We start from the raw sequence: 56,779 nt of genomic DNA, 5'->3' as shown, positions 1-56,779 counted from the left end.
TAAAAAGTATTACTTATGTAAGAAAAATAAAATTACATGTGCAAAAATAAATAGAAGTTACCTTTTAAATATGTTTTGTACTAGATTTTAGAAAGTATCCCAACTGAGCACTAGAATTATATAGTCAACAAAGACCTATATACATATTTTAGCCAAGAAGATTTGATAATTAAGTACACTTATAGGATCTGTGGGATTTTATGAACTATTAAGTCCATAACCTTGGGGCTGGATTACCTTTCTGGACAGCTGGGCACTTGTCCTAACTTCACTGAATACATTCTCTGGTTTATTGGGAGGGATGGACAGGATGTTGTTATAACATTGAATTCTGCCCAGTGGAGAGCAAGGAAGTGAACACCATCTATCACACTTTGGTACCAGCATGGGCAGTAGCTGCACAAGTGATCTTCTGGCAAAGTACCAATGATCCGTGATGAAAAAGGAATTTCCATGTTACCTCCTAATTAAGACAGGATTATTATTATTTTTTTAATGTTTATTTATTTTTGAGAGAGAGGAGGGAGTGGAGAGGGGCAGTGAGAGAGAGGGACAGAGGATCAGAAGCAGGCTTTGCGCTGACAGCAGAGAACCTGTCGCAGGGCTCAAACTCCCAAACCGCGAGATCATGATCTGCACTGAAGTCAGACGCTTAATGGGCTGAGCGACCCAGGGGCTCCTAGGACAGGATTATTTTTAAAGAACCAAGAAACAAGTTGCTCTGTGCTCCTCTAAGAGGTCATCTTAAGGAGCCAACAAGATCACGTGTCAGAACGCCACCCTCTAGCTGCTCAGGACAGCGTCCTGGCCCGTGGGAAATGGATGTGCGCCAACATTTGAGTTGTTTCCCTGGGTTTGCCTGAACAGAACTCCCTTTTCCCACCAGTGCCAATGCAAAATGGGCTCAGCTTCTAAACTGTTAAGCTCATCAATTTACTCACTCATCACTTACTTGGACAAGTAATTTTTGAGCACCAACTATGAGCTAGACAATGTTCTAGGTGCTGGGGACACTGGAGTGAAACAGAAGTCTAAGATCCTGCTCTCATGAAGCGTACATTTTGGTGGAGAACAGAGAAAATAAAAAAATAGGTACACAACAATGTAAGGCCAGGTATTATTCAAGATCATAAGAAAAAAAAAATTAAGCAGAACAAAGGGATAGAGAATGACAGAGTTTCCTCCATCCTGTAAGGTATCCAGGGACAGTCTGTCTGAGGAGGCGACAGTCGAATGGCCTGAGGGGAAAGCCTTGTGAGTCAAACATTGTAGGCAGTGGGAATAGTAAGTGGGAAGGTCCTGAAATAGAAACGTGTCAGAGGTACTTCAAGGTTGTAGTGTGGGCGACGTGTGGTGAACAAGGGTGAAAAAGGTGCCCAGGGGACAGATCAGGGAGGGTCTTGCACATCAGGGTAAGGATTTGGGGTTTTACAATGTGATTAAAAGTTGCTGGAGAGTTAAAACACTAAATACTGACCTAACCATAAAAATTGCTTGACTCCATTGAGAGTTAGGGGCAGGAAGTGTTCACGCGTACGTGAGCAGTGACATGGGGAGAGGTGTAAGCAGGCTAGATCCATACGTTTCATAAAGAAATCACAGCAATGCCCAGACCTTGGAAAACAATTGAGAAGCAGTACAAGAAAATTATTTAGAATCAGAGACACAAACATTCTTTAAAAAGCTGAACGAGTTGAATGTAGTTACTTGGAGAGTAGAAAATGGGGAAAGGAATGAAAAAACAAATTGTAAGGCTTTCTGGCTCTCAAAACTATGAACATGGATAAAGCTGACCTTAAAAACTTTTTTTAAAAATGCAAGAAAGAGAAATGTAATATGAAATGAAGACAGAAAGTGTAGAGCTGCAGTCTCTAACAGCACTTTCTTCGATGATGGAAATTATATCCAATATGGAAGTTACTTGAAATGTGACTAGTGTGACTGAGAAATAAATTTAACATGTCATTGTGTCCTTTTTAAAAAATTTTTGAAAGTCTATCTATTTTTGAGAGAGAGAGCGAGAGGGAGCGTGAGTGGGAGAGGGGCAGAGAGAGAGGGAGACACAGAATCTGAAACAGACTCCAGGCTCTGAGCTGTCAGCACAGAGCCTGATGCAGGGCTCGAACTCATGGACTGCGAGATCATGACCTGAGCCGAAGTCGGATGCTTAACCAACTGAGCCACCCAGTGCCCCTCATTATGTTCGAATTAATGTAAATTTAAATAGGCACGGGTCGCCACCAGCTGCCGTATGAGACAGTGCCGCCATAGGCAATGACCTGCTCCTGCCTAGGATCTACTTTGTTTCTATAATTGATTCTGCTTTCTCCTGCTTCATCTATTTTTCTATCTCTGCTAGATTATTTCCATCAGCTTGGCTAAAATATTATTTATCCATCTTTTTAAAAATGCAGCTCTGACCCCATCCCTCTGTGACTATCCATCCCATTCACTTCTTTGTTCGCTTCATGGCAGAACTCAAGAGTTCTCTATCCCCGTGCTGTTCTACACAGCAGCTGCTAGCCACATGTGGCTATTTAAATTTAAATTAATTGCAATCAAATAAAAGGTAAAGTTCAGTTCCTAGGTTGCACCAGCCATATTTCAAGTTCTCCATGGCCACATGTGGCAAGGGACTGGTGTATTGAACAGAGACAGTACGGGACATCTCTATCATCAAGGACAGCTCTCTTGGACAGTGCTGATAAGCGCTGGAGGGAGGGCAGAGAAAACGGGTACAGTTGATGGTAGTCTGGCAAATTTGGTCTGGAAGGATAAGAATGTCATCTTCTAGCTATTTCTTATTTTTCCTCAGTGGAATAAGAAGTAAGGTCATCAAGTGACAGTGAGGAAGGAAGGGGAGGGAGATGTTGCAAGATGGGAAGAAAGGAGATGGTAGGAAATTAACTTTCTAGAGGACAGGAAAGCAAATGCGTAAGGGAAATAAAGAAGAGAGTTTCCTCCAAGGAAAATTGGAATCATTATGCTTTATTTTTAGTTTTCTCAATGTTGTTACTAAGGGGCCATCGTTAAAATTGGCCAGTGTAGGTGGGGATGGAAGCATGAGCCAATATTCCAGCTTCCCCCATACTGACTTTGAAATCAGACCAGTCTGAGAAATCTCATGGGCATGGCTGTGACCACAACCTATGCAGCAGGAAGGAAGGGGTGGTCCCTTCCTGGAGATGTTTTGCAGTGATAAGGTATGGGAACTTCCTCTGTTACGTTTTTTTTTTAATTTTAAGAACTAGAAACTGACTCAATCAAACTTAAACAAGAAAAGGAGATGGACTATAATGATACAGGGGTGTCTCCTGGGAATATAGCTGGGGACTTGAACTAGGGGTAGCCGGGGGAGTAGAAAGCTCCCAAGGACCCACATCATATTTCTCTCTCTTTCTCTCCTCCCCTTATAAATATGGTTTCTTATCTCTTCTTCTGCACAAAAAGCTTTTTTTTTTCTTTTCTTTTCTCTAAAGAAAAAATCAGCTTTCTCTACAGAATTCTCAGCACGCTTGATGGATGAGAGATGGCCAATCCCCACAATAGCCTTAGTTCTTATTGCCTCAAAACAAGAAAGCCTCTCAGATTAACAGGAACATTTCGGTCCCAGTCTCAAAATTTCTGATAGAATCAGATTAGGTAAATGCAGGACAACTGCCCTACACTGGTTCAAACAGCACACCATGGGTACAAACACAACCTTCCTGGTCCATTCCTGGGCTGTGGGGCAGTTCTCAGAGCTCCTTGGTGCCACATCTGGGAAGTCCTTCCTATTCGATTACCTTCCCTGGTGAAATTGGAAGTGGGCATGGGGTGGGGGCTGGAGGAGTCCCTCCATAGGGCCACACAGCTCTCGTAGCCCATTTCCTACCAGGAATTGAGGTTGGGACCTCTTTGGCAGTCACTACAACTCTCTCAAAAATGCAGTAGGCTCTGTCTATCTGTGTCCAGACATCTCCGTGAGCAAGGAACCACAATCAATATTCTCTTTGAGGGACTTCTTAAATGAGCTTTATTCCTTTGCTTTTTTGCCCCAACTCTCTCCAACTCGTTCTGTTTCTCTTAGTCTCTCTCTCTCTCTCTCTCTCTCTCTCTCTCTCTCTCTCTCTTTCAATTCTTTTCCAAACATAACCAGTAGCAACCGCATAAGTTCTAAGGTTCTGTTTCCTGACATCTCCCCCACTGAACTATGAGTTTGGTAAATGAACCACCTTCAAGATAATCAAAAGCAACACCTTTACTGAATGTTTTGCCTTCTTCCCAGCCTCTGATATCAGTTTTCCCATTGCTACCAACTGATTGCTAAGTCAATATTTTAAGTGTATTTTTCAGCAGTGTATCACTTTTGGTACTTATTTTTTTTTTATTTTATATATATATATATATATATATATATATATATATATATATACACACACACACAAAATGAAACCTATCTTGACCAATACATATATATATACATATATATACATAATATATGTATATATATACATATACACACACACATATACATATATTACATACACATACATATGTTTATGTTTATGTGTACATACATGGGTATATGCGAGTGCATATATATGCATATGTGTGTATACATACATATATGTATATGTATATATATGTGTATATAGGTGTGTATATATACATATACATACACACTTATGGCAAGAATTTCAGTGGCTTTGATACAATAAGGGTTATTTCATATGCATACTAGGTTTGATTATGAGCCAGGTAATTCTCCAGGGCAACTGCCTTCCATGAAGTGACTCAATTATTGAGGAGGGGTCTATCTGTCTTTGGCCAAATCATCTCAGCTGATGGTCTCAGCAACTGTCCAACAAGGGAAAAGATCACAGGAGAAATTTACATCTGTTTTTCTAAGTTTTGACCTAGAAGTGACACACATCACTTTAGCTCAAAACCCATTGGCCAGAATTAGTCTTATGTCCCCACCTAAGTACTCTGGGGCTAGAAATTTAAAGGAGCACATGGATAGTCATTGAACAGTAAATGTCTCTTCCACAGTCCATGGAGGCCTCGTGTTGAGAAAGCAAAGCTATAAGATTAAGTTGGCCTTGGGGCATCTGGGTGGCTCAGTCTGTTAAGCACCTGACTCTTGATTTCGGCTCGGGTCATGATCTCCCACAGTTTGTGAGTTCGAGCCTCGCGTCAGGCTCTGTGCTGACAGTGCAGAGCCTGCTTGGGATTCTCTCTCCCTTTCTTTCTGTCCCTCCCCCACTCACACATGTGTTTGCTTGCTCTCTCTCAAAAAGAAAAAAAAAATCAAATTACTACAGAAATGGACTCCTATCCTGGAGAGCTGCTGAGCTACATTGGAATTTGTATGCGTGAGAAACAAAATTTTGTTGAATTAATCTGCTGAGATTTAAAGCTTTAATTATTCTTGCAGCATAGCCTATCCTATCCCGATTAGTTTCAGAACATAAAAGAAGACAGGAGTGAATGGAACAACACAGCTTCCTCTCCCTGGAACAACCGTAATTCCAATCCAAATGTCAGTAGGATTTCTTTGAGAATCTGATAAAATGATACAAAGCTCATGTGGAATAATAATGGAGTGAAAATAGCCAGTATGAGAACAAACAGAATAATGAAGGACAACTAACTATACCCAACATTAAGACATGTTACAGGTAGAGAAATTACAGGAAACACAGAAAGACATTACACAGAAAGTACAGGAAATAACAAAGATGTTAGTGGAGAACAGAGATCCCAGAAATAGACCCAAATACATTTGAATATAAACAAAATGGTATTTTAAGCCAATGGAAGAATATGAATAATTTAGAAATGTTGTGACAGACAAGGCAAGGTTGGGTGGGGATGCTAAAGTACCTCCTTTCTTCAGTTCAAATAATTTCTAAATGGATCAATAGCTTAAACATAAAACACAAAATTATAACAACTCTAGAAAAATCACAGGTAATTTTTTTCCCCCGATTTTGAACTGGAGAAGGTCAGGAGACAGATAATACAAGACTGACAACATTACATAAAAATTAACACTTCTGCAAAACAGAGAATACCATACACAAAGTTAAGAAACAAACCACAGGATAGAAAAAAAAATGCTTGCGATTTATATAACAGGAAGGAGATTAATTTCTTTAATACAAAAACAGATCTAACACTCAGCAAAAAGAAAAGGAAACACTCAAGAAAAAAATAGGCAAATGATAGTTTGTGGCAAAAAAAAAAAAAGCAAATAGACAATAAACATATGAAAAGATTTTTTTCAGCTTTTTAAATTGTCAAAGAAAAGATAAAGATAAAACAGGATATCACTTTTTACTTAGAATCTTTGTAAAAATTTAATTTTGCTCATACTTAAGGGTATGGGAAACATACGAATTCTCACATATTGTTAATGGAATGCAAATTGCTACAACATCTTTGGGAAGCAATTTGGCAATAACTATTAACATTTTAAAAGCACATTTCCTTTAACTCAGCAATTTCCCTTCTAGGAGTTTTGCCCACAGAAACACTTGCACAAGGAGGCAAATATATACTGTACTGGGGCAGCATGTATTACAAATAATTATATTATTTGTAATGCATGTATTACAAATAATTATATTATTTGTAATTGCATGTATTACAAATAATTATATTATTTGTAATATATTACATTTGTAATATAATTAGTCTATAATATTACAAATAATATTATTTGTAAGAGTAAAAAACTAGACAAAATTTAAATGCCCATCAAGAAAGGATTAAATGAACTACAATAACTTATAAAATAGAATACTATATAGCTATTCGGAAGAATCAGTAGATTTATCCATATTGATGCGAAAAATTATCCAAACTAAATTATTTAAGGTGAAAAAATAAGGCAGAATACAGTATTATTATAAATGAAACTCCAAGGGTCACATTTTTATACATATATTTATATACATGTACTTACACACATAGAAATTTCTGGGAAAAAAGAAATAATAGCTATGATTATGTTCAGCTGCAATTACATTATGTATGAGGGTGTAGGTAAAGAGGTTGGCTTTTACATTTCATATTTTATCCATTTGTATTGTTAGAATTTTTTAAACTTGTGCATGCATTATTTTATGCTAAAAAACAAAAATTCAAGCCATTAACCCTTCCATGGAAATACCAATTCTACATTTTTACCTGTCAATCTGGATCTAAAAAGATGTTAGCAAATAGAAAGAGGAGGGAGGGGGAGGGGAAGGAGAAGGAAAAGAAGATGAAGGAGAAAGAGGAGGAGGAGGAAGAGGAGAAAAGTGACCAAAGTTAGACATTCACAATATGGTACGGATGAGTAAACTGAATCATAATGAAAGAGGAGAGCCACAAACTTTAGGAACTGTCAAGTCCTGTTTCCACTGCAAGGAAAAAAATCCCCAGGTATAAATAGTAGCCTTTCTGTATCAATATTTCCAAAAAAATGTAAAAAAAATTTTTTTAATGTTTATTTATTTTTGAGAGAGTGAGAGAGAACAAGGGAGGGGCAGAAAGAGGGAGATACAGAATCTGAAGTAAGCCCCAGGCTCTGAGCTGTCAGCACAGAGCCCCACGCGGGGCTCAAACCCACAAACCATGAGATCATGACCTGAGCCGAAGTCAGACGCTTAACCTACTGAGCCACCCAGGCGCCCCTCCAGAAACATTTTTAATAATAACAGTAGTAGCTCATATTTATTGAACAGGGACTAATATGGATTCAGTGATAAGCACTTTTATATGAACGCCCTCGTTAAATTCTCACAAATTTGCTCTCACAAATTCCGCGTGGTAGGAGCACTGCTATCAGCCCCATTTTATCAGTGAGAAAACTAAGCTCTAGAGAGAGAAATTAAGAAACGTCATAAGAGACCCAGGGCTTATGTCTCAAAGCATTTGCAGTATGCTTCCATGGGCTTCCATGCTGACTCCACAACGCTGTGTGTCCTCAGGAAAGTAACTTAACATTTCCCACCAGTAAATTGAGGATAGTGATAGAACCTAGCTCACAGGGTTGTCATGGGGATTAAATGGGACACACACGTGACGCACTTAACTCTGTGTCTCGCACATAGTGTGCTCTCGGTCAATGTTAGCTGCGGTGGCTGTTGTTACAAGGCCTTTTATGATATGGTCTCTTCCTACTGGTCCCTTCTCTTACCTTTCCGTGCCCTCCTCCTGTCCTCCTTGAACTCAGTCTCCAGTCCTCCTAACCTCCTTGCGTGTCTCCCATGGCTTCCCGAGGCTTGTGAGCCTCCCTTGTTCCCTCTGCTACAGTGTTACCTTCCATCCCTTCTCCACCTGGCTGACTCCTACCGTTGACCTCACCTTCCTGTGTTCGATGCTCCTCCTTGAGTTTCCAGTATCGCCCTGTGCTTCCCCCTCTCCTGGTATTTGCCATACTACGGCACTCAAACTTTCTCATGCTTCGTCTCTCGCCACCCACCTATTTGTGAGGGCTCGAAGTCAGGTTCTAGAAGTTCTCCACCTGGCTTCCTCCAGGTCCAAGCATACAGCCTGGTGATATTTGCTACATGGGTTAAGTGGCGACTGAAAGAAGAGTGAGCTACTTGTCCTGCAACCTCGGTTGACCATTCCCAGGAAAGTCAGATGTAAGTGGGGCAAACGGAGTTCTTCATTCACTAAATTATTATTATTATTGGCTCCTACTGTTGTTCTAGGTGCTGAGACCACATAGAAAGTAAGATCAAGCATCCTGTTCCCTGGTGGGTGTAGTCTAATATGAAGGGGAAAGAGATGGAGAACAAATAAATAAGTGAAACGATCATTTAAATGGTGGTACATTCTAGAACAAAAACAGAACAAGGTTAAGGGTAAAGAGTGATGGGGAGTGAGAGGCTAATTTAGACTCTGTGGCCAGGGAAGGTCTCTGTGGAAGTCACTTTTAAGCTGAGGTCTGAGTGACAGGAAAGATCCAGTCATGTAAGTCAGGGAGCAGAGCAAGTTGAAAGGCCCTGCATGGGAACGAGTCTGGTTGGAAGAGGGTCCAGGTGCCCAGAGCCCAGTTTCACCAGAAAAGGGCAGAGAGGGGTCATGACTGGATCCATTAGGGCCTCACAGGCCATGATAAGGTATCTAGATTTTGTTCTGCCCACAACAGGATGCCATTGGAGGGTCTACACTGGGGAGTGAGATGATCTGATCTAATATTTTTAGCTCACTCTGGCCCCTGTGCAGAAGGCGAGAACAGGCAGGTTATCACAGCGGTTCAGGGAGGTGGCTGTGGCTTGGAGCTGGGGCTGGAGAAAAGCAGGTGGATTTAGGCTTTTCCTAGGGAAGGGATGACAGGACTTGATGAATATATGAAGGGAGGAGCAGGGGACAGATTGTGGTGTCATTCACTGAGGTGGTGAAGGTGAGGAGAAACACGTTTGAAGAACACTGGGGGAGGGGAGGAACCAGAAGTTCCATGCGGGGCACAGCAGGTTGGAGATGCTCTAAGACGGTGCCGGGAGCTGGTAGGTTCCATAGGCCTGAAGCTTGGTGGGTAGCTCAGTGTTGGAACTTGAATCTGCCCATCACCTGCCAGTGAATGGCATTTAAACAGGGGAGCAGAGCATATAAATTGGGGTGAATGAATGTGGGAGTTAAGAGGGGGAAAGAGGGAAGAGAGAGGAAGGACAAGAGAGGAGAGGAAGGAAGGAGAAAAGAAGGCCCCACGTCAAACTTGGAATGCTCAGAGGGGAGAGTGAGACACAAGAAGTGATTTAGGAAACACACTGAGGAAATCTTCCCAGGAGAGCATGTGCTGTCGAAGCTGAGAGAAGACAGAGACAGGCTGAGGAAAGCGCTGGGGATCCCGTCTGACAAATGTAGCAAGCGGCTGGCTCTGGTAAAATCCTGGTCACTCCTGACTGTGCCTAGAACAGTTCAGTGGCATGGGGGAGGGGTGGTGAGAGGGTCAAAGGCAGTGAGTTGAGAGGGGAAGGATCGAGACAGTGGAGTCAAGTGACTCCACACCACATTTTAAAGACGTTCTGTTGTGGAAAGAGTGGGAAAGACTGTCCAGGAAGAGTGGTTTTGCTTTGTTTTTAAGATGCAAGCTCCCGGAGGCTCTGTATGCTGACAGGGTTGGGGCGGGGGGGGGGGGGGGGGGGATGCTATTTGCCAGAGCGAGGTCCTGAGAAGGTGAGTGGGGAGGGAGAGGGTCCCGGCGCAAGTGGAGGGTGAGGGCGGGCCTGAGCCAGGAGCCAGGCCATCTACAGTCCCACACAGAAGGCCGCATGGCAGAGGTGGTCACGGAACAGTCTGGCAGCTTCTGTTTTCTCAGTGGATCTGACAGAAAGGTGTCAGCCAGAGCATGTGAGAAGAGACGAAAACAGGTGTTGGAGTGGATGGGGACAGAAGCTGTGAGGTGCTTCCTTGCAGGAGCAAGGAACGTGTGGGTGGGTCGCCTGGCACTGTGGAGAGCCCATCCCTATTTGTGGTCATGAATTAAAGTGAGACTAGTTTCCATACTTTGACGTTGCCACTTTGAGCTGCTACAGCTAAGAGTGGGTGATTCCATGGTAGGACTTCTGACCAGGACCAAAGAGGCTTCAGGAATGTACATTTCTGGTATCTGAGGAAACAGCGCTGGCCTCCAGCCATACTGTGAACTAGGGAAAGCCTATTGTAGGAGTCACTACGTCTTTCCCAGCATCCCTTCCTCCCTTCCTCTTCCAAAATAGAATCCAGTTTGCTCAAGGGTTCACCCAGCTCATGAGATTCACAGGAATAGGAAACTGAGCTCGTCTCCAGCTCCAAGAATGGATGCTGATTTTTTTTTTTTAATTTTTAAAAATTTAAATCCAAGTTAGTTAACATATAATATAGTACTGGTTTCGGGAGTAGAATTTAGTGATTCATCACTTACATATAACACCCAGTGCCCATCCCACCAAGTGCCCATCACCCATTTAGTCCATCCCCCCCACCCAGCACCCCTCCAGGAATATGCAGTTTGTTCTCTGTCTTTCAGAGTCTCTTATGGTTTGTCGCCCTCTCTGTTTTTATCTTATTTTTGTTTCCTTTCCCCTAGGTTCATCTGTTTTGCTTCTGAAATTCCACATATGAGTGAAATCATATGGTACTTGTCTTTCTTGCACTGACTCATTTCACTTCGCGTAATTCACTCTAGTTCCATCCACGTAGTTGCAAATGGAAAGATTTCATTCTTTTTGATTGCCGAGTAATACTCCATTGTATATATATATATACCACATCTGCTTTATCCATTCGCCAGTTGATGCACATTTGGGCTCTTTCCATAATTTAGCTATTGTCGATAGCACTGCTATAAGCATTGTGGACGTGCTCCTTCGAATCAGCATTTCTGTATCCTTTGGATAAATACCTAGTAGTGCAATGGCTGAGTCGTAGGGTAGTTCTATTTTTATTTTTTTGAGGAACCTCCATAGTGTTTTCCAGAGTGGCCGCACCAGTTTGCATTCCTACTAGCAGTGCAAAAGGGTCCCCCTTTCTCCACATCCTCGCCAACATCTGTTGTTTCCTGAGTTGTTCGTTTTAGCCGTTCTGACAGGTGTGAGGTCATATCTGATATTCGAAACCAATCCACGCTCGCCATTTCTCTGATGATGGTTAGTAAGTAGTCCAGGGATGGGGCAGGGGGCCCAAGTTGGGCCAATCAGATGGAAGGGAAGGACTTGATCCCATTGGTGGACGCCCATTGTTTCTCTCTCCCGTTTAACCAGAAGAAGGAAACCTAACGCTCCAGTATTGGCCGCGGTTGCAAAACGAAGCCGATGCTATCAACAGCAGTGGAGAGAGATGGAAATAATCTGGGGCCCCAATGACATTGTTAAATCCTTGAATCAGCCAGCCTCAAAGCGCATCTTACTTCTAAACTTCCTGTCATTTGAGACAATAAATCGCCTTATTTTTTTAAAAAACCAGCTTAAGTCAGGATTTCTGCTACTTGCAGCGAAAGCATCTTCATGGACACAATTGTTTTCCTGTATTTACACCATATTAGAAGTCTTCAAACAGGCGGCCAGTGCTCACCTTGTGCTCAGTTAAACATACGGTCTAACGGCAGCATGAATGTGTGTGTCCGGGAAGCAGGACTCAGGGTCACCGTGGCACTTCTGCCCCTACAGTTTGGGATCACCAAGAGACACGTATGTTTGTTTACACGCTGGTTTGGCCAATTGAACTTGTTTTTGTTATTCTGTGAACCAATGAAAGATGCGTGAGGAAAAGAATAATTGTGTAAAAGCCACACTGAATGCTTTTACTAAACAGTAGAAGGAAAGTAGCTTTACTACTGGCAAGGGTGAGACAAGTATACAATAATTGGGAAATTTTGTTTAATCTAGAAGATTCTGAACTCAAATGGTTTCCTGACTATCTTTGAGTCGTCTCTCTACTTTTTAAAGCAGTTGAGACCAGGGGGCCCCTGGGTGGCTCAATCGGTTAAGCGCCGGACTTCAGCTCACGTCACGATCTCCGGGTTTGGCTTGTCAGTTTGACCCCCGCATTGGGCTCTGTGCTGTCAGCGCAGAGCCTGTTTTGGATCCTCTGTCCCCCTCTCTCTACCCCTCCCCTGCTGTCTTTCTCTTTTTCAAAAATAAATAAAGATTAAAAGGGGAAAAAAAGATTCTGGGGTGCCTGGGTGGCTCAGACGGTTAAGCCTCTGACTTTGGCTCAGGCCATGATCCCGTGGTTCATGAGTTGGAGCCCTGTGTTGGGCTCTGGGCTGACAGTGTGGACCCTGGAGCCTGCTTCGAATTCTGTGTCTCCCTCTGTCTCTGCCCCTCCCCTGTTCACGCTCTCATTCTCTCTCTCAAATAAACAAATAAATATAAATAAATATTTTAAAAAGTGGTTTGTTTGTTTGGGTTTTTTTCTACAAAAGAGCTGTTAGGACCAGAAACTTTTAGTTTTTTAAAGGTCTGTACAGGGGCACCCGAGTGGCTTAGTCAGTTCAGCTCACGTCATGCTCTCACAGTTCATAGGTTTGAGCCTCGCATCAGGCTCTGTGGTGACAGCTCGGAACCTGGATCCGGTTCTGTGTCTCCCTCTCTCTCTGCCCCTCCCCTGCTCAGGCTCTGTCTTTCTCTCTCTCAAAAATGAATAAACATTAAAAAAAATTTTTTTTAAGTCTGTACAAAACTTCAGTCAGCTGTCACACACTTGAAGACGGGGCTTTGTCCTTTCAAAATATTGTTACATGAAGGTATATTTAGATGTTTTACTTCAATAAAATAGTCACGTTGTTTTTTCATTTTTACTGTCTCCCTGCTTTTACTGAATATCTACTATAACTGATTACCTGACTAGTTGCCGGTCTGGGATCTTCCGAGGACATGTGTCCACGGCTCCCCCACAGCCTCGTCTCCCATAGGGCCACCTGCTGCCCTCTCACGCTCTCCCCCTCTACCTCATCTGCACCCGTTGTTTAAAATTACAAGACAAGAGTACGTTTCGTTTCCATAGGAAGTCAGGAAGGAGCCATGTACCCTAAAATGTTACCTGCTATTTCTGCACGAAGAGATTATAGATTTTTTTCCTTCTGTGTGTGAATAATAATGATGTGAACTAGTATTGATTTGGTAATAGGAAAGCAAAAATAAAAGATTTCTCCCCCCCCCCCCCCAGGACAAGGAATGCCTTGCCTTTTGATGAGAATTTACTCTTTATGGAGAACTTTTAGATCCATCATATCAGGGGCACTTCATACCGACCTACTGGAGAAACCACTCACTCCCACGTACAGCCAAGGAAACCAAGATGGAGAGGAGGGAGCTGTCTGGCCCCGGATGCCAGCGCTCGTAAGTCGACCCTGTTTAGACGCCTAGGTCCACGATGCCTGCTTCAACTGGTTTTTGCAGTCCTCTACATTACTAAAGGTTTCGTGAAAATAGACTGATCGCGGCGAAATACGCTTCTGGTGCCAGAATCGAGAGTTACATTCATATTGCCAAAACGTAGCAATCTATATAAATATAGTCCTAAATGTTGGAAGCCCAAGTCCCAAAAGGAGACTGGAGGAGAAGGAAGGCCTACCCAGCACAGGTGGCAGCTCCACACAAGGTCAATGTCACATGGGAGATGGTAGTAACCTTTCTCGTCCAACGCCCGCTGAAGGCTTCAAGATAAACTCCATTGGTGTGCACCAGACAACTGAGGCCCGTTGTTTAACCCCTTTGGGCTTTGGCTTTGTGTTCTATAAACTGGGAGCGCTAATACCAAAACACCTAAATCCTCTTATTAGGATTCAAATGGTAACATACGTAAAGCCCTTAAAACAGCCACTGGTGGAGTCAGTGGTCATCATCATCTTCACTATCACCATCATCACCATCATCACCATTATCATCAATATCACCACCATTACCAGTACCACTGACACAAGTGCCACACTACAAGTGGTACCCTTACCGGTACTGTTAGAAGGAATCGTGGTACTACTGTTCTCATAAAAACTGAAAGACTTCACTGGTGCCGCCTGGTTGATGGCCATTAGAGCCAGAATATGATCAGTCGGAACAGCATTCTTCTGTAAGGATTTGTCGGAGCTGTTGGGCGTCTTCTCTGCTTCACTCAGATCTCTTCATTCTCTTGCTGAGAATTTGGCCTCTCCCGGTGGACTGGGCAACCTCTCATCACTTCCAGGAACATATCGCCTCCACTTTGGCCCCCCTCAGCCCTCTGAGAATGGGAAAACGAGTTCTCTGTGGAGGGATGACCGAGAAGCGTTTCCTCGGTTCTTTTCCATCTTGGTAGTTCGTTTTGACTTCCCATGGCTCTAGAGGTTCCAGGAGGCTGCCCACGTATGCAGAGCCACAGAGAGACTGGCAGGGGTGGGGGGAGATGAGGTTCATTCCACCACTGGCCTGAACAGCCGGAGCGTGGGCCCTGAGGCTCAGCAGCCCCATGACCTGGTGTCCGTCCCGCCTGACCACGGTCCTTCCACCGCATGATGACGTGACTACAGTTGGCAAAGTGTTTCCCATAGTATGTTATTTGTGCCACAACCTCGCAAGGAGTTATAACTGCTCCGTCTTACAGTTGAAGCGACCAAATAGTCTTTGAAAGCTGACGCTGAAGAAAACCTTAGAAGTTAACCAAACCCAATCCCTTCGTTTTTCAGATGAGGATGTTGGCCTGAAAGGTCAAGTGGCTTTGTGGCAGTGATGACAACGAGGGTGGCTTGACCAGATATGGCACTAAACCCTTTATATCTATCATCTCGTTTTGTGTTCCCAACAATCCTACAAGGTAGGACACATCAGATGGCTAGGAGTCACAGGCAGATTTATCTGATGCGAGTGCAGTGCTGGCTCCCTGCCCCCGCAGGGCTACCCAAGGGGTGTCCCTCTACTCCTGAAGCCAGGGCCATCCAGACAGGGTCTCTGCACCACGGGGAGAGAAATGGACAAAGGCTGCCTCCAGGTGGGCAGGGCCCAGACCTTGGTAAAGCAGGTGAGACACAAGGAAGCTTGGCTAAGGATGAGACTGGAACTGGATAGCAGCAGAGGCGGCAAAGCCATCACGCAACCTCCTACTCTGACCCCCCAGGATCCCTTTAGCAGCCACACAGCAGGAGCAGGGTTGAGCTATGGTAAAGCCCAAGGAACAGGCCAGAGGTTTGTGCAGGATTTTCTTTTTTGGACATAAACCTCTCAGACTCTAGTAAACTATGAACAGGTAGGACAAAGGTCCAAAGGAGAAGTCCGCTGAATAAATACGCATTTTCACCAAGAGTAGATCACTCGTTCCCAACCCGGGATGACTGTGCCCCCCCCCCCCCCCCACCAAGGGACATTCAGCAATATCTGGGGACATTCTTATTGTCACATGAGTGGGACCAGGGGTGCTACTGGCAAAGAGTGGAGACAGGCCAAAGGTGCTACGAAGCTTTCTACAATACAGAGGGCAGCCCCCCCCAACAAAGAATTATCTGGCTCCCACTATCCATAGCGTCAAAGCTGAGAAACCCCAGAGGTAAATGGGGCAGGCCTAGATGTAAACATGACGTTAATAACACCGAGCACCTCAGATTCAGAGAAGTAGTGAAGTCGGGCAAAGGGTACCGGGTGGAGGTTGCAAGAGCTGACTTCAAGCCCTGACTTGGTACAACTGGTTTGGAGCTTGAGGAAAGTCGTTCACCATCTCTGGGTCTCTTTTTCTTCCTTACAACGAGAGCAGCCATGTGATGAGGCCAGACCCTTCCTGGGGTTGGCCTGGTGGCACACAGGAAACACCAGCAGAACGTTGTTAAGCTGTAATCACTCAAGCATGTCAGAGGTTTGTGCACCATGGTTTGTTCTAGAAGGGGATCGGTACTTTCTGCCTCCACTTACAAAGGTAATCCAACGTCATTACAGAAATCTAAGAAAATCTACAATAACACAAAGGGAAAGGAAAGAGGTATATTATGATCCCACCCCTTTCAAAGGAGTTCTGTTCTAGAACTCTCCAGATACTGAACTCCACTACTTTGAAAATGAAAAGGAAGAGGAGAGGGTGGGGTCACTGCACTCCCCTTTGGTTGGTTTTTTTGGGTTTTTTTTTCTTTTTCACTTCCCTGTAGTGCAGCAAAGCTTTACAGACGTTGAGTCATAGGTAGAGTTCAAATAATTTTAACTCTGGCTATTTGACTTTGCAGCGGTGTCTTAACTTCTTTTTTTTAATTTCTCTGTTAAATTGTGGTAAAACACACGTCATGCAAAATTTACTCTTTACCATTTTGAAGTATGCACTTTAGTTATGTTAAGTATATTCACCCTGCTGTACAACCAATCTCCAGAACATTTTCAGCTTGCAAAAATTAAAACTCTATCTCTGCTAAATGACACCTCCCTGTTTATACCTCCCCACCTGTGGCCCCTGGCAACCTCCATCTACTTTCTGTTTTATGAACTGGGCTATTCTAGACTCCTCGGAGACATGGAATCATACAACATGCGTCCTTTCGTGACTGGTTTAGTTCGCTTAGCTTAAGGTCTCCGAGGTTCGTCCAATGCTGTAGAAAGTGTTGGAATTCCTTTCCTTTTGAATAATATTCTAGTGTATGTACGTGTCACGTCTCATTTACCAATTCATCTGTTGATGGTCACTTAGGGCACTTTTATCTTTTGGCTATTGTGAACAAGGCTGCAGTGAACATGGGCGTACACGTATCTCTTAGGGCCACCTGCCTTGTATCTCAGTATCTTAACAATTTCTCTACTGTGCATCTCAAAGCTTTGGAAAGTTCCTCTTTCCGAGTAGAGGGTTATGAATTTCTACTTCGGGAGCCTAAATCCAGCCCTGATGGGCCAGAGAGACGTGTCTACAAGGTGCCCTAGTTCCTTCCAGCACTTGACTGACTCCTAGGAGACTTGGGTCTGTAATTCCCCAACTCTACTTTCATAGGCCTGTGACCTCCCTACTCACTGGGACATTAACACAACAATAGTATCTTCCATGTGGAAGCATGTGACAGTTTACAAACCGTGTTTATCTGGACTGCCCCTCTCTGATTTTCACGGTCATACAAGGTGGGCACATGGGGATCAGTGCGTCTATTCCACACGAAGAAGGAGGAGCTCAGAAACACAGCCAGGTTGGAGAAGAGCCAAAACCTAATCATGTGATCTGTCTCCTGCTTCTGTGACCCTTACACTCCACCACATCTAGAAGTGATAGGGTGATGAGCTGGGGGTCATATTGGGGAACTCCCCAGTCAAATAGATAGAGGGGATCGGGGATCGGAATGTCTCAGTCTTTTTAGTCACTCATGATAAAACATACAGGCACAGAGACAAATACTCGTGTGTGCATTTGCATGCATGAGAAGAGAAAGAAGCACGCATTTAAAAGGTGGGGAAAAAGATAAATAATGCCTGATCAATTACAGACCAGTACCATCAAGTAAATCCTGGAGTTAATTAAATTCATAGGTGTCCCTACTTAAAAGGATCTCTTACAGATTTATAACCTAGACTTTGTCAACAAGCTTAAACTATTAGCAAAAGAGAAATAGTTTTCTGTTACAAATGATGCATTGGCCTGTTGGGAAAAAATTCGCCACCTGAATACAGCTTGCAGCATAGCCATGAAGAAGAGTTGGCTCTGGACAGAACGTAAATTATGGTAGCTCTGAAGATGGGACCTCTTAGAATCCCTCTGGAATTACAGGCTGCAAAAGGGATTTGGCCGCATCACTGCCGTGCCTGCTGCTGTTTGTTTCTGTTCTTCCGCTCCATTCACTGCAACTAGCCTCTCACACGTAAATAAATAGCAACTTAATCAAAGCCTTTGTGCTAGTTTATTAAAATACTTGCCTAATACTCCACTCTCTCTTCAGATCCTTCTCCCACAGCTTTTACGCTGAAGCAGTGACTTGTCTGTGTTTTCACATAAGCCCAGAAGCATCACTACCCTTCTTGAATTGCTCCTGTACAATGGCAAGCCTAACACCCTTTCAAAACGGTGACGTCTGCAGATTCCTTGGTCTTCAGACAAAACGCTGTCCAAATTTCAGGAGTTTTCCCTGAGCATGACTCAGGGTTTTTCTATCTTATCTCAACCTCCAGTTGATTAGAGAACTTTTCCGGTCTTACAGCATGATTTGTGAGGGGTCCCTGTTGAGACGAAGTTGAATGTTCCAGATTAAGTATATTGTTCTGCATGAGAAATCACCAGGGCCTGCAGAAAGGCTGTGAAATTAGCCGTGGATCTGCCTCGGATGTCTGACAGCAACGTCTGCCTCAAGGCCAGAGAAAGTCTAGACCGGTTGCCCCACGGGGCTATTTGGTAGTGTTTGGGGACATTTGGGGTTGTGGCAACTGGGGGAAAGAGGTGCCACTACATCTAGCCGGTCGAGGCCAGGGATGTTGCTAACCATCCTACAACGCACGGGACAGCCCCTCAACAAAGACAAATCCGATCGACACATGTTTGCGGGGACTGCAAGAACCAAGTACCACAGCATGAGCACCTTGAACAACAAAAATGTGTTGTCTCACAGTTCTGGAGTCTGTGTCAGTTCCTCTTAAGGGTGTGAGGGAAGCATCTGTTCCAGGCCTCTCTCCAGGGCTCGCAGATGTCCGTCTTCCTGTGTCTCTTCACGTTGTCTTCCCCGTGTGCATCTCTGTGTTTAAATTTCCCCTTTTTTGTAAGCCTCCGGTCATATCAGCTTGGTTGGCCCTAATGACCTAATTTTAGCTTGATAACCTCTGTAAAGTCCCTATCTCTAAATAAGGTTGCCTTCTGAGGTACTAAGGGTTAGAAGAACTTCGACGTATGACTTGGGGGGAGGGGACACAAGTCAACCGATAACGCAGCCTAACATGTCAACAACACTGAGTTTGATACACTCTTGTGTAAATGGTTACTTACCTTCCCTGCCTTCTTTTTCTCCTCTCTGTCCTTAATTTGGCTGAATCTTTGGAATAACATACCTAGAAAAAAGATAAGAATTCTCATTTATCATCAGGATATAATCACCAGGCATTTAGGGATGGATACATAGAAACATCACAATGGTTAGGTAAAAACTCCACTTCCGTGCCCCATCTAGCACCAAATAGACCCCTTTATTTTGCCACCTATTTTCCTTTTTTCTCTGGGTTCTTCCCCTTCGACTGGCTTTTGTTTTGAGGCCACTGGTCAGATGCCCATGGAATGCAGCCATCCGTGTCCTATATAAAAAGAATGCTAGTAGAGGAAGCCTTCTGAAACAGTTTCAAGTTATGGGTAACTGAAATGCCTTTGCAGTACAGAGTAATGTTAAAATATGAGCCTCCAGTGAATCAGATGGGGGCTCGCATCCCACTGGGTCATTGTTGCTGTGTAACCTTTGGAAAGCTAATTAACCTCTCTAAATCTCCAACAGTTTCCTTCCTGGTAAAAGGGGGAGATAATAAGAATATCTGCACCACAGATAGAGCTGCAGTAGCGATTAAAGGAAATAATGCATCCAGTGAGATTAGCTTAATGCCCGGCACAGAGAATGTAGCCACTGAACATTAGCTGCAGAGGTCTGGTCCTTTCCTGCCAGTAAATGTCTCCTTCCATGGTACCCGGGCCACCACCGGTATTATTGGTATTATTATTTTTAATACATTGGTATTATTATTTTTAAAAGAAATGAAAACGTCTCTGTGAATTCATTCCTTCACGCCGTGATGCCCGTGGCGCACTTTCTGTGCGCGGGGCACTGGGCATGCAAATGTGGGTAAGATCCATGCAATCTAACAAAGGAGGGAAACAAGTAAATAATAACGGCTGTGCATGAAGTGCCATTATAGAACTATACATGACACTTTATGGGAACTTGAAGAAAGATTCATGGAAAAGGCCTTCGGGAAAATACAAAGGCCTTTGCAGAAAATATTTATAGAAACCTGAAGTCATCATGTTGATTCACCCAAATGCAACTCGGGATTTACACCAGCAGCGTTTTTAGAATCTATTATGACAAAATCATGCCCCTTTAACACTACAAGGGTTTTTCAAATATTAAATGAAAAATGTAAAAGAGAAGAGAGAGAACATTTTTAACATTAACGGTTTGTTTCCGTGAAGAGAGAAATGAGAAAACATCTCATTTGATGATGATGAATTATTTCCAATATTCATGGGTGAACTAAGCAATTAAAAATTTGTAGTGTGTTCATTTCAGCCATAAAAAAATGAAAGATTAATCTGGGAAATCCCACTCATGTTACAAAGACAGTAGGAGTGGAAAATATAGGGACGGCTATTTCTAACAAAGTTGCTTTTAGTAAGAAAATATTTAGAACAAAAGAAATTGCTGAATATAATATTTATGAAAGAGAGCATCTGTTTTATTCACAACTGTTGTTACTGCTTAGGACTGTAGCACAAAGTAGATTCAGAAGAAGCTATTAAGTTGGTTGCTTATCAGTCAAAAGATAATAAATAATAAGATGAGTGGGAAAAAGTCAGCTTTCAAGATGTCTACATTAAAAAAGAGTTTGGAATGTCGTGTTGGAAATACCACGCACAGAGAATTTCCTTCTGACCTTTGGAGGCTCACTTCAGATCATTAAATAATTAGTTTAGACTGACGTATGTTGAGGGCCCACTGCTGCTGAGTCGGGGGAGGCACCGTGAGAGAAAGGCTGCCCTGCTTTTATTTGTTTGTTTGTTTTTAAAGTTTATTTATTTAAAGAGAGAGAGAGTGCGCGTTCAGGCAGAGGGAGAGGGAGAGAGAAAGAATCCCAAGCAGGTTCCACACCATCAGTGCAGAGCTCTAGGAGGGACTCGATCTCACACACTGTGAGATCATGACCTGAGCTGAAATCAAGAGTCAGATGCTTAACTGACTGAGCCACCCGGGCGCCCATATTTGTTTATAGAAAGTATAGTTGGGGGCACCTGGGCAGCTCAGTCGGTTAAGCGTCTGATTTATGCTCAGGTCATGATCTCGCAGTCCGTGAGTTCAAGCCCCGCATCGGGCTCCTGTGCTGACGGCTCAGAGCCTGGAGACTGCTTTTCAGATCTGTGTCTCCCTTTCTCTCTGCCCCTCCCTTGCTCATGCTCTGTCTCTCTCTCTCTGTCTCTCAAAAATAAATAGACATAAAAAAAAAAGTATAGTTGAAAAGAGTTGCCCTACTTTAGTGAGGAGGAGGTGGACAGGGACATGGAATCCAGCTGCAAGGAGTTAGGAATTGACTCCTGGAGAACTAACACATTATTAAAATAAAAAGTCTTTCCCCCATCTATCCGTTCATTCAATAATCACTCTTTAAGCACTTACAACATGCTAGGCACAAGGTTTGGGACCAGAAAGGAAATGTTGGATGAGATATTGCCATAGCCCAAGAGCTTCAAGTTCTGGTTGAAGGACACAGACATGTAAATAACAAGAGTAATCAAGTGTTAGAGATGTGATAGAAGCATGTGATGGTCCGGATATCATGGAGGGAGACATTTACTGGCAGGAGAGGACCAGACCTCGGAAGTGGAAAAGCCCCCAGTCAACTCAGGCACCAGGAGAAAGACCCAGGAAGTGAGAAGAGAGAATTCAGAGCAGTTCTGGCCTCCCCTACTGGTCCCCCCCCACCCACTGCCTAGAAACCCCACTCACCAAGGGAAACAGGGTGGGTTACTCAAATTACTGGAAGCTTAGTCTGCCAAAAAATAATTTGTAAAATCATCAGTTCATCAAATGTAACTTTCTACAAAACAAAAACAAAAACAAAACTTGCTTCTCTTAATTATTTATAAACCATCATAGTAAATTAATTTGTCTCCAATGGAACAGTTTTAGTAGTTTAGGAGGATTTCTGTAGTTTTTATTGACAAGGTTTCATTCTGTCATCATAGAGGCATTTAAAGAAATCTTCAAGTGTTTCTGAACTGTATTTCAAATTCAGAAATCATTCCATAACCGAAATATCAGTGCTTGCTTCCTGCAAGAATTTTTCAGTTTGTACTGATTTCTTTCATGCCATTTTGGTTTTGCAAACATTTCAGCAGTTTTGTGATGATTCTGCCAATTTCTCAAGTATGTTGTCAACCGAACTTCTCCAACAATTTAATAATTCAAGTCTACTGTGTGATGTGATTGTTCCTGTAGCTTGCAGTTTATTTCTCACCTTACCAATCTCTCCAGCTTTTTAGGATTTTGTATTTTGTGTTTACAGTCAGTGAATATCAAAGTTGAGGCACTGGTCATAGAAATCATTATGATACAATCTTCTGGGCTGCCTCACTTCCTTTCTGCTGCCTTGGTTTGTTTTGTCTCAATTGATTCTTCTTAGAAATTTAAAATGCCATCATTTTTTTGTAGGGTAGTTTGGACTACCGCTCATTTTTTTGCTCTCAAATTTAAATTTTAAGTTTAAATTTAAATACAACTGTATCTGCAGTTTCTTCCCGAAAATCCCCAGCTAAAACTTCATCCCTTTATCTTAAGCCTTTACAGTTTTAATCTAATTTGACTTAATGTAACATAATTACGTTTTAATTGCTGGAAGTTCAAAATTAACATTCACGTGCTATTTGAGGAATTGACAAAGAATACTAAGCATTGAAGAATAGAAAAATGACATTCAAATCATTAAAAAAGACAATCTTTTGGCACATGTGGGTGGCTCAGTGGGTTGGGCATTCAACTCCTGATCTTGGCTCAGGTCATGATTTCACAGTTCATGAAATCGAGCCCCTGTGTTGGGCTCTGTACTGACAGCACAGAGCCTGCTTGGGTCTCTTTCTCGGTCTCTGCCCCTCTTCGGCTTATGCTCATGTTATCTCTCTCTCTCTCTCAAAATAAATAAATAAACTTAAAAAAAAATTAAAAAGACAATCTTTTGAATATCAATAAAATTTAAAAGTTAGTTAAATTGGTCATTGGGAAATTGAAACGCAGTGAATTGGTCTTAAGCCAATTTAGCGTAAAATGTCTTGGGGACTCCATTCTGTTCTTAATCCATAGTCAGCTTTTTCTCTCACTCTTCTACTAATGATTAAAGAGGGGGTGGGTAGGCAGAATAACAGAAGCTAATCCCAAATATGTCCACATCCTAATCCCTAGAAACTGTGAATCTTGCCTTCCTTGGCAAATGGGGCTTCACAGATGTGATTAAATTCCGAACCCTGAGATAGGGAGATCCTCCTGGATTATCTGAATGGGCCCGATGTCATCACAATATCCTTATAAGGGGGAGCCAGGAGGGGGGAGTCAAAGGAAAAGTCAATGAGATGAGGAAGCAGAGATTGGAACCATGCACTTTGAAGATGAAGGAAGGAGCCACAGGCCAAGGAATCCAGGTGGCCACCACAAACTGGACGGGCAAGGAAACAGATTCTCCCCTCGGCGCCTCCAGATTCTCCCCTCATGCCTTGACTTTGGCCCAGTGAAACCAGCTTAGGACTTCTGACCTCCAGAACTGTAAAAGGACAAATTTATGTTGTTGTAAGTCACGGAATTTGTTGTAATTCGTTACGGCAGCAATGGGAAAGTAACACAGGGTGCTGTTGACTCCCCCTCTCATTAGTTCTTCATCCTGTTCCCACACGGGGTTTTACAGCCAGGCATTTGGCCCACCAGGGCCATCTCTAGGGAGAAGACCAGCAGCGCCCTGGCTGGACCTTTGTGAGACCATTTTCCCCCAACCGCTTTCCTGGCCCTTGTATATCCGCCCAGAACCAAGGTGCAGAGCCATTGATGTTGTTTTCGTGTTGTCCTAAGAAGTCACCGAAACACATTATGAAATTACCTCCATTAATCTGACCCAAAGGACACACTGTGCCCTAGCCTTCCCATCCTATTTTCCATCTCCAGCCATGCCTAGCTACATTTTCCCGTAAATCTGACCAGCCAGTATGTGGCCCAGCTATAAGAGATAAATGATTCAAATACAATATGGGCAGCATTACAAAAAGCTCCCGATTTGCATGCACACCCCTATAAAGCTTAGCTCTACAGATTTCCCCATTTTTCCTGAAATAGCTCTTTATCTTCCCAGCAGCCCCATTAGGCAGGTGGACAGCGTGTAGCCCCAGCAGATCCACGAGGTTAAATGACACCCCCGAGGCCTGATAGTTAGGGACAGACCAGGGGCTCAGACTCAAGTCTCATGACTAGCTCTGGCTTAGTTAGCATCTGTGACTTCTGGAGGAGGCACCAACGTGCAGGTGGCAATAGGTAAAATTCAGTGGCGCTGCTACCAGAAGAAATACAACCCCACCTGCTGGTTCCAGCTTGAAATGCCTCCGTTAGAACTTGATCCCTTCTCAAAGTGCAAATGGCACGGAGGGGAGCTTTGCAGGGCCCCCGGGCTCACTCCAGTCCCAGAGCCCGCAGGTTATTTTAGGACTCAGGTAAATTGCTGCACCTGATCCCCCAGGCTTCGGGGAAAGTCCAGGATTTCCAGTAATAGCCACCATTCGCTCTGCCAGGCTACAGCAGGCTCTTGTTCTGGGAATTCTGGGACCTGGCCACTGCAGTGAACATGAATTGTGTGGGGATCCCTTAAAGTTTGAGGATGTGAGAGGAAAGGTTGTATCTTGAGAGGCTGGAGAATAGCAAAACCCGAGATTCCCCGGCCTCTTCACCTTTCAGAGAAGCTGTGATTTCTAAATTGCAAGAACCCAGAGTTCTGTTTTCTCACAGAGCTAAGAGGGAGTTCCTAAGACTGACTGAGGGAACTGAGAGTCCCTAAGACTGACAAAGCTAGCATTTTCTGTCTGCTGAGTGGGCCGACGACACTGAGACCAAGGGGTTGTCGGCTTCAGAATGTGTGCAGAGGTGATGTGTATGGCCCTCTGGAGGATCCCTGGAAGACAGGGGCTGCTCTAAAAGATGGCAGAGGGGGAAGAGAAGGAAAACCCCACCAGAGAAAGAGTCTATAAAAAAAACGATATTAGAGAAAAATCCCAGCATTTTGAAAGAAGGATCCTATAAAGCTCTTGTACTCTTTGTTTAAATTGTGGTAAACTACATATAATAAAATTTACCACCTTAACCATTTAAAAAAAAATTTCTTTAATGTTTATTTATTTTTGAGAGAGAGGCAGAGTGTGAGCAGGGAGGGACAGAGAGAGAGAGGGAGACACAGAATCCGAAGCGGGCTCCAGGCTCTGAGCCTCAGCACAGAACCCGACGTGGGGCTCGAACTCACGAACTGTGCGATCATGACCTGAGAGGAAGGCGGACGCTTAACCGGCTGAGCCTCCTAGGCGCCCCCACCATTTTCAAGCGTACAGCTCAGTGGCATTAAGTATATTCACCTTGGTGAACAATTGCCGTGACTATCCATCTCCGGAACTTTTTAATCATCCCAGGCTGAACTTCTGTTCCCGTTGAACAATAACTCCCCATTCCTCCCACCTTCCAGCCCCTGCCACCATTCCTCTTTCTGTCTCTACGAGTTTGACTGTGGTAGGAAGCTCACGTTAGTGGAATCATACAGTATTTGTCCTTTGGTGTGTGGCTCATTTAGCTTAACATGATATCTTCAAGGTTCGACCCTGTTGTAGCACGTGTCAGAATTTCCTTCCTTTTTAGGGCTGAGGTACATACCACATTTTGCTCATCCATTCATCCATCAATGCGCATTAGGGTTGTTTCCACCTTTTGGCGATTGCGAATAACACTGCTATTTCAAAATTTGGAAAAGTGAAGAAATCTTACTTACGCAGTGACTGTGGAAACTCATGCCGGAAAAATCCCATCGTACAATGCATGTGAAAATACACACCTCTGTGTGTCACGAGTGCCGGAAAGTTTGTACACGAACTCAGTCCTTACTCAACATCAAAAAACAAAAGCTGGGGAGACGCCCTTTAAATGTAATCACTGTGGAAAACCCTTTAGGCAGAACCTGTACCTTATTGGAAATCAGAGAAATCTCAGGACAGAGAATCCATTTAAAAGCATGAATGCAGGAAATGGTCACTTACAAGCCACACCCTCAACACGAGGGACTGGATGGCAGAGCAGTAGCTTATTTCTTGAAGAGGGTGGCAACGCCGGTAACCATAGGGCAGATCATCACACACACGCAGTAAATGTGAGGAAGCCTTTGATCACGCAGACGGATCTACGCGTGACCCAGGCAACAAAACCACTCCCTAGCACACATTGCAATAGATACCACAAAATCCACCACAACAAAGAGAAACCTTTAGAAATGCAGCAGTTATGGGAAATCCCTTATTTGGAGATTCAAATTTTATTACCTACCAGAGTATATGGAAGCGATGGTCTGTGTGAGAAAGCAAGGGTTCTTCCATGTGGCTTACATAGTAGTGGATCTTATAATGGAGAAAATGTGCAGGAAAGAAAGAGAAAGAGGGAGAGAGGGAGGGAGGGAGGGAGAAAGAAGAAAGAAAGAAAGAAAGAAAGAAAGAGAGAAAGAAAGAAGGAAGGAAGGAAGGAAGGAAGGAAGGAAGGAAGGAAGGAAGGAAGGAGAGGAAAAGAAAAGGAAAAAGAAAGAGAGAAAATGGACCTTTGAACAGGACATAGCGCAAAGCTATTCTCTGCTCTGTAGTGCAAAGGTGCTGCGGGCAGATTCACAGGGGCCAGCATCAGAGATCACGGACACTGGAGCCCCAAAGGAGAGAGAAAGATGGGCAAAGGGGACGCGGGGGCCCCCTCCTCCCACATTTGAGGGTGTGACAGAGAGGTAGCTGCGGATCAGTTAAGATCAGACCAGAGCTGAGCCGGTGACGGGTCCCTCTGCTGGGGTCTTTGCTGATGTGCGGCTCCTCCTTTGGGCTGTCCTTACACACCCACACCCTGGCAGACGATGCTCCCCAGCAACAGTGAAGGAGGTCAGCCGCTGTTCTAGGCAGACTGAGGACTGAAACCACAGAAGGCTGAAGGGCTGTGGGTTTCCCCAGGTCTAAGAGGACCCTTGTACAATGCCTGTCACCTTGACTGAAAGAAGGATGCCTATTCCAGCAAAAGTATACCATTTTTCTTTCCTCCTCACTCTCATCTATGTGCAGGGAGATCCTGGGTACATCGTGGTGATCCAGGACGTGAATCTGGCCTTCCGTTCCTCCTCCCTCCCTGCCTGCCATGATTGCCCTTCTATTTCCCATCCAGCCTCTCCCACCTTCTGAGGGTGTGGTCCTCTAATAAAGCTAGTCTGATGAACAAGTCAGGGCTCCCTGGCAACCATACATCCGTGTCCTCAACAAATGGCTAAAACTGCCAGCTCCCTGCTGGGTTAGAAGGCAAGGAGGGTCCAGAGGCATGAGTCAGAACTCCTGGCCCCACCACATGGAAGAGGCCTGACTTAGACAAGTTCTTTCTGAACCTCAGTTGCCTGATCTGTGAAATGGGCATCGGTTAAACCGTGCCCCCTTTCTAGGGTGGTTCTGAGAACCAGGGAAGACAGGGGACACCATTCTTTAGCTCAGTGAGGGCCACATAAGGAAGGCCCTTCATAAGCAGCAATGAACCAGACAGGTGTGTACAAATGCAAAGCTTCACAATATATTCACAACAGGAGGATTCACAACACTGATCAAGTGTAAGGCATTACCAATATTGTTCTCAAGTAGAAATTTTAGTCACAGAGCAAGTGGGAGACATATTTTAGGGTATGTGACTCCTAGAGCTCATTAGACCTCTCATTCTGTGGAGCATCACTTGGTCCCCAGCTGTGAGTAAACTTATCTTATATCCACCTATCCTATGTCTTTGGGTCCCCACAGAGTCTCAAAGGTTAAAAACATGCATGCATTGGGGCGCCTGGGTGACTTAGTCGGTTGAGCGTCCGACTTCAGCTCAGGTCATGATCTCGTGGTTCGTGGGTTCGAGCCCCGCGTCGGGGTCTGGGCTGACAGCTCAGCCTGGAGCCCGCTTCAGATTCTGTGTCTCTCTCTCTCTCTCTGCCCCTTCTCTGGTCATGCTCTCTGTCTCTCGATAATAAATTAGTGTTAAAAAAAATGTTAAAAAAGAAAACAAAACATGCATGTGTATTCTCTGAAAGGAAGGTACTGTCCATGACTTCATTTTTACGAGTCAACTTGCTTGGGCCCTCATCGACTTGTCAATTTCTGATTTTGCTGGCACAATATAGAATTTCTTTTTTTAATGTGATCTTATTTCTCAGTCTGTCCTGAGGAAATGTGAAAATACTAGTTATACAAGAGAAAGAGAAATAACCATCAGGGCAGAGATGACAAAGAGCCCAGGGACTCAAGTCAGGGCTTTGCGTGGAGACTCAAAGAGGAGGGAGGCAGGTGGTAGTCAGAGAAGCAGCAGACTGGCGGCTGGCCAAGGTGCGGACTCCCAGGGAGTCTGTCAGTCCCCCCATTGTGCCATTTCCTCAGCATTTCTGTGTCTTCTTAAGGCAAGGATGCATATTTCATCTCATCTTTTATTTTCTTTATGGTTTAATTATGAGAAGAAGAGAAATCTAGGCATGAAGAAGGGTTCTGTTTTCCCCCCAAGTGCTACATCCGTTAGAGGTTGCATGTAAGTGAATTAATCCCCAAAAATATCTGAGGGGGAAGGCACATATTGTTCTTGGGTTTAGTCACCAGAGATTGCCAGGGCTTCATTCCAGCGTCCTATCCCTGGATGAAAAATAAGTACTCAACCAGCAATGGATGCCAACACTTAAACAATGAAGAGGAAGTCTAATCTGAAAGGATTCTTTTTCTATTCCCAAATACCACTGCTTACACAATGTAGGAGTCTACTTATGATTCCTTAAGTTACACACATACACACACACACACACACACACGCACACATGTACACATTGACCCAGGAAATATTTACCTTACTACAGTTGAACTGGTAAGTATTGGAATAAATATATAAATAAGCAATTTAGTCCTTTTGGCAAGGAGAAAATTTATCCAATAAATATATTTTGTTAAACTATTTGGTTTACACCATAGTAGAACTGTCTTGGAACACAGGGAGGAACAACTTTTAAGAAATTTCTGGGAACAACTCGTGCATATGAATCACCATAATAAAAACATGGTTAATATAATATAAAAATATTAGCATGGACGCCAGTATGAGTTGGTATGTGTACTAAGGCTTTCTTCCTCCTTCTAGTCAAAAAAAGTTTTCCAATAGCCAGACCTACCACCCTCCTCCCTCCCCTCCCACCCTCCCCCTTTCTCAAGAAAATTTCCTCTTCCTCATTTGTTTGGACTTGTGTGATACCAAACATAGGAAGGGGTGGGGGAGGAGAGGAACTGAAGGGGCAGGAGGTCAAGGGGAGGTCTTAGGCCTGGGGATTGAGTGGATGCACTTTGCAAGGCAAGCACAGTATATGGAGAAGGCTGATGGGAAAGAACAGAAACAGGATTTCATCCTGAGGCACCATGTTGCTGTTCACTCCATTCTTCTGTCTCTCCCCAGGTGATATCAACACTGCTCCCTGACCTCCCATAGAGTTAAAAATCATCCTCATTCTGATGATCCCTAAATTTGCAACTCAAACTTTGCTCCTCCCGCTCCCACCCAGCTCCAGACCCACTTAGATTTTAAGAAGTATCTCAAAACCTATCTTAGCCAAAACAAGACAGCTGATTAACATTCCCTCCAAATTTGTGTCTCCCGCAGTCTTCCCCAGCTCAGTAATTAGCAGCAACCCGGTTTTCAAGTGGGACCTAAAGGATCATCCTTGATGTCTCCCCTTTCCTGTCCACACTTGTAATCACTCCTTCAGGGAGTCCTCTCAGGTGTCCCTTCAAATATATTCAAAATGGCACTGGAGGAGTCAGTGGCATCGGAGGAGTAGAATGGGGATAGCGTTGATGCAAATCTGGGTTCTCCTATCATTGTTTGTTTCTGCCCGAGGCCACCGTCTGCCTGATCCCAGGTCTACCAGCCTTTAGACCAGACTGTCTGCCCTTTCTTCTCCTCTACCTCCCTCGCTATCAGGTCCAGAACTTTGTCTTTACAAATAAATTGTTGAGCAAGAGTCCAGGTACAAAAGAATGCATACTGTATGCCTGTATTCCTGTAGCAATTCTCAAGCAGGCAAACTACCATCATGGTAGTGATCCATGATGGAGGGCGGGGGGACAGAGGGGGATGGTGACTGGAAGGAATTTCCAGGGGGCTTTCAGTGAGCTGGTCTTTTTGTTTCTTGGTCCAGACACTGTAACACGAATGTGTTCACTTCAGGAAAATTCTTTGCGTTTGTGTTCCTCTCTGAATGAGCAGAGATACACTTCAATAAAAAGTTTACTTCAACAAAAATGTTATCGAGACATTTGGAGAAGATTAAACAATTACTTCTGAACCAAAGATGTTCGTCAAATGTCAAAGCTTCTGCCTACTGAAGATATATGACTTCATCCTTGGTGCCCAAAGAGATTCCAAAAATGCATCCTCGTTCGCCAACAAATGAACCTTTCCTCCCATAATACAAAATCACTCATGTTCTTAATTCGACTAAAAGAAAAAAAAAATAGGAATCAATCACTGCTAAACTTCAGAGACTTATTAGAACATCTGAAATGTGAGCAATGTAACAAAAACTTGGGTAGGGACCGTCTGGGGTAGATAACGTGACGCATGTAACAGAAGCCAGTGCTCTGCTGAGCCTGTCAAAATTATCCTGAGACTCCCACTGAATCAGACTGTCCTCTTTCTTTAAAGACCCTAGCAGAGCAACTGTGTCTTACCATATGTCTACCTTCCTTTTTTTTTTTTTTTTCCTGATTGTCTAAAATGGGAAGGATGGAACCCAGAGGAACTCTGGCCAGATGTTCACTGCCCTCCTTGCAGACAGCTCCTGCTGACATCCCTAGGCTCGTCTGCCAAAGGTGGGAACCTGTCTGGGTTGCCAGTGACAACAATGGAACCCCTGCTGGTGCCATTTGAAAAGGCCAGGACAACGCCCCGCATAAATAGCCCCCCACCAGCCTGCCTCAGGTACTGAGATCCCACCATCAGTACTTCCTGGCCTCTGCAGCCCCTCTCCACTCCACCCTCTGCCAGCACTCACTAGATCTTTCACTCCGGGCTCAGAAGGGCCCGGCTATCAGTTCTCAGGACATATTGTGACCTGAGGCAGTGCCAAGTTACCCAACTTGTAACCTAAGCTATTCTCAAAGCATCTGCAAGGCAGAGGAGAAAAAAATGGGGAGTTTTATGTTTGATTCATTCACTCAGCAAGTACTTAAGGAGTACTACTTCGCCAGGCACTGTTCTCGGCCCTAGAAGCACAGCAGTGAGTTTATACCATTAAATTTTAGTGACAGACAACAAACAAAACAGATAAACACATTATATAGTATATTAGAAAGTGATGAAGTGAGGGGCGCCTGGGTGGCTCAGTCGGTGAAGCGTCCGACTTCGGCTCAGGTCACGATCTCGCGGTCCGTGGGCTTGAGCCCCGCGTCGGGCTCTGTGCTGACAGCTCGGAGCCTGGAGCCTGTTTCGGATTCTGTGTCTCCCTCTCTCTCCGTCCCTCCCCCACTCACACTCTGTGTCTCTCTCTGTTTCAAAAATAAACATTAAAACAATTTTTTTTTTTTAAAAAGAAAATGATGAAATGTAATGAAGAGGATGAAGAAAACAGAGTAGGAAGAAGCCAGAAACTGGAGAATGGTCACAAACAATGCTGATTTTTTTCTTAAAAAGTACTGATGTGGTCATCATAAGGAAAATCAGAATTTCGTCAGACCTCCACACACTTATGATCAGGTTCAGTATTGTTGTATTTTGAATTCCATGTAGGGGTGGAAAAAGTGAGCATTTGGAGTCCCTAACCTGTCCCTGACCTGAAGCAGGGGTATTAAATGTGCTCACTAGCCTCAGTCTGAGCTCAGTGTGGTCACCGCTGTCCGCCTAGGCCCTTGCGTCCCAGTTCTGATCATTGGCGTTCACCTGATGGTGGACAGACCACAGCCCTCCACTACGGCCCTGTGACTCGTGTGGATCTTCAAATGCCCTGACTCTGAACACCTGTTCTGCTGGTCTTTCTGAGTCCCGTCCTCCCCCGATGCTCCAATGCTTATGGCCTGTTTTCTCCCTCTTCTTCAGCTAGTCTGGTTTTGGAAACCTGGGAGCAGGGTTGTGCCCTTGTCCTTGACAGTAGCCATCCCCAAAGTCTAAAAACTCCTCTGGAGTCCAGTCCAGAATGAGGCACCTTGAGGTTGCACAGCCCAGTCCCTCAGCCTGCCTGACTATCCTTTCACGGACATCCACTGATCGCTGCCCATGTTAGGACAAACCGTCTGTTCCGTGGTCCTTTAGGTATGGGAGCAGAGTTTGTCACACCCTGAGAGACTAACTGCTCCTTGAAGCACTCCTTAGCTGGCCTAGACTCTGGCTTCCTGCCACCTTCACACCTGTGAGAAAATCTAATTTAAGACCCAGACCTCCTCTCCAACAGCTGGCCCTTTCAAGTGCACACTATCATTCATTTCCTTGAGTCACCCCCTCCCCCGCCAGTGTTTTTTTTACAGCTTTATTTAAGAATAATTGACATTTACTGATTTTTTAAAAAAGTAAATTAAGAGTTGTGCACCCATCACTACATTCTAGCATTAGAATATTCCCAGCACCCTCAAAAAGATCCCTCATTTGCAATCTATCCCCACCCCCATCCCCAGGCAACCACTAACCTACTTTCTGTCTCTATAGATTTGCCTTTTCTGGACGTTTTATGTAGATAGAATCATATCATATGTGGTCATTTGCACCTCGCCTCTGTCCCTTAGCGGACTGTTTCTGAGGTTTATCCATGTCGTGGATGTTTCAGGGGTTCAGTCCTTTTTATGGCACAGATACGCCGTGTTTTACTTCTCCGCTCACCTGTCGATGGACATTTGCACTGTCTCGAGATCTGAATAATACGGCTCCATGAACATTCACGACCAGTCTTTGCATGCACACGTTTTCGTTTCTCTTCAGATTTTTTTTGTGTGTGAAAATCCTCTTCCAAATATAAATAGAAGTAGTCCATGATGGGTTGGCTTAAATTCCTGCAGCTTAAGAACTGGGGGGGGGGGGGGGGGGGGGGGGACGTCAGGGAGGAGAAAAGGGTAGATGGGAAAGGAGGGAGAGCAGTGGATTTGTCTCCCTAGGAGGAAAAGAGGGAAGGCAGAGGCAATCACGCTCCCACTCATATGTTTTGCTCAGTAGTTTGGACGGAAGTAAAATAAAGTGGCCTCTAGGGGGTTGTAGCTCCAGGCAATCATAACATTTCGTGAAAAAGCCAATCCATTGCTGAGATGTCTTCAAATACGTGAACCGTCCGCATGTGTTGATTGCAGGCCTGGGTGTCATCCTTGACTTCTCTTTCAAGAGAAGTCCTTGAAAGACTTCTCGTTCTTTCTCCAACAGGTTCAATCTCTCTCAAATGTCCTCCATTCCATGCCTTCACTCTAGTTCAGGCCCTTATCCTTTCTTGTTTTGTTTGTTCTTATCTCCTTGTTTGCTCACTGAATCCTGTCCATACCATTCTCTGCACACTTCCGGAATAGTCTGTCACTCTCCTGACCAAACTGATCAAGATCTCAACACCCCGGCTTGTGTCTCAGCTTCACCTCTCACCAGCAGCCCCCCCCCCTTCCTTCCCCTAAACCCACACTTTACACTCAGCCTTTCTCAAATACTTTGTCTCCCAAATATCCTGCTTCTCCTTGCAGGCTTTTGAAACTGCCTCTGCCTGACGCTTTTTCCTCCTTGACCTGCCCGGCTACTGCCCTTCCTCAAGTCTCATCCAAGGCACCACTTGTCTCTGGAGGCCCCCTATGGCCCGCACAGAATCGGGGCAGGCACCCAGAAGTCATCTTGCCTCGTTGTAACATCTGTCACCTGGTGCACCAGACCGTTTATATGTCCTTCCTCCCCTCTAGATCAGAAGTCTCCTGAAGACCAAGGCAATGACCTCTTCACCACGCAGCCATCTTGGGCTCCGGTATGGTACATATTTATTGAAAAATGTCACCAAATGTCAAAAAAAAAAAAAAAAAAAAAAGAGAGAGAGAGAGAGAGAGAGAGGTGTCCAGAAGAAAGCACTGGAAGGAAAGCATGGAACCATCCACTCTTTTGCGTCTTTATTAATCCAAAAATGTTATTCGCACACATAGGAAGAATGGCAACGACTTCAAGATGGCAGCTATTGGATCAGCTGTGAGAGTATCTCACATGCTGCTGTTCATTGAGCAGCATGTGAGTATCTAGGGCTGGTTCCACCGCTCAAGAGCCGGGGCACTTGGTGCAATTTACTCTGCCTCTCTCCATCTGTCCAAAGAGCTGCTTATCTCACAGGACTATTGGGTGAACCTGGTAGGTGAATGCGGATTGTGGCGTTTTCAAATTACAGGGTAATTTATAAATATAAGCGATTACTACGTACTTCCATTCCTCTGCTTTTTCAAAATAAACCTTTGCTGTCTTAGAAATTGCACTTACAATAATTGTATTACTGAGATGAAATTATAAAACAATTCCTTGCATTAGCCTCGTATTTCGACTCTTCCAAGTACTTTCACGTCCATTATCTCATTTGATCTTCGTAAATGAGATGGGGAAAGTAGCAATTAGCATCTTCATTTTATAATTAGTGAAACTGAGACCCAGAGATGAGGCGACTTACCCGACAGAAGCTATTGTAAGCTTCTGAGAAGGGACCCGGTCTTCCGCTTCCTCATTAGGTTCTGCAGCTGCCATATCAGACTTCTGAGGGTTTCAACTCTGAAATGTTTCGTCTCCCACAACCCCAAACAACACACACGCCCACACGTACACATGTGCACACACACTCCAACCCCTAGGCAATTGCTGTCAGCTTCACACAAAATTTCATCCAAGAAAATCCAGGGAGGTTGAGACAGAAACACATCTCAGACTCCCCGGCAGTTGGGCAAAGCACACCACTTGTTTCTATATAAAACGAAACCTCTCATTTCAGGAGCCAGTGGGGGGGGGCGGGGGGGGGGGGAATCAACCGAACTTCTGCATGGAGGTAATAAAAATATCTCCTGTTATTCCCTCAAGACAGTGTAGATGTGCTACCTGTTAATTTACTGTCGATTTCTTCATTTTTATGTAATCTCCTCTAGTCAAGGTAGATTTAATTCCATTTTCATCTTATGTACTTCCTTTCAAAGCTCGGTGATTTCTTTTCTATTTTTATTCATTCCTTTTGCTTCCTATCAATTTTTATATCGAGTTCCATTTGGCAAGGGGTAGTAATAAAAATATTCCTCATGCTCTAAGGTTTAAATTTGCCATCGCACTTTAAGGGGGTTCTCTTTAAGAGAGAACGTCAGCCCTTCACAGGGCGCACCTCCCGGGCTTGCAGGGGGCAGGAGCGCCGCGTCCCGAACGGTTCTGCACTGTGGTCCGAAATTCTCTTCTTCTGGCATTTTCTTTTCTTTCTTTTTTTTTATTTATTTTTGAGACAGGGAGAGACAGAGCATGAACAGGGGAGGGGCAGAGAGAGAGGGAGACACAGAATCTGAAACAGGCTCCAGGCTCTGAGCTGTCAGCACAGAGCCGGACGCGGAGCTCGAACTCACTGACCGCGAGATCGTGACCTGAGCCGAAGTCGGCCGCTCAACCGACTGAGCCACCCAGGCGCCCCTGGCATTTTCTATTTACTGAGCACCTACCGTGTGCGGGGCACTCTGCGTGCGGGGTAATCCGAGTCAGATGGGAGGTGAAAGAAGACAGCAACAGACTAAAAGCTGTTTGTGACGGCAGCACAGGTGTCATGAGGAAGGCGCCCCCCTGCCGTGCGGAGGAGGTGGCAGACGGCGACAGACACCAGCCGTTGCAAACCGTGTGCTTTTCTGCCCACCTAGATGCAAATGCGGGGTGTGGCACACTGGGACCGTTCTGCAGCGGTTGGCCTGGGACGTAGCAAATACTCTACAGACAAGCGTCTCTGGTGTGCTTGTCCAGGAGCCTGGCCCTGCAGTGGGTCCTGGAGATGTTAAGGGGAGGGGGGTGCTAATACCATTGGAGACCACAGACACGGGTTACAGACTTTCCATCTTCCCAACCTGTCAGTCCACCTCTCATTCCCCGGGGGTCTGAAGAGAGCAGGGTGGCTCAGAGTAAGGCTCTGGAGCCAGGATGGTCTGGTTCAAATCCCAGCTCTGGGCCATTGGGTGAGTAACTTGAACCCTGTAATTGAGTTCCCTCAGCTGCACAGTAAAGGGGGATCCTTATGAGGACCAACCAAGTGAGTCGCTACAAGCAATGCTTAGAACCGCACCTGGCACAGCGAGTATCTGTTATCACGATGCATGTTTGGTATCCCGAGGATCCCCAGCTTTGGTTTTTCAAGAAGCAGAACCCACAGGTTCTGTGGCCCCGGTTCACCCTTTCCAGGATGCCCCGGTGGACCTGGTGGCGGTGGTTGAAGGCAGCAGGTGTGATGCAGCTGGGACCCAATTTTAGTCGTGCTGACATAACTGCCCCACCTGGCGGCTGCCCCCCACCTCTAACTGCCTTACAACTTCTCCGTCCCCACCCAAGCCCCTTCCTCCCATTGGGAAGTGGCACTTGTCTGAGTAAGTTTCCGGTTCGTGTGGTTACTAAGCACAGAACAGGGTAACTGCCTCATAGAAAACACTCGTGACAGAGTCATGAGGTCAGGGTGGTGGTGACTTTAGAGCAATTGACTCAAAACCCTACAGCTGGCAAGAGCCAGAGGAGAAATTGGATGCCACACCTGTCCTGTTTCCAGTGTCTGCTCTCTCCATGTTTCATCATAGTTCAAGTGTTGTGAGAAGACACACACGTATGTCCCTGCACCCCGGGAATAGACTTAAGATCCGCTGTGATCCTACTGCACCTGTATATGATGCAGGAGTGGTGAGGGGTGTTCAGGGAATCATTGCCCCCAGGTACAACTAGGAAAGGGTCACAAAATAACATCGTTTCCTACTTTATCACCCACCCGTATACCACAAACGCTCCTCTCAGGTTTAGTTATCTAGTCACTCTTTCATTCGACAAGCAAGTGTTAGCACCTACTATGTGCCAGGCACTATTTTAGACACTGGGCTGTGTAGCAGTGAACAAAAGAGGGAAACTAATCACAGTTGGGCTTTACATTTTATTAGTGTACAGGTAGAAGAGACGGACGCTAAACAAGTAAATACATAAGCAGGCGAGTTAATTTAAGATTGTGATGTATGCGGGGCGCCTGGGTGGCTCAGTCGGTCTAGCATTCGACGTCGGCTCAGGTCATGATCTCATGGTTCGTGAGTTCGAGCCCCGCGTCGGGCTCTGTGCTGACAGCTCAGAGCCTGGAGCCTGCTTCAGATTCTGTGTCTCCCTCTCTCCCTGCCCCTCCCCCACTCACACTCTTTCTCTCTCTCAAAAATACATAAACATTAAAAAAAATTTTTTAAAGATTATGATGTATGCTGTAAAAAAGATAAAATAGGGCATTGACATAGAGAGAGTCATTCATCACTCAGCAACCAAAGTGAGCTTTTAAAAATGGGTATCGGCTCATTTCACACCCCGGCTGTCAATTGCGTTGTACTTGAAATAAAATCCAAACTCCTTTTCATGTCTTTCAAGGCCCTACATGATCTGGCCTCCCTCCAACCTTTTTCCTACCATTCTGTCCCTCCTTCAGTAATCTCCAGTTGTTCTGGCCTTCTTTCTGTCCTTCAAAAATATAAAGCTCCATTTCTATTCCAGGCTTTGGATTCGTTGCTTCCCCTTTCTGGAACATTCCGCCCCCACCAAGTCCCCTTCCATGTCCCCAGCTCTTTGAACTCATTTTTTATCTTTCAACTAAAGAACACCTCTTCAGAGAGTCCTCCCTGATTACTCTACAACCATATCATGCCAATGATCTTTCCCTTACTGGGTTTTTTTTTTTTCTTCATATCTGAAAGTACGTGATTTATTTCCTTGTTGTCTCCCTCTCCTATTCATGCATGCAGGTTGTAAACTTCATGAGGGCAGGGACTCTCATTCACAGCTGCATCCCCAGTGCTGAGATCAGTATCTGTCACATAGATACTGTGACAATTGATTGAATTCAATTCAATTGATTTCAATTGATTGAATAAATGAAAGCATTTCTGCACACGACGGCCAGGAGGGAATCCTGACAATCAGAAAATGAGACATGCTTTGAAAGATGGCCCTTCAGACACCACAAAATCTTCTATTTAATAAGCCTACATAACCAAAATATTGGGAAGGAGAGACTATGTGAGAATACAAAACACAAATAGCGTAGTCTTCGGATTCCAAAGGCTCTGAAACTGGTGATAATTTGGAAAGTAACTATTTGGAAAGTACAAGCCCTGTTACAGGGCTTGTAAAGGGACGTTTGCAAACTGTTTTTCCGTCCTGGAGACCAGAAGCTGGGTCAGCACCCACCTAGCCCTTGCTATAGATGTCATAATAAACACAAAACAACATCAAAAGCCGGGGGCTGCTTTTCTAATGTGGTTTCTTTCCCTATTTTTTTCTCTTTCCCTGAAAGAAAAGCAACAGGAAATTATATAACTGATTATTCAAAGTAGTCTGTGGATTTTGAGAAGGGCCACAGAATTCCAGAGATGAGAGGAATTTTTTAAAAGACGATGGATTTGAGTAGCAGGACCTTTTGTTCAAACAAAGTATTAAGCGGAAAGAACATGTTCGTACACAGGAGAGAGATGAAAGCAGAGGAGGCCTGCTTGAAGTCAGGTTGGCCCCTCAACCCCCCGGACGCCTCCCTGGTACCCAGACAGGAGCGCAGGGGGAAAGCTCCCGAGCCGGCCTCCCCTCTCACTTCACAGGCCGTGACAAGGAAAACGCCAGCCCGTATCACGAGGGCAAGTAAGGCAATCTCATTGCTGACACCCAAATCTAGGTTCCTGATACTGGTTCATCCTTTCAACTAAAGCAACCTTTCAAAAGGATTGAATAATATATTCAAAGAGAATTCCCTGGGCCAGGCGCAACGGGCTTCTTCCGAGTACCACCCCGTCTTGTGAGAAACACCTCATCCTTCGCTAGTCATCGCGTTGCGTCCGCTGCCGTGTGCCTGGTGGCCCCGGCCAGCCTCATTCTGGGCCGGTGTTAGAATTCATTTTTCAACTGGTCTTTTGAAAAATTGCTAAGCTCGGGATGCCATAGTTTGCAGGATTCGATTGTCTCCTGAAAGCACTGAGGAGAGATACGACGCAGAGATTTGTAAAGCTGTGACAAAAGCAAGACAGAACTTAGCGGAAGGCACTCCTTTCTGTATGTTTTGCCACCTCACAGCGGGCACAGGAAGGATGCAGGGTAGAAACTAGAGACATTAGAGACCACGAGCTGGTTTCATGTCTTCATCTTTAGTTCTCCCAGCAAGGACTGGAGTATGTTACTCTACGTGTTCATCCCTTCATTCATTCAACGGATGGGTGTTTATCACTGACCAGGTACTATGCTAGGTTCTGAATATATTTAAACAAGACTGTAACCCATGGCTCTTAGAGTCTGGGAAGAAACTAGCAGTTACAGCGCTGACCAATGCCCCTGGAGGCTGAGCAGAGAGCCATTGTGGTAGATCTATACTTTGGCCATTCCTCCCGTATTTACACTCTTGTATAGACCCCACCCACACAGACTTCATCCACTGAGAGAGTAGTAAGTATGATGTAAGCAGAAGACTGGCAAGCTTTTGCACATGGGAGCCTTTCCATCATGTAGAGAAGCCCAAGCAAGCCACACAGAGAAAGCCACATGAAGAGAAAGAAAGACAGATAGAGAGGTTCCAGCCTTCTAGCTGTCCTCACCAATCCCATGAATTGGTGAAACATGGAAACTCCATGTTTCCAGACACGTGAGTGTAGCCATCTTGAATGTTTTGGCCCCATTTACCATCTGACTGCAACGGCATGAAGAACCCCAAGTGAGACAACAGAAGAGCCACCCAGCCGAGTCCCAACCAACCCACAGAATCACGAACAAATAAAATGGCACTGTTTTGAGTCATCAAGTTGGGGTAGTTTGCTTATTACATAGCAATGAAAACATAGCCGCCATGTACACCTTTAAAAAAAGATATCCTTGGGGCGCCTGGGTGGCTTGGTCGGTTAAGCGTCCAACTTTGGCTCAGGTCACGATCTCGTGGTCCGTGAGTTCGAGCCCCGCGTCGGGCTCTGTGCCGACAGCTCAGAACCTGGAGCCTGTTTCAGATTCTGTGTCTCCCTCTCTCTGTGACCCTCCCCCGTTCATGCTCTGTCTCTCTCTGTCTCAAAAATAAAAAACGTTAAAAAAAAAAAGATATCCTCTTTCGTTAAAATTGATAGCAGGTTTAAATTTCGACTGATTGCTTTTTCCACTGCAATTCCTCTTTTAAAATTGTATTTTCCAAGTGATTATTGATATGGCATAATAGTTTGCTGTAAGCATGCAAATTTACTCATAAGAGCAAGAACAATAGATCGACTATTGTCTTGGAAGGAAGGCAAAAATTTCAGAATTTATAGGAGAAAGAGGAGAGGGAATCTTATTTACATTTCCTAGTAAACTGATTAGCTCGTGTCTAGCAAAGGAGTCTGTCTGGACAGTCTGTCCTGAATAGGCTGCTGAGGGTTATCAAAGGAAAGAATTTAACTGCTTATGGATTCTTCCCTGAACCAAGAGCGTTTATCAGGGAGCTCAGAGGACAGGCTGTCCCCGGGCAATGGCTCATGGTATCCCTCCATTAGACTTCATCCTGGTTACGCCAGGTCTGTCCTATTTTCCTCATCACAATCTTGCATGTTGATTTTAATGTATTCAGCTACTGTGTTCTAACCTTTTAATTAATTCTTTTAGATTTTCTCAGGGAAAATTAGATCATCTGCACAGAATCATTTTGTCTCTTCCTTTTATTAATATATAGTCACAGGCAGACCATAGCTCACCGGAGATAAAAACAGTAACTGTGGGGGCGCCTGGGTGGCTCAGTCGGTTAAGCGGCCGACTTCGGCTCAGGTCATGATCTCGCGGTCCGTGAGTTCGAGCCCCGCGTCGGGCTCTGTGCTGACAGCTCGGAGCCTGGAGTCTGTTTCAGATTCTGTGTCTCCCTCTCTGTGACCCTCCCCCGTTCATGCTCTGTCTCTCTCTGTCTCAAAAGTAAATAAATGTTAAAAAAAAAAAACAAAACTAACTGTGACGCACTCAGGGTCCACATCCAGTTGGTGCCAGTAACTTAGGAGGATCCCTTCACCTCAGAGGTAGTTGATCAGTGTGGCTGAGGCAGCTCTCATTTGGACCAGGGAGTGTGGGCAGATGGGCCATTCAGAGTTAATTCTCACCATAAAAATTCTGAAATCATCTGACCCCACAGGAAGCTCTGACTTAGAATCTGGGCAGTAACGATCCTTGCTTAGCCATTCAGCAGATGGTTAATTCCTATCACAGTATCCCTCCACAACCACCCACCACTACGGGATGCTGGGTTTATTTCCTGTAAAATCCAAGTGAGACAAGCCCTATTTGGCTGAAAATGGTTGTAATAATATACAACAAAATAGAATGCGGGGGGAGGGGGGTTGAAGCCAAATTTTGTAGGTAAATATTCCACTGTCTCACTCTCCTTTTCATTGCAGATGGATGCACGAACACACACACACACACACACACACTCACTCAGATTCACCATTTCCATCACTCAGCAACAGCACCCACCCTACATTATACACCAAGCAGTCTTCGTATGGGAATCAGGTCTCTACCGTATATTCACCCAAATTTCTACCACGTAGTTGTAAAAATTATATATTCAGTCTAGGAAATTTGATGTGGTGCCAGGCTCAGAGGTGGAGTTTGTTGTGGAAAAGACTTAAAGCTGCTTCCCCTATTTGAAGAAAGTTGAATTTGGGGTGCCTGGGTGGCTCAGTCAGCTGGGCTTCCGACTTCGACTCAGGTCATGATCTGGCGATGTGTGACGCGGGTTCGAGGGCTGCGTCGGGCTCTGTGCTGACAGCTCAGAGCCTGGAACCTGCTTCAGATTCTGTGTCTCCCTCTCTCTCTCTGCCCCTCCCCTGCTCGTGCTCCCTCTCTCTCTCTCTCTCACTCTCAAAAATAAATAAACATTAAAAAAAAGTTCTGAAGAAAGTTGAAATTTATTCCACAGGTCAGTGGCTAAATCTCTAGGGAAAGCCCTTTTCTTCCCCCCAACCCTCGACACATATTTCTGAGGAGAGTCTGGATCTTCTTCCATTCAGCTAATCCTGTGGCAAGCTATTTGGGCCCACAGAGCAGGCACCCACCTGCCTGGGCGGTACAATCTCCAATGCCAAGAGACCCCGACCTTTCCCGAATACCCGAATAATTGCGACTTTCCATTTGCAAAAAGACAGAAATGTCCTATGTTGAAGATTCTTCTGTGATTCTGAAACAAACCTTCGGGATCCAGGATCAACCACTGTCACCATTAAAAGAAGCTCCTTATCTCTGAACTTTGTTTCCTTTCCTCCAACTCATTTGAAAGGGTGTCTATGCCATTAGCCCTGGATTAAATTTTATTATGACTTGTGTAAAAAGGATTCAGTCTGCTTTGGCAGGGATGGTCAAGTCTAGCCCTTGCCTTCACAAAGGGATTGCAAAGCTAAGAGCAGAAATACCAGATAGTCTGGGGGTGGGGGTGGGGGGGGAGAAAAGTAAGAGAAAAGATGTAAGACTGATGTATTTTGTTTGTTTTTTTTTTTTTTTTTTTTAAATTTTTTTCAACGTTTTTTATTTATTTTTGGGACAGAGAGAGACAGAGCATGAACGGGGGAGGGGCAGAGAGAGAGGGAGACACAGAATCGGAAACAGGCTCCAGGCTCCGAGCCATCAGCCCAGAGCCTGACACGGGGCTCGAACTCACAGACCGCGAGATCGTGACCTGGCTGAAGTCGGACGCTTAACCGACTGCGCCACCCAGGTGCCCCAAGACTGATGTATTTTGAATGGGAGGTAGGAGCAGAGGTTAAAGGCTGGGTGGGGGGCACCTAAGGGACTTTGGGCACCCGGGGGTAAAAATCTAGACACATTGGGGTACAGAGAGAAAGAGGAAGTCATGCAAGCACGGGGAGGGGGGAGTGATGTCAAGAAAAGGCAAACTTTGCCCCACTTTCCTTTTTTCTGTGTCCCAAGCCTCATTGTAGCCGCCGCCTCTTACCAGGCACTGGTACCACAGGCTCGTGGAGCTCTTTGCAGGCATCACATCATCCGATCTTTACGTTTCCCAGTAGGTTCAACACTGGTTTGGAGGGAAAGCGCAGTTGGAAAAATATCCTGTTTTACAGCGTTATGGGACAACGTGAGATAAAGAAGTGCTTTCGCAAGCTCTGAAGCATCACGGAGTAGGTCAGGTGGTACTTAGTTCTACCGTTTTCCATCATTTCACTTGCAGGGACTGTTTCCAATGTCTGTGTGGGAGAAGGAGGTCTTCTGTTCCTATAATTCCCACTCCCCGTTGGGCAGACTGCACTCGGTAAAAGAGCCAAGGGACAGATTAAAGTGATTAGTGCCACGAATATAATTGATCACATGCCATTAAAAATAAAATAGGCTACCATCAATGCCCAGGATGAGCTTAACACACAAAAGATGGATAATCAATACTTGTTAATTGACTCAACGTCAGATTGAGTTATTTTGCGTGCCTGTAGAACGGAGAGATTTCAGACTGGCTCACGCAAGACCTGCTCCAACCCTCTTCCAGGAGACCTTCCTATACCATGAGTAGTTATTATAGTTTCTTTTTCATTTGAAACATCCGTTCTTCTCCCTGAATGTTCATTCTTTCTTTTGGGCCCACACACCCCACCTCACCCCTGTTGGCGGGTGCCTTCAAATGTGCAGGAGGTCCTTGCTTGGCTTATGGGGCAGACTGTCTAGATGCCCCTTTGTGAACAATGCAAATTATGGCTTCCTCCGTCCATTTCACACTCCCCATTGACTTCACATCCTTCAGACTTCTGTTCAAATAACTCTCCTACTGAGGCTGCCTTCCATTCGCTTCGCCATTGGAGCTGCAACTTTTGGTGTTTCTTCCTTATATCTCTCCAGTGGACCTTCGGAAGGAAGATGAGCGTGTGTGTTCGGTCTTTGATCAGAAAACCATCCTTAATCAGGAAACCTCTAAATGTACGTCTAGACTTATGTGGCTCCTGGAAGATCATCTGCTCTTGCATGTCTCAGCGGGGAGGAGGGCAGAGGAGGAGCTTCTCATCGAAGAACTGGGAGCGTGCTCAGGTGGATTTTCTTGCCCTGGACTGGAAGCAAGGAGCCGTCTTGGGCTGAGGACCCTCATTCCACAGCTTTCTCACTATGGGAGGGTGAGTCGTGTGGGAGCCTGCTAGGAACCAGGCACAGACCCTGAGGTTTTATTCAGGGCCCCAAGGCCCCAAGATCCAGCATTTCCCAACGTTCCGGAAAGGTGGTTGACATCCCTGTCTGGACCTACTCTGCTTGGGAACATGGAGACTGTGGACTCTATCGACACTTGGAATGTCAATGGGACAGAAAACAGCCCTGAGGAGTAATATAACAGAAGGTGTGAGAAGCCCAGGAAAACACCAGAGAATATGTTCCTGGTTACTCAGGGAGGGAACCCTAGGAGAAAAATTGATCTTGTCACTCAGAGTATTTTTTCATTGTTGTATTGCAATATTAAAACACATATTATCTTAAATTGTGCCTCAAACTGTGGCTACGAAACATATTTGTTGGCAATATTTAAATCTATGTTTTTACCTTGTTACAGACAATCATTGTTTACCTCAGTGCTCTAGTTTGCATTTAGCTTGAAGGACGTTCTCGAGCCACTTTTCGGTAAGAATTTCAGAGCTAAAAGGGAAAAGGGTAATTGTTTAGCAGTTTGAATTTGCTTTGCCCTCCTCGGGTGACATCCGGGGGTGTTGATCAGTGTCACCCAGGGCATGTGGCGCTGTGGGGAGGGTGAGAAAGCTGTGATGCCACGAGTCCCTGACCTCTGCGTTAGGCTGGCTGCAAATGAAAACTGGTGGGGTGGGGTAGCTATGGAAACCATGAAGGAGATGTTTTTTTCTTTTCTTTCTTTCTTTTTTTTTTTTTTTTCTTTAATGCACAGGAATTAGAACAAAATGACCGGCTTCCATTTTCCTCTTTCCATCTGTGACAAAAGTTCTGTGTCCTGGTTTCTCCCTTCACTTAAATTATCAGGGGAAGAACGTCATGAAGACCTGTTATTGCCACAGTGGCATTTCCTCTTTCCATCTTTCTCTGGATGCATTTTAAAGCCATTTGTTAGAGCGAACAGCAAGTCAGCTCCGTTTTCCCCGAGAATTCTTTCCTTGGCACAGGTGATTTTGTAGAGAGGAGCTTCTCCAAGGAGCCTCTTTCAACGCCATGGACATCAGAGGATGTCAATGTCAAGGTGAGGAGGCTGAGGTCTGCAAAGACAAAGTCACCTTCTCAAAGGCCTCTCGGCCCCCAGGCAGGCGTGAGTCCCCAGAACCACATTTGTTTCCATGGCACAATGTGTGAGGGTTTCAGGAAGTCATCTGTCCTCAGTCTGTTTCCTTTTCTATATCGGCTCTTTTTGCCTCAATCAAAAATACACACTTCATGACTTCCTGGCATTTATAACTTACCCCTCTTAGTGGAAACTTTCTGCCTTTCCTCCTTTTGTGGACAACATATCAGCTATTGGACTCTGAATTTTTAAACAGTATAATTTTTGCCTAGCCCCAGGCGACGGTAGCTCTACTTTGTGCCTGAGCTTCCCATCATCAACTGTCACTCTGTGCCCACTTGTTCTATTAAAGTGTCATCAGGGAGGCCCACAGTTGATCCTGGGAAAAGAATCCAGCTCCAGCAGGAGCTGAATCACCCAGTGTTGTGGGTCCACTGGAAAAAAAAAAGGAGGGGGGGACTCCATGCAGCATATTCATTTTCTTAGTTATTCTTACTTATTATGCACCACCATAAATAGGGATTGTTATTAATTCACTCTCCCCAGAGATGCCCCCAATCCATTTCAAAGACTATAGTACTAACTACCAGAGGTAATTTTATATTCACTTTGTTTTATTCTGTTCTACCTTCTAAATCAGAGTACGTCCCGGTCTGTTTATACATTTTTCTGTCGATATTCATGCCATCGATGAAAGAAGTTTGTCCGTACAAGTAAAGTCCCTAAGATTCTTATAGATGACAGAAAACAAGTTCCTGAGGCAGTGGGAGAACATTCTCCAATTTAAGTCATGAGCCCCGAAGGCTGGCGTGTCACTAACTAGAAAACAGCAAAAGAACAAAGCCACTCCGGTATCTCTTTTGATCTCATTCAGTTAAGAATTGAGGTTGTACTCCCCAACAGACACGAATATTTTAGTTCTAAGTACCGTGGGCCCCCCTTATCTGCGGGGGATACATTCCAAGACCCCCACTGGGTGCCTGAAACCAGATAGCACTGAACCCTATATACGTTATGATTTTTCCTATACATACGTTCCTAGGGTAAAGTTTAATTTATTAGTTAGGCACAGAAAGAGATTAACAACAATAAGAAATAATAAAATAGAACAGGTATAATAATACATGCTGATAAAAGTTATTTAGGAATGTGGTTTCTCTCTCTCTCTCTCTCTCTCTCAAAATATCCTATTGTTCTGCACTTACCTTTCTTCTTGTGATGATATGTGAGAGGATAAAATGATGAGATGAGTGAGGTGAATGATGTCGTATTGTGACGTAGCCCAAGGCTACTATTGACCTTCAGACTGTATGTCAGAAGGAGGCCCGTGGGCTTCCAGAATGCAGTTCACCATGGCAATTGATACTGTGCGTGAAGGAGAATACCACAGCTGATGCTCAGGAAGAGGAAACCCGCCTAATTTAAGGGACATTTTGAAAGAGGTTTTGTGCTTTGGAAAAGTTTTTTTTTTTTTAATGTGTATTTATTTATTTTTGAGAGAGAGCACGAGCAGGAGAGGGGCAGAGAGAGAGGGAGAGAGAGAGAGTTCCAAGCAGGTTCCATACCATCAACACAGAGCTGGATGCGGAGCTTGAACTCAAGAACCATGAAATCATGTCCTAAGCCAGATCAAGAGTCGGCCAACTGAGCTAACCAGGTGACCCCTGGAAAAATTGTAATGTATGGGGTAGAGTAGGTAGAAATAAAATTTATTGTAGATTTGTACCACTGTTGGTCTGAAAGAGTGGTCCACTTTTTTTTTCTTTTTTAAACATTTTTTTAAGTGTTTATTTATTTCTGAGATAGAGAGAGACAGAGCATGAGTAGGGGAGGGGGAGAGAGAGAGGGAGACACAGAATCCGAAGTAGGCTTCAGGCTCTGAGCTGTCAGCACAGAGCCCGATGCGGGGCTCGAACTCACGAACCATGAGATCGGGCCCTGAGCTGAAGTCGGTCGCTCAACCGACTGAGCCACCCAGGCGCCCCAAGAGTGGTCCGCTTTTAATGTTCTCAGGCACAGCTGGGGCACAGATATGGCACCACGAGTAACAACTTATAGAAAAAATCGGTAATTGGATTCCTTGCTCTTTTATTTATTTGACTATGAAGCACTAGTCAGAAGATGCAGTGAGATCAAATATACTGGGGCTTCATTTGGGCGTAAACATGTACTAGCTAATTGACACTAGGCATGTTACCCAGCCTTTCCAGCCCTCGACGTTACAATCATGAGAATGGGGATGATACTAATACCTATTGGACTGAGGTCTTTTTTAATGCCGGTGCCGGTACAGGGTAAGTACTCAGTGGTAGCTATTATTTAGCTCTGGGATTTTACTGAAATGTGCAAAACCTTACCTTTCCCACAGACTCTAGACAGTTAAACACCCTCCTCAGTGTTTTCTGTGAATTCCCTGGGGATGTATATCTTCATGCCCCCGGCTCAGGGGACGTCTTTCTTACAGTCCTTACAAGGTGATGCACTTCAAAATAAAGAGTCTGGAAGATCTAATTGCTACTAAGTGCAGAATCCTGGACCTTCCTTAATTGTGAACTTAAATTTGCCATTATGCATTTTTAAACCCATGTTTAAGAACCCCGTTCTATATTCAACCGCTGACATTTTCAGGTCTCTCTTTTGTGGAATAAGGACAGCACAAGTACAAAATGAAGGACGGTTCTCCAGTGTGTATACTGGCTTTAGAGTTTTCTGAGGGGAATGCCATGAAATGTGCCCCCAGTGTCGCAAGACTTTTGCAAGCCAGCTGGGGGACCCAGGCCCATCCGAGATGACATCTAGTGTGGGAAGAGAGCATAGCGAAGCACCTAGCACCTACAAGTCCCCGGGGAGCTGCATCTAGCTCTCCAAGTGTTAACAAATGTTGTCGGGATGTTGTGCCTTTTCTCCTCCTCGCTAGCTCTGGAGGAGCATGCTGAACAATAACAGTAAAAGAAAGGCAATGACAGCCACACTTCATCCTCAGCCATTTCCCAAGCAGGTGACAGATATTCACCAGCAGTTTCTCACAGTCCTGATTTGGTACTCCCTGGGCCCACTCCTCACAGGATCCAGAAGCACTGGCGTGTTCTACCTGCCTCAGTTATCTGCCAGGATTGGGGTATTTTATACGCTGGTGGATTAGAGACCAGGGGACTGTGATTTTGGAGCTGGACTCGCCATTTTAGTGCCTAGGATTCTAATGCCTGGCTAAAGATAAGCACCCCCTCTTGACTTTTAAAACTCTTTTTTTTGTACCATACGCGAACCTTGCCGCAGTGTCCTGCTCATGCTAGATGCTCAGAAGAGTCGGTTGACTGAGTTGAAGCTCTTCTTCCTCTGATGGTACCATCCTGCTGACGCTAAAGGAGAACACACGCACAGCCTGCATGTCGCAGAACCTCTCTCACAGCGAGCATGTCACAATGGAATGACTATGTCACGTTATTACGTGGAGCTGTATTGGTTTCTTTCCTTCATTCTTTGTTTTCAAATTGTGTTTTCTGGGGCCCTAAAAGAATAAAGAATGAGCTCAGGGCCAACTGCATGCCTCTTACAAAAAAAATTTTTGATGTGTATTTATGTTTCAGAGAGGGAAAGAGGGAGACAGAGTGTGAGCAGGGAAAGGGCAGAGAGAGAGAGAGAGACATAGGATCCAAAGCAGGCTCCAGGCTCCCAGGTGTCAGCACAGAGCCTGACGCGGGGCTCAAACTCATGGACCGCGAGATCATGACCTGAGCTGAAGTTGGATGCTCAACCAACTGAGCCACCCAGGCACCCCCGAGTGACTCTTAAAGACAACTCCTTTTATGCAGAAATTTGCCAATGTTTTGAGTTTATTGTCTAGAACTCTTAATTTTTTACCTGAAGGGTTTTATCTTTCTCAGTTTCTACCCAAGGGGAGAGAAGTGGATTGGGGTGTGTATATTTTTCAGTTTTCCCGGGCTTCCAGTTACCCAATCATAAGTCGGGTGGTCCCTGTCTTTTGAGATGCTGATTTACAGTGATGTCGTACAGTCAAGGACAACATAAACCCAAAGAAAGAAGGAAGGAAGGAATGAAGATAAGAGCAGAAATCAATGAAGTTAAAAATAGAAAAGCAATAGAGAAAGTTCATGAAACAAAAAGGTGGTTCTTTGAAAAGATCAATCAAATTGACAAACATCCTGCAAGACTGAGAAGGAGAAAAAAGGGAGAAGACACAAAATACCAGTGTCAGGAATGAAATGGAATGCCGGTCAGAACCTGTACACATCAAAAGGGTAATACCTCAAAAACACAGACTACCATAAATTATCCCATATGAAGTAGACAATTTGAATAGCCCGATGACTATTAAGGAAATTGACTTAGTAATTTTAAAACTCTCCAAAAAAAAAAAAAAAAACAACAACAACAACTCTAGACCCAGATAATTTCATTGAAGAACTCTTCCAAATGCTTAAAGGAGAATGAACACAGATTTCTATGCAATCTCATGTACAAAATAAAAGATAAAGGGAAAACTTCTCGATTCACTTTATGAAGCTAGTATTACCCTAATAACAAAACCAGACAAAGACAGTTCCAAAAAAAGAGAAAAGTACAGACCAATTAACCTTCATTAGTATTTGTCCAAAAAATTTTAACAAAATGTTAGCAAGCAGAATTCAGCAATATATAGAAAGAATTATATACTATGCACAAGTGGGCTTTATTCCAGGAATGCAAGGCTGGTTAAATATTCAAAATTAAATCAATGTGAATCACAACATTAACAGGCTAAAAGAGAAAAGTTGCATAATTTTATCAATAAATGCAAAAAAAATTTTTGAAAAAAATTCAATAGCCATTCATGATTTTAAAAAAACTTTCTGAAAGGAGGGGAACTTCCTCAACTTAGTAAAAGATATCTACAAAAAAATCTCTAGCTACCATTACAGTTAACAATAAAAGAATGAATGCTTTCCTCATACAATGAAGAATCTTATCACTGTTGTCTGACAAAATACAGGAAGATCTGTCCAGAGCAATAAGGCAAAAAAAAGGAAATAAAGCACATCAGATTGGAAAGGAAGAAATAAAACTGCCCAGATCTGAAGATTCCATGATATTCTACATACAAAATATCAAGGAATCTACACAAAACTCCCAGAACTTACAAGTTCAGCGAGGTCACAAAATATAAAACCAACATGCAAAAATCAATTCCATTTCTATATACTAGCAATGACCATCTGGAAACTGAAATCAAAAAATATAAAACCATTTACAACTGCTTTAAAAAGTGAAGTACATGGGGACACCTGGGTGGCTCAGTTAAGCGTCTGACTCTAGATTTCAACTCAGGTATGATCTCACGGTTCATGGGTTCGAGCCTCCCCTGTCAGGCTCTGCACTGGCAGTGTGGAGCTTGCTTGGGATTCTCTCTCTTTCCCTTTTCCTCTCCCTCTTTCTTCCCCTCCCTGGGTTGCTATCTGTCTCTCAAAGTAAATAAATAAACTTAAAAAAAATTTTTAAGTGAAATACATGTCCAGGACTCGTACACCAGAAACTACACAACACTGGTGGGAAAAAATCAAAGATCAAAATAAATGGTGTGAGATATTCTCTGTTTCTGGATCAAGAGACTCAACATAATAAAGATGTCCATTTTTCAAAGTTGATATACAGCTTACCGCTATCTGTATTAAATCCCAGCAAGATTTTCTGTAGATACGGCAAGACTATTGTAAAGTTTACGTGGAGAGAATAAAGGAACTAGGATGGCTAAAACAATTCTGGAAAAGAAGAAAACAGTGAGAAGAATCAGTCTACCTGATTTTAAGAGTTGTTATGTAGTTGTGGTAGTCAGTACTGTATGCTATTAGCAAAAGGATAAGACACGTCCATCAACTGAAGAGAGAGAACCAAGAAATCGCTCCATAAAATATGGCTCCCTGACTTTTAACAAAAGTGCAAAAGCAGTTTGATGGAGGAAGGATAGCATTGCCAAGAAATACGCTAGAGCAATTTGATATCCACAGACCAAACAAAAATAAAAAGGTTGACCCACATCTTGTCTCATATATAAAAAAAAATTTAACTCTAAATGGGTTGTAGGCTTAAATGTGCAAGAACTATAAAAATTTTAGAAGATTAGACAGAAGAGAATCTTTGAGAGTCAAAGGTCAGTAAAGAGGTCTTTGACATGACACCATAACAGAACATGTTAATAAATTGGACTTCATCAAGATTTAAAGCTTGTGCTCTGTGAAAAACCTTGATGAAAAGACAAGGCACAGAGCGGGAGACAAAAATGATGAGCCACATACCTAACAAAGACTCAGACCTAGAATAGATAAAGAATTCTCAAAACTTCACATTCAAAAAACCCAAACAATAGAATTAGAAAATGGGCAAAAGACACGAAGACACATTTCCCTGAGGAGGATATAGAGATGGAAACTGAGCATATGAAAAGATTTTCAACGTCACTAGCCATTAGGGAGGTACGAATTAAGACCACGATGAGATATAAAAATGGCTAACATCAAATGTAGTGACAATACCAAATGCTGGCGAGGGTGGAGAGAAACAAAATCTCTCATATATTGCTGATGGTGTTGTAAAATGATACAACCCCTCCGGGAAATAGTTGAGCCGATTTTTTTAAAGTTAAATATAGAGCTACCACGTGACTCAGCAATGGTACTCCCGGGCATTTATCTCAAAGAAACGAAAACTTATGTCCACCCAAATACCTATACATGCTTGGTCATAACAGCTTTATTTGTAATAGCTAAAAACTGGCAATAATCATAACGTCCTTCTGTAAGTAAATGGTTAAATAAGCTATGTATTTCTACACCACGGAATACTACTCACCAATAAGGAGTGGGTTGTTTTGTTTTGTTTTGTTTAATTTTTAAGGCCTATGTGATTATAGCTCTCCTCGCACCCCACACTCAAACATTTCATGGTTTTCAGCTTTTGATGGGTCTGGACAGCTGGGCTACATCCTGTTGAGCATTTGAGCCATGTTACAGAGGTACATCTTTACCTTTGTGCTAATGGAAAACCATGAAATGTTTGAGGCTCTCTGAGGCTCCCTAACATCCAGCCCCACTCAACACGTTCACTTAATGGTATATCTACCTGTATTCACGAGACCATCAGCAGTCTCTCCACCACCGTGGTATTCTCAAGGTAATACCATTCAAAACAAAACAAAACTTCCTCTCCTTCTTTTCATTCTTTCTCCTTGGTTAAATTGGAAAATCCAAGTTCAAGTTATTCACCAAAAGCAAGCCATGTAAGTTCTCTGAGGCTCAATTTTCCCACTTGAAAAGTAGGGATTGGGGCGCCTGGGTGGCTCAGTCGGTTGAGCGTCCGACTTCAGCTCAGGTCACGATCTCACGGTTCGTGAGTTTGAGCCCCGCGTCAGGCTCTGGGCTGATGGCTCAGAGCCTGGAGCCTGCTTCTGATTCTGTGTCTCCCTCTCTCTCTGCCCCTCCCCCATTCATGCTCTGTCTCTCTCTGTCTCAAAAATAAATAAACATTTTAAAAAATTTAAAAAAAAGAAAAGAAAAGTAGGGATTAATAATCTCCATCTGACTGGAGTCATGTGACACCCAAATGAAATCGTGCACCTGGAAGTGGTTTAGTATACCATAAAGCACTATAATATAAAGAACTGTCATCCACAACCCAAAACTCATCCCATGGAATCTCTGAGGCAGGAGTGGGGAATTGGGTAAAGAGGGGCCATCTTTGGAAACAACCAGAACATTTGCCACCCAAAGCTAAGGGGGCAAAGGAAAGATTTCTAAGCATCTATCGTGCACCACTGCCAGTTCGAGGTGTTTTCCCCCTTGACTGGAACTCGTTAAATATGTGTAATGAGTCACATTTAATCATAAGAACAGGTCGTTGAAGTTTGAAATAGTGAAAAACTGCCTGACTTTGTAGAAATGTCGGTAGAAATGGATTGCTCTGAGCGTCCCATGTGATGGCATCTATATTATCTCTGTTCTCTGAGAGCTACCTGGGCTGGCATAACTTCTGCTGATTTCACATCAAGCCCCAAACATGGATGAACTACCACCCCTGGGGTTTACACTGGCTTTTATACAGCCCCCTTCACCCAAGGTAAAGCATTGCTTCAAAAGGGTCATTATTGTCTTGTCTCCTGGAATGTCACTGTGGTCAATAAATCAATCCATCGAGTGCTAACTGATTACTTTTTACAAGGTGCTATTCCAGCTGCTGGTAGAGGAGGTGGCCACCAAGGAGGAGAAAGAGGCTAGGAGGACAAAGAAGGATAGAGCATAGGCCCAGTTCTGAAAAATTTTACAATCATTTGAAGAAGTAGTGTATACACACGTCAAATGTTAAGGTATCACGTCCAACATAAATAATTGCTGAATGAATGCCTAACTGATGGGAAATTAGACCAAAGTTGCTACTGGAGTTTAGAGTATGGCAAGAACTGTTAGTCTGTGACATTTTTACAGAAGAGAAGATATTTGAACTAAGCCTGAAAAGATAGTCTCAGAATTATATGGGAGGAGAAAAGAAGGAAAGACAAGGCCGGTAAGGTAGCAATAGGATAGGCATGATCAGAAATGGAAGGTATGGATAAAAGATGTGTAATACATTGATATGGCTGAAGAGAGGGGATGGAAGTCAGTAAAAAAAAAAAAAAAAAAAAAAACAACTGGAGTTCAAACTAAAAAAGAAGTTAGAGTTTATTAGTGAAGAAATAAAAGAGATTTTTCTCCTACAGGAGACCAAACAAGACATTTGGGGTTCATTTCGTTTGTTGGTTTCATGAAATTCATTATTGCTGTGCTTTTATTATCAAAACTTAAGATCTTGGGGGGCCTGGGGGGCTCCATCAGTTAAGCATCCAACTCTTGATTTCAGTGTAGGTCATAGTCTCACACTTCATAAGTTTGAGCCCCATGTTGGGCTTGCTCCGTGCTGACAGTGCAGAGACTGCTTGGGAATCTATCTCTCCCTCTCTCTCAACCCTTTCTCTCATTCTCTCTCTCTCTCTCTCTCTCTCTCTCATAAACAAGTAAACTAAAAAATAAAATAAAATAAAAAATAAAAATAAATCACAGGTTCAGGATGATTGCTATATTTGTTTTATATATTCTTAAAATGTAAAAATTCCTGGGGCACCGAATGGATAAAGAAGATGTGGTTTAGGGGCACCTGGGTGGCTCAGTCGGTTAAGCATCCTACTTCAGCTCAGGTCACGATCTCACGGCTTGTGGGTTCGAGCCCCGCGTCAGGCTCTGTGCTGACAGCTCAGAGCCTGGAGCCTGTTTCAGGTTCTGTGTCTCCCTCTCTCTCTGCTCCTCCCCTGCTCATGCTCTGTCTGTCTCTCTGTCTCTCTCAAAAATAAATAAACATTAAAAAATTAAAAAAAAAAAAGAAGATGTGGCTTACATATACAATGAAATACTACTTGGCAATGAGAATGAAATCCTGCCATTTGCAACAACGTGGATGAAGCTGGAGGGTATGATGCTAAGTGAAATAAGTCAGTCAGAGAAAGACAGATATCGTGTTTTCGTTCATTTGTGGAACTTGAGGAACTTAACAGAAGACCATGGGGGAAGGGGAGGGGAAAAAAATAGTTTCGAACAGAGAGGGAGGCAAACTATAAGAGACTCCTAACTATAAAGAACAAACTGAGGGTTGATTGGTGGGCACGGGGGAGAGGGGGAAAATGGGTGATGGGCATTGAGGAGATCACTTGTTGGAATGAGCACTGGGTGTTGTATGTAAGCGATGAATCACGGGAATCTATCCCCAAAACCAAGAGCATACTGTATACACTGTATGTTAGCCAACTTGACAATAAATCATCTTTTAAAAATAAGTAAATAAATAAAACTCTTAAAATTATTTGAAAAAAAATTACTGGGGCACCTGGGTGGCTCAGTCGGTTAAGCGTCCGACTTCAGCTCAGGTCATGATCTCACGGTTTGTGGGTTCGAGCTCTGTGTGGGTCTCTATGCCGACAGCTCAGAGCCTGGAGCCTGATTTGGATTCCGTGTCTCCCTCTCTCTGCCCCTCCCCTGCTGACTCTGTGTCTCTCTTTTTCTTAAAGGTAAATAAACATTTTAAAAAATGTAAAAATTACCCACATATTTCTTGTGTTTCTGCATTCTACCATTGCTGCCTGAGTGGCAGGAATTTGGGGACTGTCCTTATAGAAATTAGGTGCCCTTGTAGTTTTCTCTTTAATCTTGTGTGGCTTCCCCTTCTCATCGCAGAGAGCAAAGAGTCGTTCTGATGCTCATCTTGGAGATCATTTGTCGAATTGGTTCTTCTCCTTTCATCTTCCACCGTGAAGGAAAGGGAGCTTTCTGTTCTTGAACACTTCTTTAATTCTTTAAGAGGTCTGAAGGTAGACAGAAAGAGAGACAGAAAAGAAAAAAAAATCTGTAAGATAATATACGCAAATGTTAACAGAGGGTCACTATGGGCAGTAGAATTGTAAGTCATTTTTATGTTTTCCATGATACTTTCCTGGATTTTCCGTATAATGTATAATGAGCATGTACTACCTGGAGAGTCAGAGGAAATATTTTTAAAAGATATATAAATACCTGTGGAAATAAAGAGGATAACTGTTCTTCTAATAGTCGCATAATCTCATAAACATTTTCCAGGAGGCTATCCTGATAACAAATGAAGAAGCAGGTCAGTAGAGCCAGAGGCCATAAGTGCTGGAGAGCGAACCTGGCCAGCATGTGTAACCAAGGAAATGAGATACTTATTTATGTATCCCCCCACTTCAACCCAAGATGATCTGAGGCAGTTTATACATTTAAAAGACAAGGAATTCTTATTTATCTCTCTTCCCTGCCCATTTCCTAAGGACGTTGGGTTCCTATGCGGAGGAGACATTTTTAGCTGATTCCAGAGATGGGCCGGGTGTGTAAGTTGAAGGCTGAAGGCGGAGAAGTGCTAAATGTCGTGCAAAG

At 44.0% G+C, this 56,779-nt stretch overlaps 2 long non-coding RNA genes across 2 annotated transcripts; both read right to left on the bottom strand.

Moving 5' to 3' along the window:
* Positions 1 to 10,760: 10,760 nt before the first annotated feature.
* Positions 10,761 to 14,945, bottom strand: LOC131519714 (uncharacterized). The gene is made up of 2 exons (XR_009265751.1): positions 14,038 to 14,945; positions 10,761 to 12,199 (listed from the first exon to the last, which is right to left on the bottom strand). It is a non-coding gene; the product is annotated as an uncharacterized LOC131519714 (long non-coding RNA).
* Positions 14,946 to 34,473: 19,528 nt separating this feature from the next.
* On the bottom strand, positions 34,474 to 35,926 carry LOC131519715 (uncharacterized). Its single transcript, XR_009265752.1, has 2 exons — positions 35,031 to 35,926; positions 34,474 to 34,717 (listed from the first exon to the last, which is right to left on the bottom strand). It is a non-coding gene; the product is annotated as an uncharacterized LOC131519715 (long non-coding RNA).
* Between the last annotated feature and the right edge of the window lie 20,853 nt (positions 35,927 to 56,779).

This window comes from Neofelis nebulosa, chromosome 8, assembly GCF_028018385.1.
Source record: "Neofelis nebulosa isolate mNeoNeb1 chromosome 8, mNeoNeb1.pri, whole genome shotgun sequence".
NCBI classification, from domain to species: Eukaryota; Metazoa; Chordata; class Mammalia; order Carnivora; family Felidae; genus Neofelis; species Neofelis nebulosa.
The sequence above is the reverse complement of the archived record's forward strand: the minus strand, read 5'-3'. Positions and strand labels throughout refer to the sequence as shown.